The following is a 72,089-nucleotide window of genomic DNA, read 5'->3' as shown; positions in this document are numbered from 1 at the left end:
AGGAGTCATTTTGGATTATAACACATCTCCCATGGGTCACACTTTATACCTCACCTTTCAGGATGGGTTAGAGCTTAAGTCTAGTTATAGGTCTAGGAGCAAATAAGGGTGGTTTGGTCAGTCCTAAGGAGAATCAGGAGTGTCTTACAGGGCAACCACCTAAGGGGAGGCCATTATAGTTTTCTGAGGCAATGCAGGGTTAATCTCCTCAGTAGGAAGTGGAATGGCTCCTTCTACTGGCAAAAAAAGACTCAGCAGAATTTACGGGTTCAATATTTCCAGCTTCATCAGTATCTTCCCATTCCAATTTTCAGGATTCCATTCCTTTCCTGTTAATGTTCTCACTTTAGAAACATTTAAGTTTGGAAATGCACTTGCATCATAATTCAGTCACTCACAGGCTTTGGGCTTGGTTTTTAGCCATCTCATCTCTGCAGCCACGGGAGATAATGGTTTCTTTCAGGGTAGACATGAAAACTTTCCATTTATTTATTCAGCACTTGACCTGGGAACTTGAATCCCTGAGTTTATACTTTTGTCTTTCCTCACTTTGTCCAGAGCAATTAGGATAAATCAGCTGATCTCATTAAACTCATTAGTTTGAAAAAATGTTCTAAAGTATCAAATATATATTTATACAGAACTTCGCCACTTGTAAGTATTAGCTATGAGTATGCAATGGTTATATTTTCAGTATCTTTATTGACAAATCATACCATGGACTATCAATGCTCTCTATACTACTGGAAATACAATCACTAGTACCTTCAAAACTAATGTGATTAACGAGCCAAATCCAGAAACCACATAACCAATTAAGAAAACTTATCCTCAAATCCTACTGATTTAAATGTTTAAGTAACATTTAATTTATTTAATAATTTAAATAACATCTAAACAATACCTTCACAGCATCTAGACTGGTGTTTGACCAAAAATCTGGGCATAACGTAAACATAGCCTAGCCAAGTTGACAAATAAATGTAACTATCACACTTGTCAACCATTTTCTGTGCCAATTCCTGCTTATGTATGTTCTATTGCCAGATGCCCAGTGTTCCCTTTCTCACAATTCTACTAGTATATCAAGACAGCCTTTATGTTTTATACTTTATTTTACTTCCTATGTCTCTATCTCCTGTACTCCAACCTCATAAGATCATTCTATATGATTGGGTTTATAATGCAATTAATCAACAGTTATTTATTATTGTTTTTAATTATTGTTGTATTAATTAGAATGTTTTAATCTTTAAGGTACAGAAAGTCTGGTTTAAAAAAAATAATAAAATAAAATAAATAAAAAAAAGGAAGTCTGGCTTAAACTGGCTTTAATGACAAAGATACTTATTCTCTCATTAAAGAGACAATCTAATGTCCAGAGGTAGATCAAGATCATAGAGTAGATTGATTTAGTGATTCAATGATAGCTTCAAGGAACAAAGTTCTTTCTTTTTCACAAGTCTGTCATTCTAGGTGACGAATACCTCCTGAAGCAGACATTGGGATGTCATCAGCTGTTTTTTTCATTATACACAACAGTGGAAAAAACAAAATTGTTGAGAATATCAGAACATGCTTTTAATCCAGGACATGAAAATATGCAGAGGACTGGCTATATATTTTGTGGGGCCCACGTGCAAAATTTAAATACAGGGCCCCTTGTTCAACATTATTAAAAATTTCAAGGAGGTACAGCAGAGTATTAAAATGAGTGTAGGACCCTCTTGAATGCGGGGCCCCATGGAACTGTACAGGTCACACAACTATGAAGTAAGCACAGAGACCAGCTCTACACTGTCTCTTTTTTGGGAGTCAGAAACTTTCTTCAGAAGTAAGACAGAAGGCTCTCATATTTCTTTAGATAGATTGTAGCTAACACCCCATCCTGAATAAAAACTGGAAATGGAATGGATTGTCTTTAAACCAACCAGACCCAATTTGGGACCTAATGGTGTAGTTAGTGTCCCTTGAGATAAATGGATGAATAGGTAAAAGGAACTAGTTCCTAATTAAGCAGAAAGTAAGGGTAATGGATCCTGATTTTGCAGCTAACAGTATCTAACATAATACTAATAACTATTTTTGGTCATAATTTAAGGAGTTAGAAGATTGCTGGTGTATATTTATGTATAATGTAGTGGAGGATGTTTAAGAACAGATGATAGGTGACTTGAGAAGTTAGTGAAGCAAAATTACACTTCTCTTAGCATGTCTACTATTATAAAGTCTCAAAAATGTGTCTTGCAATCAAATGTCTGTGTATAATAGAGATTTGCTAATGCTCTAGTCTTGTTTTTCTTTTTTTTTTTTAATTTTTTTTTATTTATTATTTATTTATTATTTTTATTTTTGGCTGTGTTGGGTCTTCGTTTCTGCGCAAGGGCTTTCTCCATTTGCGGCAAGTAGGGGCCACTCTTCATCACAGTGCGCGGGCCTCTCACTATCGCGGCCTCTCTTGTTGCGGAGCAGAGGCTCCAGACGCTCAGGCTCAGTAGTTGTGGCTCACAGGCCCAGTTGCTCCGCGGCATGTGGGATCTTCCCAGACCAGGGCTCGAACCCGTGTCCCCTGCACTGGCAGGCGGATTCTCAACCACTGTGCCACCAGGGAAGCCCTTGTTTTTCTTTTATTCAAAAGTTTAGAGACTCACTCAAATTGGGCCAAGTAAAAGGCAAATGTCAATACTAGCTCTGATTCTCCATGATGTTTTAGTCCAAATATATACTACAAGATTACTAGATTCCATGTTTACATTCTTGAAAGAGAGAATCTACTTGATTATTGGTCATTTGACCAGTTGTCCTTGGGTCATGTGTCCATCCCTGGTCCAAACAGCCATTAATAGAGGTGGAGGAATTCCAGTGGCATTTGCTGCTGCCATTTTGAAGAGCATTAGCTTTAGTAGACAATAACATCTAATCAGGAGATACAGAAATGTTGATATCTCAGTAACTCTAGCTTTCCAATGAATATTCTTTCGAATAAATCTTCAATCATCATTGACTTAGGCTTTACTCCACTTCCTTCTCCATCTAAGTTCTCTATAAGGTAACTAATGATCTATAAACATTCATTTAGAAAGATTAGGCTGCTTTTCAAAAAAATTAACCCTTTGGTAGATAGCCATAAATCTTATGTAATAATTGACTTTTCCTCCAATTGAGAGTTTTTTTTAAAGAAAATTCCTGCTCATAAGGGTCAACTTGAATAATTTTCTGAGTAAGTAGCTTTTAAAAATCTGCTCAATCCAAATTAATACATATTTATTAAATATTCAATACATGTGCAATACTTGTTCTGGCTTTGTTGAAAGCCTTAGTCTACTGGCAGGTATATTTGATCCTGAATCATGACTTCAGGGGAAATAATTTAGATGCAAGTAACAGAACCCATGTTAACTAAGTATGATATGTATGCATGTTTAAGTATATGGAGGTATTCCAAGGAAACAATGATGGAAAGTACAGTTAGACTTAATGGGGATGGATCCTAAAATTGGAATTTAGAGAACTGAGGTTTCCCTCTCTATATGTTGCTATGGGCATAGGGGGTCTCAATTCTGCTCCTTTCGGTAGAACTTCTTTCTCTCTCTCTCTGTCTCTCTCTGTCTCTCTCTCTCTCCCCCCACTCTCTGTGTACCAAGTGGTATGGTCTGAATGTCTGTGTACCTCTGAAATTCATATTTTGAAGTCCTAATCCCCATGATGATGATATTATGAAGCAGGGCCTTTGGGAGGCCTTTGAGTGGAGTCACCAAGATTGGAATTAGTACCATTATAAAGGAGACCCACTTAGTGGACTTTCAAGATGGCGGAGGAGTAAAACATGGAGATCACCTTCCTCCACACAAAAACATCAAAAATACATCTACATGTGGAACAACACCTACAGAACACCTACTGAATGCTAGCAGAAGACCTCACACTTCCCAAAAGGTAAGAAAATCCCCACGCACATGGGTAGGACAAAAGAAAAAAGAAAAAACAGAGACAAAAGAACAGGGATGGGACCAGCACCTCTGGGAGGAAGCTGTGAAGGAGGAAAAGTTTCCACACACCAGGAAACCCCTTCACTGGTGGAGACAGGGGGTGGGTGGGGGGAAGCTTCGGAGCCACGGAGGAGAACACAGCAACAGTGGTGCAGAGGGCAAAGCAGAGAGATTCCCACACAGAGGATCAGTGCTGACCAGAACTCACCAGCCTGAGAGGCTTGTCTGGGCACCCGCTGGGGTGGGTGGGGTCTGGGAGCTGAGACTCGGGCTTCAGAGGTCAGATCCCAGGGAGAGGACTGAGGTTGGCTATGTGAACACAGGCTGAGGGGGGACTAGTGCACCACAGCTAACCAGGATTGAGTCAGGGCAAAACTCTGGACATGGGGAAGAGGCAAAAGACCATTGTTTTGGGGTGCGCAAGGAGAGGGGATTCCTTCCCTGTCTGCCCACAGAAGGCAGAGTACCGCCTAAACAAGCTCCAGAGATGGGCTTGAGCCACGACTATCAGTTCAGACACCAGAGATAGGCATGAAACTCTAATGCTGCTGCTGCAGTCACCAAGAATCCTGTGCACAATCACAGGTCACTATCCACACCCCCCCATGGGAGCCTGTGCAGACCGCAACTGCCAGGGTCCCATGATCCAGGAACAACTTCCCCGGGAGAACACACGGCGCACCTCAGGTTGTTTCAACATCATGCTGGCCTCTGCACCACAGGCTCACATGGCATTCCAATTATAACTACCTTACCCCTCCCTTGCCCTGGCATGAGTGAGCCAGAGCCCCCTAATCAGCCTGTCAGGGTGGGAACAGAAGCCTGAGGACAACCTACACACAGAGGTGGGGCCAAAACCAAAGCTGAACCCCAGGAGCTGTGTGAACAAAGAAAAGAAAGGGAAATTCCTCTGTGTAGACTCAGGAGCAGTGGATTAAATCCCCACAATCCACTTGAGGTACCCTGCATCTGTGGAATACCTGAATAGACAATGAATGAACCCAAAATTGAGACAGTGGATTTGGGACCAACTGTAGACTTGGGGTTTGCTGTCTGTGACTGACTTGTTTCTGATTTTTATTTTTATCTTAGTATAGTTTTTAGAACTTGTTATCATTGGTGGATTTCTTTGTCTTGATTACGCTTTTCTTTTTTTATTATTTTTTATGTTTTTATTATAATAATTTAAAAAAAATTTTATATTAATTATTTTATTTTATTTTATTTATTTTTTCTTTCTTTTTTTCTCCCTTTTCTTTGGTGTTGTCTGGCTAACAGGGTCTAGGTGCTCCAGCCTGTTGCTAGGCCTGAGCCTCTGAGGTGGGATAGCCGAGTTCAGGACAGTGGACCACCAGAGACCACGACCCCACATAATATCAATTGGCAAGAGCTCTCCCAGAGATCTCTGTCTCAGTGCTAAGACCCAGCTTGCTGGCCCCATGCCAAACAACTAGCAAGACAGAAACACAACCCCACCCATTAGCAGAGAGGCTGCCTAAAATCATACTAAGTTCACTGACACCCTAAAACACACTACTGGAGGCAATCCTGCCCACCAGAAAGACAAGATCCATCCCCACCCACCAGACACAGGCACCAGTCCCCTACACCAGGAAGCCTACACAAACCACTAAACAAATCTTACCAACTGGGGGCAGACACCAAAAACAATGGGAACTACGAACCTACAGCCTGCAAAAAGTAGATGCCAAACCCAGTAAGTTAAGCAAAATGAGAAGATAGAGAAATATGCAGCAGATGAAGGAGCAAGGTAAAAACCCACCAGACCAAACAAATGAAGAGGAAATAGGCAGTCTACCCAAAAAAGAATTCAAACTAATGATAGTAAAGATGATCCAAAATCTTGGAAATAGAATGGAGAAAATACAAGAAACGTTTAACAAGCACCAAGAACTGAAGCGCAAACAAACAATGATGGACAAGACAATAAATGAAATTAAAAATTCTCTAGAAGGAATTAATACCAGAATAACTGAGGCAGAAGAAGGGATTAGTAGTGGAAGATAAAATAGTGGAAATAACTACCACAGAGCAGAATAAAGAAAAAAGAATGAAAAGATAAAATAGTGGAAATAACTGGAATAACTACCACAGAGCAGAATAAAGAAAAAAGAATGAAAAGAATTGAGGACAGGCTTAGAGACCTCTGGGAAAATATTAAACACACCAACATTCGAATTACAGAGGTCCTAGAAGAAGAAGAGAAAAAGAAAGGGTCTGAGAAAATATTTAAAGAGATTATAATTGAAAACTTCCCTAACATGGGAAAGGAAACAATCAAGTCCAGGAAGCACAGAGAGTCCCATACAGGAAAAATTCATGGAGAAACATGGCAAGACATGTATTAATCAAACTATCAAAAATTAAATACAAAGAAAAAATATTAAAAGCAGCAAGAGAAAAACAAAAAACAATATACAAGGAAATCCACACAAGGTTAACAGCTGATCTTTCAGCAGAAACTCTGCAAACCAGAAGGGAGTGGCAGGATATTTAAAGTGATGAAAGGGAAAAAGCAACAACCAAGATTACTCTGCCCAGCAAGGGTCTCATTCAGATTTTTTTTTAACATCTTTATTGGAGTATAATTGCTTTAAAACTGGTGTGTTAGTTTCTGCTTTATAACAAAGTGAATCAGCTATACATATACATATATCTCCATATCCCCTCCATCTTGCGTCTCCCTCCGACACTCTCTATCCCACCCCACTAGGTGGTCACAAAGCACCGAGCTGATCATCCGGTGCTATGCGGCTGCTTCCCACTAACTATCTATTTTACATTTGGTAGTATATATAAGTCCATGCCAGTCTCTCACTTCGTCCCAGCTTACCCTTCCCTCTTCCCATGTCCTCAAGTCCATTCTCTATGTCTGCGTCTTTATCCCTGTCCTGCCCCTGGGTTCTTCAGAACCTTTTTTTGTTTTGTTTTTTGATTCCATATACATGTGTTAGCATATGGTATTTGTTTTTCTCTTTCTGACTTACTTCACTCTGTATGACAGACTTTAGGTCCATCCACCTAACTACAAATAACACAATTTCGTTTCCTTTTATGGCTGAGTAATATTCCATTGTATATATGTGCGACATCTTCTTTATCCATTCATCTGTCGATGGACATTTAGGTTGCTTCCATGTCCTGGCTATTGTAAATAGAGCTGCAATGAACATTTTGGTACATGACTCTTTTTGAATTATGGTTTTCTCAGGGTATATGCCCAGTAGTTGGATTGCTGGGTCGTATGGTAGTTCTATTTGTAGTTTTTTAAGGAACCTCCATACTGTTCTCCATAGTGGCTGTATCAATTCACATTCCCACCAACAGTGCAAGAGTGTTCCCTTTTCTCCACACCCTCTCCAGCGTTTACTGTTTGTAGATTTTTTGATGATGGCCATTCTGATGGGTGTGAGGTGATACCTCACTGTAGTTTTGATTTGCCTTTCTCTGATGATTAGTGATGTTGAGAATTCGTTCATGTGTATGTTGGCAATCTGTGTATCTTCTTTGGAGAAATGTCTATTTAGGTTTTCTGCCCATTTTTGGATTGGGTTGTTTGCTTTTTGATATTGAGCTGCATGAGCTGCTTGTAAATTTTGGAGATTAATCCTTTGTCAGTTGCTTCATTTGAAAATATTTTCTCTAATTCTGAGGGTTGTCTTCTCAGCTTTTTTATGGTTTCCTTTGCTGTGCAAAAGCTTTTAAGTTTCATTAGGCCCCATTTGTTTTTTGTTTTTTTTAATTTCCACTTCTCTAGGAGGTGGGTCAAAAAGGATCTTGCTGTGATGTATGTCATAGAGTGTGCTGCCTATGTTTTCCTCTAAGAGTTTTTTAGGGTCTGGGCTTACATTTAGGTCTTTAATCCATTTTGAGTTTATTTTTGTATATGGTGTTAGGGAGAGTTCTAACAACATTCTTTTACATGTAGCTGTCCAGTTTTCCATCACCACTTATTGAAGAAGCTGTCTTTTCTCCACTGTATATTCTTGCCTCCTTTATCAAAAATAAGTTGCCCATATGTGCATGGGTTTATCTCTGTGCTTTCAATCCTGTTCCATTGACCTATATTCCTGTTTTTCTGTCAGGAGCATACTGTCTTGATTATTATAGCTTTGTAGTATAGTCTGAAGTCAGTGAGTCTGATTCCTCCAGCTGTGTTTTTCTTTCTCAGGGTTCCTTTGGCTATTCGGGTCTTTTGTGTTTCCATACAAATTGTGAAACTTTTTGTTCTAGATTTGTGAAAAATACCATTGGTATTTTGATAAGGATTATATTGAAACTGTAGATTGCTTTGGGTGGTATAGTCATGTTCACAATGTTGATTCTTCCAATCCAAGGATATGGTATATCTCCCCATCTGTTTGTATCATATTTAATTTCTTTCACCAGTGTCTTATAGTTTTTGGCACACAGGACTTTTGTCTCCTTAAGTAGGTTTTTTCCTAGGTATTTTATTCTTTTTGTTGCAATGGTAAATGGGAGTGTTTCCTTAATTTCTCTTTTAGATATTTCATCATTAGTGTATAGGAATGCAAGAGATTTCTGTGCATTAATTTTGTATCCTGGTACTTTAGCAAATTCATTGATTAGTCCTAGTAGTTTGTTGGTAGCATCTTTAGGATTCTCTATGTATAGTATCATGTCATCTTCAAACAGTGACAGCTTTACTTCTTCTTTTCTGATTTGGATTCCTTTTATTTCTTTTTCTCCTCTGATTGCTGTGGCTAAAAGTACCAAAACTATGTTGAATAATAGTTGTGAGATTGGGCAACTTTGTCTTTTTTCTCATGTTAGTGGAAATGGTTTCATTTTTAACCACTGAGAACGATGTTGGCTGTGGGTTTGTCATATATGGCCTTTATCATGGAGAGTTTAATTCCCTCTATGCCTATTTTCTGGAGGGTTTTTTATCATAAATGAGTGTTGAATTTTGTCAAAATTTTTTCTACAACTATTGAGATGATCATGTGGTTTTTATCCTTCAATTTGTTAATGTGGTCTATCACAATGATGGATTTGAGTATATTGAAGAATCCTTGCATCCTGGGATAAACCCCACTAGATCCTGGTACACAATCCTTTTAATGTGCTGTTGGATTCTGTTTGCTGGTATTTTGTTGAGGATTTTTGCATCTATATTCATCAGTGATATTGGCCTGTACTTTTCTTTCTTTGTGACATCTTTGTTTGGTTTTGCTCTCAGGATAATGGTGGTGTCATAGAATGAGTTTGGGAGTGTTCCTCCCTCAGCTATATTATGGAAGAGTTTGAGAAGGATAGGTGTTAACTCTTCTCTGAATGTTTTATAGAATTCTCCTGTGAAGCCATCTGTCCTGTGCTTTAGTTTGTTGGAAGATTTTTTATCACAGTCTCAATTCCAGTGCTTGTGATTGGTCTGTTTATATTTTCTATTTCTTCCTGGTTCAGTCTCGGAAGGTTTTGCTCTTCTAAGGATATGTCCATTTCTTCTAGGTTGTCCAATTTATTGCCATATAATTTCTTGTAGTAATCTCTCTTGATCCTTTGTATTTCTGCAGTGTCATTTGTTGCTTCTCCTTTTTCATTTCTAATTCTATTCATTTGAGTCCTCTCCCTTTTATTCTTGATTTGTCTGGCTAATGGTTTATCAATTTTGTTTATCTTCTCAAAGAACCAGATTTTAGATATATTGATCTTTGCTATTGTTTCCTTCATTTCTTTTTCATTTATTTCTGATCTGATATTTATGATTTCTTTCCTTCTACTAACTTTGGGTTTTTGTTGGTTCTTCTTTCTCTAACGGCTTTAGCTGTAAGGTTAGATTGTTTATTTGAGATATTTCTTGTTTCTTGAGGTAGGATTGTATTGCTATAACCTTCCCTCTTAGAATTGCTTTTGCTGCATCCCATAGGTTTTGGGTTGTCGTGTTTTCATTGTCATTTGCTTCTAGGTATTTTTTGATTTACTCTTTGATTTCTTCAGTGATCTCTTTGTTATTTGGTAGTGAATTGTTTAGGTTCCATGTGTTTGTAATTTTTATAGATTTTTTTCCTGTAATTGGTATCTAGTCTCTTAACATTGTGGTCAGAGTAGATACTTGACACAATTTCAATGTTCTTAAATTGAACAAGGCTTGATTTGTGACCCAAGATATGATCTATCCTGGAGAATGTTCCATGAACACTTGAGAAGAAAGTGTATTCTGTGGTTTTGGGATGGAATTTCCTATAAATATCAATTAAATCCATCTAGTTTAATGTATAATTTAAAGCTTGTGTTTCCTTATTTATTTTCATTTTGAATGATCTATCCAATGGTGAAAGCAGGGTGTTAAAGTTCCCTACTATTTTTGTGTTACTGTTGATTTCACCTTTTATGGCTGTTAGCATTTGCCTTATGTATTGAGGTGCTCCTATATTGGGTGCATAAATATTTAGAGTTGTTATATCTTCTTGGATTGATTCCTTGAACATTATGTACTGTCTTTCCTTGTCTCTTGTAAATTTTTTTTATTTTAATGTCTATTTTGTCTGGTATGAGTATTGCTACTCCAGCTATCTTTAATTTCCATTTAAATGGAATATCTATTTCCATCCCTTCACTTTCAGTCTGTACGTGTCCCTAGGTCTGAATTGTGTTTCCAGTAGACAGCATTTATATGGGTCTTGTTTTTGTCTCCATTCAACCAATCTATTTTTTTTCAGTTGGAGCATTTAATCCATTTACATTTAAGGTAATTATTGATATGTATGATACTATTACAATATTCTTAATGTTTGGATATGTTATTGTAGGTCTTTTCCAACTCTTGTGTTTCCTGCCTAGAGAAGTTCCTTTAGCATTTATTGTAAAGCTGGTTTGGTGGAGCTGGACTCTCTCAGCATTTACTGGTCTGTAAAGTTTTTAATTTCTCCGTGAAAACTGAATGAGATCCTTGCTGTGTAGAGTAATCTTGGTTGTAGGTTTTTCCCTTTCATCACTTTAAATATGTCCTGCCACTCCCTTCTGGCCTGCAGAGTTGCTGATGAAAGATCAGCTGTTAACATTATGGGGATTCCCTTGTATGTTCTTTGTTGTTTTTCCCTTGTTGCTTTTAATATTTTTTCATGTATTTAATTTTTGATAGCGTGATTAATATGAGTCTTGTCGTGTTTCTCCTTGCAGTTATCCTGTATGGGACTCTCTGCACTTCCTGGACTTGGTAAACTATTTCTTTTCCCATATTAGGGAAGTTTTCAACTATAATCTCTTCAAATATTTTCTCCATCCCTTTCTTTTTCTCTTCTTCTTCTGGGACTGCTATAATTCATATGTTGGTGCATTTAATGTTGTCCCAGGGGTCTCTAAGACTGTCCTCCATTCTTTTTATTCTTTTTTCTTTATTCTTCACTGCAGTAGTTATTTCCATCATTTTATCTTCCAGGTCACTTCTCCATTATTCTGCCTCAGTTATTCTGCTATTGATTTCTTCTAGAGAATTTTTAATTTCATTTATCGTGTTGTTCATCACTGTTTGTTTGCTGTTTAGTTCTTCTAGGTCCTTGTTAATTGTATGTTGTATTTTCTCCATTCTATTTCCAAGATTTTTGATCATCTTTACTATCATTATTTTGAATACTTTTCCAGGTAGATTGCCTATTTCCTCTTCATTTGTTTGGTCTGGTGGGTTTTTACCTTGCTCCTTCATCTGATGTGTTTTTCTATGTCTTCTCATTTGGCTTAACTTATTGTGTTTGTGGTCTCATTTTCACAGGCTGCAGGTTCATAGTTCCTGTTGTTTTAGGTGTCTGCCCCAGTGGCTAAGATTATTTCACTGAGTTGTGTAGGCCTCCTAGTGAAGGGGACTTGTGCCTGTGTTCTGGTGAATGAGGCTGGATCTTGTCTTCTTGGTGCACAAGACCACATTTGGTGGTGTGTTTTGGGGTGTCTGTGACCTTCTTATGATTTAGGCAGCCTCTCTGCTAGTAGGTGGGGTTGTGTTCCTGTCTTGCTAGATGTTTGGCATAGGGTGTCCAGCACTGTAGCTTGCTGTTCGTTGAGTGGAGCTGAGTCTTAGTGTTGAGATGGAGATCTCTGGGAGAGCTTTTCCCATTTGCTATTACGTGGAACTGGGATGTCTCTAGTGGACCACCATCCTGAACTCAGCTCTCCCACCTCAGAGACACAGACCTGACATCCGGCGGCAGAACCAAGAATCTTTTGGGAATTCTGAGGTGTTCTGCCAGCATCCAGTAGGTGTTCTGTAGGAGTTTTTCCACATATAGATGTATTTTTGATGTATTTGTGGGGAGGATGGTGATCTCCATGTCTTACTCTTCAGTCATCTTGAAGATCTCTCGTCATTCAGATTTGACAGAGAAATTAAAACCTTTACAGATAAGCAAAAGTTAAGAGAATTCAGCACCACCAAACCAGCTTTACAACAAATGCTAAAGGAATTTCCTTAGGCAGGAAATACAAGAAAAGGAAAAAACATAAAAAAACAAACATAACAATTAAGAAAATGGTAACAGGAACATATATATTGATAATTATCTTAAATGTAAATGGATTAAATGCTCCAACCAAAAGACATAGACTGGCTGAATGGATACAAAAACAAGACCTGTACATATGCTTTCTATTAGAGACCCACTTCAGAGCTAGGGACACATACAGACTGAAAGTGATGGAATGGAAAGTTATTCCATGAAAATGGAAATCAAAAGAAAGCTAGAGTAGCAATTCTCATATCAGAAAATATAGACTTTCAAATAAAGTTTATTACAAGAGACAAAGAAGGACACTACATAATGATCGAAGCATCAATCCAAGAAGAAGATATAACAATTGTAAATATTTATGCACCCAACAGAGGAGCACTTCAATACTTAAGTCAAATGTTAACAGCCAGAAAAAAGGAAATCGAAAGTAAACAATCATAGTAGTGGACTTTAGCACTCCGCTTTCACCAATGGACAGATCATCCAAAATGAAAATAAATATGGAAACACAAGCTTTAAATGACATTAAACTAGATGGAGTTAATGACATTTATAAGACATTCCATCGAAAAACAACAGAATACACTTTCTTCTCAAGTGCCCATGGAATATTCTCCAAGATAGATTGTATCTTGCGTCACAAATCAAGCTTCAGTCAATTGAAGAAAATTGAAACAGTATCAGGTATCTTTTCTGACCACAACACTATGAGGCTAGATATCAATTACAGGAAAAAAAATCTATAAAAAATACAAATATTTGGAGACTAACAATTCACTACCATATAACCAAGAGATCACTGAAGACATCAAAGAAGAAATCAAAAATACTTAGAAGCAAATGACAATGAAAACACTATGATTCAAAACCTATGGAATGCAACAAAAGTAGTTCTGAGAGGGAAGTTTATAGCAATACAATCCTAACTCAAGATACAGCAAACATATCAAATAAACAACGTAAACCTACACCTAAAGAAATTAGAGAAAAAAGAAAAAAAAAGCCCAGTGTTAGCAGAAGGAAACAAATCTTGAAGATCAGATCAGACATTAATGAAAAGAAATGAAGGAAAAAATAGCAAAGATCAATAATTCTAAAAGCTTGTCCTTTGAGAAGATAAACAAAATTGATAAACCACTAGCCAGACTCACCAAGTAAAAAAGGGAGAAGACACAAATCAATATAATTGTAAATGAAAAACGAGAAGTAACAACTGACACTGTAGAAATACAAAGAATCCTGAGGGATTACTACAACAACTATATGTCAATAAAATAGAAAACCTGGAAGAAATGGAGAGATTCTTAGAAAGGCACAACCTTCCGAGACTGAACCAGAAAGAAATAGGAAGTATGAACACACCAATCACAAGCCCTGAAATTGAGACTGTGATTAAAAATCTGGCGGCACAGTGGTTGGGAATCTGCCTGCCAATGCAGGGGACACAGGTTCGTGCCCAGGTCCAGGAGGATCCCACATGCCGCGGAGCAGCTGGGCCTGTGCGCCACAACTGCTGAGCCTGTGCGTCTGGAGCCTGTGCTCTGCAATGGGAGAGGCGGTGACAGTGAGAGGTCCGTGCACTGCGATGAAGAGTGGCCCCCGTTTGTCGCAACTGGAGAAAGCCCTCACACAGAAACGAAGACCCAACACAGCCAAAAATAAATAAATAAATTTATAAAAAAAAATCTTCCAACAAACTAAAGCCCAGGACAGATGGCTTCACAGGCGAATTCTATAAAACATTTAGAGAAGAGCTAACACCTATCCTTCTCAAACTCTTCCATAATATAGCAGAGGGAGGAACACTCCCAAACTCGTTCTACGAGGCCACCATCACACTGATACCACAACCAGACAAAAATGTCACAAAAAAAGAAAACTGCATGCCAATACCATTGATGAACATAGCTGCAATAATCCTCAACAAAATACTAGCAAACAGAATCCAACAGCACATTAAAAGGATCATACACCATGATCAATTGTGGTTTATCTCAGGAATGCAATATACGCAAAGCAATCAATGTGATACACCATATTAACAAACTGAAGGATAAAAACTATATGGTAATCTCAATAGATGCAGAAAAATCTTTTGACAAAATCAACACCAAGTTATGATAAAAACTCTCCAGAAAATAGGCAGAGAGGGAACTTACCTCAACATAATAAAGGCCATATATGAAAAACCAACAGCCAACATCATTCTCAATGGTGAAAAACTGAAACTATGTCCACTAAGATAAGGAACAAGACAAGGATGCCCACTCTCACCACTATTATTCAACATAGTTTTGGAAGTTTTAGCCACAGCAATCAGAGAAGAAAAAGAAATAAAAGGAATCCAAATCGGAAAAGAAGAAATAAAGCTGTCACTGTTTTCGGATGACATGGTACTATATATAGAGAATCCTAAAGATGCTACCAGAAAACTACTAGAGCTAATCAATGAATTTGGTAAACTAGCAGGATACAAAATTAATGCACAGAAATCTCTTGCATTCCTATACATTAATGATGAAATACCTGAAAGAGAAATTAAGGAAACACTCCCATTTACCATTGCAACAAAAAGAATATAATACCTAGGTATAAACCTACCTAAGGAGGTAAAACCTTATGCAGAAAACTATAAGACAATGATGAAAGAAATTAAAGATGATACAAACAGGTGGAGAGATATACCATGTTCTTGGATTAGAAGAATCAAACTTGTGAAAATGATTTTACTACCCAATGAAATCTGCAGATTCAATGCAATCCCTATCAAACCACCAATTCATTTTTCACAGATATAGAACAAAAAATTTCTCAATTTGTATGGAAACAGAAAGGAACCCGAATAGCCAAAGCAATCCCTGAGAAAGAAAAACGGAGCTAGAGGAATAAGGCTCCATGTCTTCATACTATAATACAAAGCTATGGTAATCAAGACTGTATCATATGGGCACAAAAACAAAAATATAGATCAATGGAACTGGATAGAAAGCCCAGAGATAAACCAACGCACATGTGGTCACCTTATCTTTTATAAAGGAAGCAAGAACATACAATGGAGAAAAAAGACAGCTTCTTCAATAAGTAGTGCTAGGAAAACAAGACAGCTACATGTATAAGAAAGAAATTAGAACACTTCATAACACCATAAACGGAAATCAACTCACAATGGATTAAAGACCTCAGTGTAATGCCAGACACTATAAAACTCTTAGAGAAAAACATAGGAAGAACAGTCTTTGACATAAATCACAGCAAGATCCTTTGTGACCCACCTCCTAGAGAAATAGAAATAAAAACAAAAATAAACAAATGGGACTGAATGAAACTTAAAAGCTTTTGCACAGCAAAGGAAACCATAAACAAGATGAGAGGAGAACCCTCAGAATGGGAGAAAGTATTTGCAAATGAAGCAAATGACAATGGATTTATCTCCAAAATATACAAGCAACTCATGCAGCTCAATATCAAAAATCAAATAACCCAATCCAAAAATGGGCAGAAGATCTAAATAGACATCTCTCCCAAGAAGTTATATGTATTGCTGACAAACATATTAAAAATGGTTAACATCTCACTAATCATTAGAGCAATGCAAATCAAAACTCCAATGGAACAGATTTCATTTATCACCTCACACTCGTCAGAATGGCCATCATCAAAAAAATCTGCAAGCAGTAAATGCTGGAGAGGGTGTGGAGAAAAGTGAACCCTCTTGCACTGTTGGTGGGAATGTAAATTGATACAGCCATTATGGAGAACAGTATGGAGGTTCCTTAAAAAAATAGAAATAGAACTACCATACGACCCAGCGATCCCACTAGTGGGTATATACCCTGAGAAAACCATAATTCAAAAAGAGACATGTACCACGATGTTAACTGCAGCACTATTTACACTAGCCAGGACATGGAAGCAACCTAAGTGTCCATTGACAGATGAATGGGTAAAGAAGATGTGGTACATATATATAATGGAATATTACTCAGCCATAAAAAGAAATGAAATGAAATGAAATTGAGTATTTGTAGTAAGGTGAATGGACCTAGAGTCTATCATACAGAGTGAAGTAAGTCAGAAGGAGGAAAACAAATACAGTATGCTAACACATATATATGGAATCTAAGAAAAAAATGGTTCTGATGAACCTAGGGGCAGGACAGGAATAAAGACACAGACGTAGAGAGTGGGCTTGAGGACATCGGGAAGGGGAAGGGTAAGCTGGGACGAAGTGAGAGAGTAGCATTGCCATATATACACTTCTAAATGTAAAATAGATAGCCAGTGGGAAGCAGCTGCATCACACAGGGTGATAACATGTGCTTTTTTACCACCTAGAGGGGTGGAATAGGGAGGGTGGGAGGGAGACACAAGAGGGAGGTGATATGCGGATATATGCATACATACAGCTGATTCCCTTTGTTATATAGCAGAAACTAACACAACATTGTAAAGCAATTATACTCAAATAAATGTGTTTTAAAAAAAAGAACATTACTCAGTTGTGATATAAAGCGGAGAAATTTTGGATGCAAATTTGAACTGTATAATTATTGACTAATTTAGTTCTAACTAATTTTATTATAATTCTAACTAATTTAAACATACATCAAAAAGAATAATGATCCCCAAATATTTTTACTTCTAGACTGGTAGTATTGTACTTGAGCCTATCTCTCTTGATGTTTTGTATGGTGAAAAAGGGATTTAAATGTCAGGAGAGGATGATGGCTGATTTTAAGATTTGTAAGATACGTTTAAACCTGAGAGCATATGATTATACGATTTCCTGGAAAAAACAAAAACAAAACAATTCTCACCTATGAACTTGTCTGACATAGGTCCATGGCCAGAGCCCCAAGCAGATGTTTGTTCACCAAGAAATAAATAAAATTATAAGATTTAAAATGCCAACTAGCTCAGCTACTAATAAATAAATGAAAAAATAAATAAGACCCTACATAGCTCCCTAGCTTCTTCTGCAATGTGAGGCTACAATGAGAAATCTGTAACCCAGAAGAGGGCCTTCCAGCCTCCCGAACTGTGAGAAATAAATGTCTTTTTTGTATAAGCTACCAAGTCAGTGTTTTATATATATATATATATATATATATAATCCAAATAGGCTAAGATAGAAAATTAATACCAAGAAGAATTATAATAAATACCAATGCTATAATAAATAACTAAAAATATGGAAATAGATTTGGAACTGGGTAATATGTAGAGGGTAGTAGAATTTTGTGATGCACACTAGAAAAAGCCTACAAAGCCCTGAATGGACCATTAAAAGTAATTCTGAAAAAAAAAAAAAAAGTAATTCTGGTGAGAGCTCAGAAAGAGAAGAGAGTTCTAGAGAAAGCATCAATCTTCTTCGAGGATACCTAAGTGGTTGTGAACACAATGTTGATAGAAATATGAATTGGAAAGACCATTCTGATGAGCTCTCAGAGAGAAATGAAGAACATGTTATTGGAAACTGGAGGAAAGGTAAACCTTGTTAAAAAGTGGCAGAGTGCTTGGCTGAATAGTGTTCCTCTCCTAGCATTTTGTGGGGAGTAGCACTTATAAGCAATGTAATTGTTAATTGTCTGGGAAGTATCTAAGCAAGGTTTTGAACGAGTAGCTTGGTCTCTCTTGAATACTAATAGTAAAATGGGAGAAGAGAGACATGATTTAAAGATGGAATCATTGGAGGACATCAAAATGGTGGAGTAGGAGGATGCAGAGTTTACCTCTCCCCACAAACACATCAAAATTACATTTACATGTGGAGTAATTCTCACTGATAACAAACTGGAGACTGGCAGAAAGACTCTTCTACAACCATGGTTGCAAAGAAAGATCCCCATGGAGTCAGGTAGAAGGGGAGGAGAAGCAATCATGTTGGGACCTGCACACTTTGGAGGGACCACAGAAAAAAAAGGGGGGCTATCATGAGCTTGTAGATACTCCCTGGGCAGTGAGGGGTTCAAACCACATATTGGGCACCCCAGCCTTATGGTCTGACACAAGGAAGATGAGTCCCCTTAGCTGGTTTGAAAACCAGTCGGACTTACAGGAAGGCTGTAAGAAACCTAAACTCCACTCATGAAGAGCACAGACATGCTTGCTTACTCCTGGAAACAAGGTGGGGGAAGAAAACTGAAAGTGCCTAGGGCTCAGGCCATTTTCCTGCAACCATCCCAGTGAGTTCTCTGGCCCTTGCCAGTGCCCTCCCTGGCCCTTCGAGGTCTCATGCAGCTTCCCACTAGGGAGAAGGCTGCTGTTGCCAAGGAAGATGCACACCTGGGTGACACAGAGCTGGGTTGGACCTGGCACTGCATCCGAGAGTGGCAAGAGTGAACATTACTGGTGCTCACAGAGGAGGTAGATTGGGAGCTGTCTGGAACTCTTACTGATGTGCTGAGACTGTCCCAGAACATGCCCCAGCCCACACTGAATGCCTGCCTCAGCCCCTCTGGCTTCAACACTGCTCTCCCTCTGGGTCAAAGGTGCCATTACTAGGATGGGGGAGAATGCACACTTGGAGGGAATAAAACCAACTCAGCCCTGACACTCAGGGTTTCTGCTCCAGTACCTTGGGACTTGACCTCACCCCCAACAGGCCAGTGATGGCCACTGAGCATAGGAGAAGCCCTGGCTCACACCAGGCTCTGGCTATAGCACCCCCATCTCCAACGTGATATCATTAAGGTGATAGCTGCCAGCAGATTCTGGGGGAAGAGATGACACATGCCCACTTTTGTTCCAGCTCTCCCACAAAAGCCACTAGAAACACAGGTTATATAGAGACACTCTCACGCAAGTACACCTCTTCAAGACCAGGATAGGTAACTGTTTCACCTAATTTTATAGAGACAGAGAAAGTTAAAAAAAAAATGAGAAGGCAGAGGAATTTGTTTCAATGAAAGAAAAAGAAAAAAAAAACCCTGAAAACATAACTAATAAAAGATATAGAGGGGGGTCTGGGCAAGATGGTGGAAGAGTAAGATGTGGAGATCACCTTCCTTCCCACAGATACATTAGAACTACATCTACACGTGGAACTGCTCCTACAGAACACCCACTGAACGCTGGCAGAAGACGTCAGACCTCCCAAAAGGCAAGAAACTCCCCACGTACTTGGGTAGGGCAACAGAAAAAAGAAATAACAGAGACAAAAGAATAGGGATGGGACCTGCACCAGTGGGAGGGAGCTGTGAAGGAGGAAAGGTTTCCACACACTAGGAAGCCCATTCATGGGCGGAGACTGCAGGTGGCAGAGGGGGGAAGCTTCGGAGCCATGGAGGAGAGCGCAGCCACAGGGGTGCGGAGGGCAAAGCGGAGAGATTCCCACACGGAGGATCGGTGCCAAGCAGCACTCACCAGCCCGAGAGGCTTGTCTGCTCATCCGCCGGGGCGGGCGGGGGATGGGAGCTGAGGCTCAGGTTTCGGTCGGATCCCAGGGAGAGGACTGGGGTTGGCTGCGTGAACACAGCCTGAAGGGGTTAGCGCACCACAGATAGCCAGGAGGGAGTCCGGGAAAAAGTCTGCAGCTGCCGAAGAGGCAAGAGACTTTTTCTTGCCTCTTTGTTTCCTGGTGCGCGAGGAGAGAGGATTCAGAGCGCCGCCTAAACGGACTCCAGAGACAGCCGTGAGCCGCGGCTATCAGCGCGGACCCCAGAGATGGGCATGAGACGCTAAGGCTGCTGGTGCCGCCACCAAGAAGCCTGTGTGCGAGCACAGGTCACTCTCCACACCGCCCCTCCAGGGAGCCGGTGCAGCCCGCCACAGCCAGGCTCCGGTGATCCGGGGACAACTTCCCAGGGAGAACGCATGGCGCACCTCTGGCTAGTGCAACGTCACACCAGCCTCTGCTGCTGCAGGCTTGCCCCGCATCCATACCCTTCCCTCCCCCAAGCCTGAGTGAGCCAGAGCCCCCAAAGCAGCTGCTCCTTTAACCCCGTTCTGTCTGGGCGGGGAACGGACGACCTACACTCAGAGGCGGGTCCAAATCCAAACCTGAACCCCGGGAGCGGTGTGAACAAAGAAAAGAAAGGGAAATCTCTCCCAGCAGCCTCAGAATCAGCGGATTAAAGCTGCACAAAAAACTTGATGTGCCTGCATCTGTTGAATACCAGAATAGACAACGAATCATCCCAAATTCAGGAGGTGGAATTTGAGAGCAGGATATATTAATCTTTCCCCTTTTCCTTTTCTTGTGAGTGTATATGTGTATGCTTCTGGGTGAGATTTTGTCTGTATAGCTTTGCTTTCACCATTTGCCCTAGGGTTCGGTCTGTCCGATTTTTTTTTTTTTAAACTCAATTTAATGTTTATTTAATCCATCATATCCAAAATACTGTTTCAACCTGTAAATATTATTAACAATGAGATATTTCACTTTTTTTTTTGGCATTGACTTCAAAACCCAGTGTCTCAATTTGGACATTAACCTAACATGAGAAAGACCTGATCTGTATTTAGATTTTATAAAATTTACAGCTAAAAAACCAGATTCACATATTCATGTTCTTGACATACTCAACACTGTTTCCTAATAACTGAATGAAGGTGACAGCTCTGCGGCTACGCTGGACGCTGGCTTCACGTGCTCCCTAGTGGCCAGTGACCGCTGCACTGGACCTGGACCACACAAAGTGCTCCGTCCACGTAGTCCCCAGACCCACAGCGTCAGGAACTCTGCTGGGGTGGGGTGGGGTGGGGGGCGGTGGCACTGCTCTAACAGGGCCCCGCGCGATTCTGGCGCAGCTGGAGAACCACGGGTCCAGATCTAACGCCACTGACAGGACAGGGCGTAGAAAGAGCTGGATAACCCACCTGTAGAATGGGAACTGAATACACCCCCCAACCATTATATATATATAATATATATATATATTATATATATATATATTTAACATGGTTATTGGAGTATGATTGCTTTACAATGCTGTTAGTTGCTGCCACACAACAAAGTGAATCAGCTATACGTATACATACATCCCCATACCCCCTCCCTCTTGCACCTCCCTCCCACCCTCCCTATCCCACCCCTCTAGCTGGTCACAACCATTATAGTTTGAGGCTATGAAACCAGAAAAGAAAGAGTAACTGCCTGGATTTTTGTTAATCCGCGAGCAGCGGGCTGTCTGGAGCGCACGGCTGGATGCCCCGGGTTACGACTGGGATGGTATCTCTCTTCCTCCGGTTCCCTGAGGTCCCAGGAGAGGACGGCTCTCCTGACAGGCCCCAAAGCCCTCGGTGTCACCCCAATGCCTGCAGTCAGAGGGTCACAGGCTGTTCTCTCAGTGGAACAGGAGTGGTGGGCTGGGGGCCACCTCCGGACAAGGACCCCTAACAGGGAAGGTGTAGTCCCGCCCCCGTGCCTGGGCTCAGATGGCTGATCACCACACAAGCCACGTGAGGAAGACACACTGAGATCCACTGTCGGTGGTTTAAGGGACAGAGGTTAAGGGACAGAAGCCCCTGACCGGCTCAGCTCAGGACAGAGCTGCTCGCGGTGGGAAGTGTGCAAGTGCTAGAGCATAAAAGTGTCCACAAAGTGCAAATCACGTTCGGAAAGAGGCCAGTTTGAACACAGTCACATCGTCACTTTACTCTCCACCTGGCCCTCGTCGGAGGCCTGGGCAGCCGCAGAGGGGAGCGGAAGGTGGCAGAGACCAAGAGCTGTCTCCCTGTCCGCGGTCAGCCGCGGGGGACAAGGCCAAAGAGACGAAGAAAACAGGATCCGAGCGACGGCTGAGGCCGGTCCGAGTCCGTGGGAGAGCCCAGCATCGTGCCGCCCGGACCTCCCGGCCATTTATTCACAGCCGCCGGGTCAGAGAGCCCCCCCGCTGTCCCTGTCCGATTTTTTTTTGTTTTTTTCTTTACTTAAAAAATTTGTTTTTCTTAATAAATATTTCCTTAATAATTTTTTCCTTACTTTCTATTTTTAAAAATTTTTTTCTTAATAAATTTTTTAAATAATTGTTTTCTTATTTTTTATTATAAAAATTAATAGATATATTTTTAAAAATTAAAAAATATTTTTCTTAATAAATTTTTTCTTATTTTTTATTATAATAGATTTATTTTATTTTATTTTATCCTCTTTCTTTCTTTCTTTCTATTTTTTCATCCTTTAATTCTGAGCCGTGTGGATGAAACGCTCTTGGTGCTCCAGCCAGGCATCAGGGCTGGGCCTCTGAGGTGGGAGAGCCAACTTCAGGACACTGGTCCACAAGAGACCTCCCAGCTCCACATAATACCAAATGGCGAAAGTCTCTCAGAGACCTCCATCTCAACATCAAGACCCAGCATCACTCAACGACCAGCAAGCTACAGTGCTGGACACCCTATGCCAAACAACTAGCAAGACAGGAACACAGCCCCATCCATTAGCAGAGAGGCAGCCTAAACTCATAATAAGGCCACAGAGACCTCAAAACACACCACCAGACGTGGATGTGCCCACCAGAAAGACGAGATCCAGCCTCATCCACCTGAACACAGGCACTAGTCGCCTCCACCAGGAAGCCTACACAACCCACTGAACCAACCTTAGCCACTGGGGACAGACACCAAAAAAATGGAAACTACGAACCTGCAGCCTGCGAAAAGGAGACCCCAAACACAGTAGGATAAGCAAAATGAGAAGACAGAAAAACACACGGCAGGTGAAGGAGCAGGGTCAAAACACACCAGACCTAAAAAATGAAGAGGAAATAGGCAGTCTACCTGAAAAAGAATTCAGAATAACGATAGTAAAGATGATCCAAAATCTTGGAAATAGAATAGACAAAATGCAAGAAACATTTAACAAGGACGTAGAAGAACTAAAGAGGAACCAAGCAATGATGAAAAACACAATAATTGAAATTTAAAACACTCTAGATGGGATCAATAGCAGAATAACTGAGGGAGAAGAATGGATAAGTAACCTGGAAGATAAAATAGTGTAAATAACTACTGCAGAGCAGAATAAAGAAAAAAGAATGAAAAGAACTGAGGACAGTCTCAGAGACATCTGTGAAAACATTAAACACATCAACATTCGAATTATAGGGGTCCCAGAAGAAGAAGAGAAAAAGAAAGGGACTGAGAAAATATTTGAAGGATTATAGTTGAAAAATTCCCTAATATGGGAAAGGAAATAGTTAATCAAGTCCTGGAAGCGCAGAGGATCCCATACAGGATAAATCCAAGGAGAAACAAAACAAGACACATATTAATCAAACTATCAAAAATTAAATATAAAGAAAACATATTAAAAGCAACAAAGGAAAAACAACAAATAACACACAAGGGAATCCCCTTAAGGTTAACAGCTGCTCTTTCAGCAGAAACTCTGCAAGCCAGAAGGGAGTAGCAGAACATATTTAAAGTGATGAAAGAGAAAAACCTACAACCAAGATTACTCTACCCAGCAAGGATCTCATTCAGATTTGATGGAGAAATTAAAACCTTTACAGACAAGCAAAAGCTGAGAGAGTTCAGCACCACCAAGCCAGCTTTACAACAAATGCTAAAGGAACTTCTCTAGGCAAGAAACACAAGAGAAGGAAAACACCTACAATAAGAAACCCAAAACATTTAAGAAAATGGGAATACGACCATACATATCGATAATTACCTTGAATGTAAATGGATTAAATGCTCCCACCAAAAGACACAGGCTGGCTGAATGGATACAAAAACAAGACCGGTGTATATGCTGTCTACAAGAGACCCACTTCAGACCTAGAGACACATACAGACTGAAAGTGAGGGGATGGAAAAAGATATTCCATGCAAATGGAAATCAAAAGAAACCTGGAGTAGCAATTCTCATATGAGAAAAAATAGACTTTAAAATAAAGACTATTACAAGAGAAAAAGAAGGACGCTATATAATGATCAAGGGGTCGATCTAAGAGGAAGTATAACAATTGTAAATATTTATGCACCTAACATAGGAGCACCTCAATACATAAGGCAAATACTAACAGCCATAAAAGGGGAAATCGACAGTAACACAATCATAGTAGGGGACTTTGACACCCCACTTTCACCAATGGACAGATCATCCAAAATGAAAATAAATAAGGAAACACAAGCTTTAAATGATACATTAAACAAGATGGACTTAATTGATATTTATAGGACATTCCACCCAAAAAAACCAGAATACACATTTTTCTCAACTGCTCATGGAACATTCTCCAGGATAGATCATATCTTGGGTCACAAATCAAACCTTGGTAAATTTAAGAAAATTGAAATTGTATCAAGTATCTTTTCCGACCACAACGCTATGAGACAAGATATCAATTACAGGAAAAGATCTGTAAAAAATACAAACACATGGAGGCTACACAATACACTACTTAATAACGAAGTGATCACTGAAGAAATCAAAGGGGAAATCAAAAAATACATAGAAACAAATGACAATGGAGACACGACGAACCAAAACCTATGGGATGCAGCAAAAGCAGTTCTAAGAGGGAATTTTATAGCAATACAAGCCTACCTCAAGAAACAGGAAACATCTCGAATAAACAACCTAACATTGCACCTAAAACAATTAGAGAAAGAAGAACAAAAAAACGCCAAAGCTAGCAGAAGGAAAGAAATCATAAAGATCAGTTCAGAAATAAATGAAAAAGAAATGAAGGAGACAATAGCAAAGATCAATAAAACTAAAAGCTGGTTCTTTGAGAAGATAAACAAAATTGATAAACCATAAGCCAGACTCAACAAAAGAAAAAGGGAGAAGACTCAAATCAATAGAATTAGAGATGAAAAAGGAGAAGTAACCACTGACACTGCAGAAATACAAACGATCATGAGAGATTACTACAAGCAACTCTATGCCAATAAAATGGACAACCTGGAAGAAATGGACAGATTCTTAGAAATGCACAACCTGCCGAGACTGAACCAGGAAGAAATAGAAAATATGAACAGACCAATCACAAGCACTGAAATTGAAACTGTGATTAAAAATCTTCTGACAAACAAAAGCCCAGGACAAGATGGCCTCACAGGAGAATTCTAGCAAACATTTAGAGAAGAGCTAACACCTATCCTTCTCAAACTCTTTCAAAATATTGCAGAGGAGGAACACTCCAAAACTCATTCTGCGAGGCCACCATCACCCTGATACCAAAACCAAACAAAGATTTCACAAAGAAAGAAAACTACAGGCCAATATCACTGATGAACATAGATGCAAAAATCCTCAATAAAGTACTAGCAAAAAGAATCCAACAGCACATTAAAAGGATCATACACCATGTTCAGGTGGGGTGTATTCCAGGAACGCAAGGATTCTTCAATATATGCAATTCATTCAACATGATACATCATATTAAAAAATTGAAGGAGAAAAACCATACGATCGTCTCAATAGATGCAGAGAAAGCTTTTGACAAAATTCAACACCCATTTATGATAAAAGCCCAGCAGAAAGTAGGCATAGAGGGAACTTTCTTCAACATAATAAAGGCCATATATGACAAACCCACAGCCAACATTGTCCTCAATGGTGAAAAACTGAAACCATTTCCACTAAGATCAGGAACAAGACAAGGTTGCCCACTTTCACCACTATTTTTCAACATAGTTTTGGAAGTGTTAGCCACAGCAATCAGAGAAGAAAAAGAAATAAAATCAATCCAAATTGGGAAAGAAGAAATAAAGCTGTCACTGTTTGCAGATGACATGATACTATACATAGAGAATCCTAAAGATGCTACCAGAAAACTCCTAGAGCTAATCAATGAATTTGGTAAAGTAGCAGGATACAAAATTAATGCACAGAAATCTCTTGCATTCCTATACACTAGTGATGAAAAATCTGAAAGTGAAATAAAGAAAACACTCCCGTTTACCATTGCAACAAAAAGAATTTAATATCTAGGAATAAACCTACCTATGGAGACAAAAGACCTGTATGCAGAAAATTATAAGACACTGATGAAAGAAATTAAAGATGATACAAATAGATGGAGAGATATACCATGTTCTTGGATTGGAAGAATCAACATTGTGAAAATGACTCTACTACCCAAAGCAATCTTCAGATTCAATGCAATCCCTATCAAACTACCACTGGCCTTTTTTACAGAACTAGAACAAAAAATTTCACAATTTGCATGGAAACAGAAAAGACCCTTAATAGCATAAGCAATCTTGAGAACGAAAAATGGAGCTGGAGGAATCAGGCTCCCTGACTTCAGACTATACTACAAAGCTACAGTAATGAAGACAGTATGGTACTGGAACAAAAACATAAATATAGATCAATGGAACAGGATAGAAAGCCCAGAGATAAACCCACGCACATATGGTCACCTTATCTTTGATAAAGGAGGCAAGCATATACAGTGGAGAAAAGACAGCCTCTTCAATAAGTGGTGCTGGGAAAATTGGACAGGTACATGTAAAAGTATGAAATTAGAACACTCCCTGACACCATACACAAAAATAAACTCAAAATGGATTAAAGACCTAAGTGTAAGGCCAGACACTATCAAACTCTTAGAGGAAACATAGGCAGAACACTCTATGACATACATCACAGCAAGATCCTTTTTGACCCACCTCGTAGAGAAGTGGAAATAAAAACACAAATAAACAAATGGGACCTAATGAAACTTAAAAGCTTTTGCACAGCAAAGGAAACCATAAACAAGACCAAAAGACAACTCTCAGAATGGGAGAAAATATTTGCAAATGAAGCAACTGACAAAGGATTAATCTCCAAAATTTACAAGCAGCTCATGCAGCTCAATAACAAAAAAGCAAACAACCCAATCCAAAAATGGGCAGAAGACCTAAATAGACATTTCTCCAAAGAAGATATACAGATTGCCAACAGACACATGAAAGAATGCTCAACATCATTAATCATTAGAGAAATGCAAATCAAAAGTACAATGAGGTATCATCTCACACCGGTCAGAATGGCCATCATCAAAAAATCTAGAAACAATAAATGCTGGAGAGGGTGTGGTGAAAAGAGAACACTCTTGCACTTTTGGTGGGAATGTAAATTGATACAGCCACTCTGGAGAACAGTATGGAGGTTCCTTAAAAAACTACAAATAGAACTACCATACGACCCAGCAATCCCACTCCTGGGCATATACCCTGAGAAAACCATCGTTCAAAAAGAGTCATGTACCAAAATGTTCATGGCAGCTCTATTTACAATAGCCAGGACATGGAAGCAACCTAAGTGTCCATCATCGGATCAATGGATAAAGAAGATGTGGCACATATATACAATGGAATATTACTCAGCCATAAAAAGAAATGAAATGGAGGTATTTGTAATGAGGTGGATGGAGTTAGAGTCTGTCATACAGAGTGAAGTAAGTCAGAAAGAGAAAAACAAATACAGTATGCTAACACATATATATGGAATCTAAGGGAAAAAAAAAGGTTCTGAAGAACCTAGTGGCAAGACGGGAATAAAGACACAGACCTACTAGAGAATGACCTTGAGGATATGGGGAGGGGGAGGGGTAAGATGTGACAGGGTGAGAGAGTGGAACGGACATATATACACTACCAAATGTAAAATAGATAGCTAGTGGGAAGCAGCCGCATAGCACAGGGAGATCAGCTCTGTGCTTTGTGACCACCTAGAGGGGTGGGATAGGGAGGGTGGGAGGGAGGGAGATGCAAGAGGGAAGAGATATGGGAACATATGTATATGTATAACTGATTCACTTTGTTATAAAGCAGAAACTAGCACACCATTGTAAAGCAATTATACTCCAATTAAGATGTTTTTAAATAAATAAGTAAATTAATTAATTAATTAATTAAAGATATAGATAATTTACCAGGTAGAGTTCAAAGCATTAGTAATAAGACTGTTAACTGAACTTGGGAAAAGTATAGATGAACACAGTGAGAATTTTTACAAGGAACTAGAAAATATTTTTTTAAAAAACAGAGCTGAAGAATACAATAACTGAAATAAAAACACATTAGAAGGAATTAACAGCAGACTAAATGGTACAGAAGAACACATAAGTGATCAGGAACGTAGAATAATGGAAATCACTCAATCAGAACAGCAAAAAGAAAAACAAATTTAAAAAAATGAGGACAGTCTAAGGGACCTCTGGAACAACATCAAGCATAATAACATTTGCATTATAGAGTACCAGAAGGAGAAGAGAGACAGAAAAGAGTAGAAAATGTACATGATGAAATTATGGCTAAAAATTTCCCAAAAACTGAAGAAGGAAACAGATATTCAGGTACAGGAATCACAGGGAGTCAAGCGAGATGAACCCAAACACATCCACACCAAGACACTCTCTTCAATAAATGGTGCTTAGAAAACTGGACAGCTACATGTAAAAGAATGAAATTAGAATATTTTCTCATACCACATACAAAAATAAACTCAAAATGGATTAAATAACTAAATGTAAGACAAACAACCATAAAATCCTAGAATAAAACATAGGTAGAACACTCTGACATAAATTATAAGCAATATTTATTTGGATCTCTCTCTTAAAGCAGAGGAAACAAAAGCATAACTAAACAGTTGGGACCTAGTTAAACTTAAGAGGTTTTGTACATAAAAAGAAGCCTTCATAAAACAAAAAGACAACCTAATGAATGGGAGAAAATATTTGCAAGTGATATGACTGATAAGGGGTTAATATCCAAAATATATAAATAACTCAATATGGAACAAACAATCTTATTTAAAAAATGGGCAGAAGACCTGAATAGACATTTTTCTAAACAAGACTTACAGATGGTCAATAGGCACATGAAAAGGTGCTCAACTTTGCTAATCTTCAGGGAAATGCAAATCAAAACTACAGTGAGATATTACCTCACACCAGTCAGAATGGCTATCATCAAAAAGACCAAAAATAACAAATTTTGGTGAGGATATGGAGAAAAGGGAACCCTAGTACAATGTTGGTGGAAATGTATATTGCTGCAGCCACTATGGAAAACATTATGGAGGTTCCTCAAAAAAATTAAAATAGAACTACCATATGATCCAGCAATTCCACTCCTAGATATATGTCCAGAAAAAATGAACACTAATTTGGAAAGATATATGCACTCCAATGTTCATAGCAGTATTATTTACAATTGTTAAGATATGGAAGCAACCTAAGTGCCCATCAACAGATGACTGAATAAAGAAGATATGGTATATATATACAATAGAATATTGATCAGCCATTAAAAAAAGAAATTTTGCCATTTGCAACAATATAGATGAATTTGGGGGGTATTATGCTTAATGAAATAAGTCAGACAGAGAAAGACAAATACTGTGTTATCACTTATATGTGGAATCTAAAACAAATAAATGAATATGATAAAATAGAAACAAACTTACAGATATAGAGAACAAACTAGTGGTTACCAATGAAAGGGAAGGCAGGGAAGGGAAAGATAGGGGTAGGGCATTAAGAGATATGAACTACTATGTATAAAATAAATGTTACAAGATATATTGTGCAGCACAGGGAATATATCCAATATTTTATAATAACTTTAAATGAAGTATAATCTATACAAATATTGAATCACTATGTTGTACATCTGAAACCAATATAATATTGTAGTCAACCATACTTCAAAAAAATCCACTGAAACATTAAACAAAAAGATGTAATTGTTAATCAGAGAGGAAGTATAACTTAAAGATTTAGAAAAGTCTCAACCTATACATTGTGAAAAGAATAAAAATGCTTGTTCAGGAGAAAACACAAAGAGGGTGGCCAAATATGATAAGGACATAAGTATGAATTGACCAACTTATCAGAAGCAGCTTTTCATCAAAACAATTGGGAGATTAGTCAACCATATAATAAGAAACCAACATCTATTGTCCAAGAAAATGGAGGAGTGACCACAAAGTATATTGAGGATTATATGGCTGCTCTTCCCATCACAGGACCAGTATTCGAGGGACTGGAATGCTAAATGATTTCAAAGAAGAGACCTCTGCTGTACTGTAGGTGCCTCCTCACAATGTGAGCTCCACTCCCTGAATTCTTGTACCACACCCCTCTGGCCACCTCAGACTGGGTCCAGCAGTGTGTGCTGCAACCAGAAAAGCAAGGGGGTATGTGGCTGCCTCCATCTAGATTTTGTAGGATGGAGTCACCTAGAGACATGAGTGCACAACAAAGGCAGAGGGTCACTGCAGGGGTTAGGCTACTGCAGATAGCCCCCCACTAGGGCAATGCCCAGCAGAGCCACGGGAACAGGGTTGCCCTTATGACCCCAGACTGGTAGAGCCACAGGGCATTCAATTCCAGCCCCAGAGAGCTTCAGGCAAAACTTTAACCCTTGAGAGCTGTAGCATGCATATATCCAGCAGAGCCACAGAGACAGGGTTTCCCTGACCTTGGGGCCCAATCCCCACCACAGTGGGTCTTAAATGTGGGACATCCAATCAAGGAGGATTGTTCTTGAGCCTTGCTTGCCCGCGAAGTTTCAGACTTACTTTGTATCTGTTACTCCTTTTTCTCTTTTCTATTGGGTTGGCCAAAAGTTTTGTTCATGTTTTCCATAAGATGTTACGGAAAACCCTGAACGAACTTTTTGGCCACCCCAGTATTTCTCTATTTAGGAATGATAATGTGAATCCTTTGCTTGTCCCACATATTAATTTGGAAGCATGTAACATATTTGATTTCAAAAGTTCACAGCTGGAGAGCAATTTACCTTAGAATGAATCATACCTTGAGTCTTACTCTTATCTGATTTAGACAGTATTTAGATAAGACTTTGGACTTTAGACTTTTGAGTTGATTCTGGAACTAATTAAGACAATTGAGATGGAATGATTGTATTTTGCATGTGAGAAGGACATGAATTTTGGGGAGCCTGAGACATAATGCTATAGTCTGAATGTTTGTTTTCCCCTGGAATTCATATATTAAAATCTTCATCCCTGAGATATTAGGAACTAGAGGGCCTTTGGAGCTGATTACATCATGAGGGCAAAGTCCACATGATTGGGATTAGTGACCTTATAAACGAGGTCCTACAGAGCTTCCCGTTTCTCTCTGCCATGTGAGGATACAATGACAAGTCTATGACCTGGAAGAGGCGCCTTACTAGACCATATTGGCACCCTGATCTCAGACTTGGCCTCCAAAACTGTGGGAAATAAATTTCTGTTGTTTATTAGCTATCCAGTCTGTGGTGTTTTGTTACAGCAGCTCTAACAGGTAAAGACACTAAGTTTCACTGATTTTCAGTGTATATTGATAGAACATGTTTGCTACAGAGCACCTGACAGAGATTGCCTAGAAGTTCTATGTTCCACTTCTCAATTACCAGTATCTGACTGGTCTATCTTACATCAGGAGATTGGGACCTTGATTCCCACTGCCTTCTCATCAAGAGCTGCAAACACACTTTCTGAAGTGTGCACAGGGGTAGGCTCTCCAAGAATGGTGTGTGGGATCAGGATGAAATAATTCCTGAAGCAAACGATTAATATCTTAGATACAGACCAATATTAAAAATAATGCTGGGTAAAAACATTTAGTAATAGGATAAAGGAAATTTCGCTCTGCAGCTTGGCTCTGGAAAGTTTGCTGCTGCACCCTCCTTAAATAAAGGAGATGCACTGACTCCCAGATTTCAATGAAAAACACTTTTGGCCACTAGCTGAGGGAAACCTTCAGCCAATATCATGAGATCTACACTGTCTTGGTATTAAATATGTATTTATTCTATATAGAAAGCAATTTACTACAACTCCAAGCCGCACTTACCCCATACCTATAGCTAGCAGTGTTTCAAAGTAGAGAAAATGTGTTTACTTTCTTCATTTTCTCATTTTTGCTATTCCCTATTAAAAGAGATTCCTATGGAGAGAGTTATTAATGTCCTGCTATCCTCCTTAGCTCCACAACAAATAAATTATGCTGTGAACAATTATCATGTTACTATCTGGCATAATTTAATTTTTTTTGAAATTAGGCACTTACGTAACTGTTAATTTTATGGACTCTTCATTTGAAGCAATTGTGGTCAAAGATTGCAATCTGCAATTTATCCATCTGAAATTTTTAACTTACTTTTATTTTCTTTTTCCTAGGAAATATTTTTCTTATATGGCAATTGGAGTCATATTTTTATTATTGATAATGATGGCTACAAATGTGTGTATGCAAATTCTGTCAGGGAAAACTTGATACAATAGCAAAAAATTAATAAATTAAGAAAAACTTTATGTGAGGTAAGAGTATGAAGCTGGGTAGGGAAGAGAGGGATCACTTTGATTTTATCTCATGAAATTAAGGTGTTGCAGCTGAAACGGCAACAGAAATTGAGCTTCTTGTTCACTAGACCAATCTTTCAAAAGGAATTACTTAATAAAGAGCTTTCCAGGGGAAAAGTTTCCCCTGTATTTATCTCATTTTCTTATTTTTTCCTCTTCCTCGTTCCCCACATCTCTGCAAAACAGAATGTGATTATAGTATTTAACCACATGGAGAAAACAAATTGTAGTTGACATTAGATTTATTTTCCTTGCTTTGTAACCAGCTTAGTTTTTTTTTGTGTGTGTGTGTGTGTGTTAGTTTCTGCTTTATAACAAAGTGAATCAGTCATACATATACATATGTTCCCATATCTCTTCCCTCTTGCATCTCCCTCCCTCCCACCCTCCCCATCCCACCCCTCTAGGTGGTCACAAAGCACCGAGCTGATCTCCCTGTGCTATGCGGCTGCTTCCCACTAGCTATCTATTTTACATTTGGTAGTGTATATATGTCCATGCCACTCTCTCACCCTGTCACATCTTACCCCTCCCCATATCCTCAAGGTCATTCTCTAGTAGGTCTGTGTCTTTATTCCCATCTTGCCACTAGGTTCTTCATGGCCTTTTTTTTTTTTTTTCTCCTTAGATTCCATATATATGTGTTAGCATACTGTATTTGTTTTTCTCTTTCTGACTTACTTCACTCTGTATGACAGACTCTAACTCCATCCACCTCATTACAAATACCTCCATTTCATTTCTTTTTATGGCTGAGTAATATTCCATTGTATATATGTGCCACATCTTCTTTATCCATTGATCCGATGATGGACACTTAGGTTGCTTCCATGTCCTGGCTATTGTAAATAGAGCTGCCATGAACATTTTGGTACATGACTGTTTTTGAACGATGGTTTTCTCAGGGTATATGCCCAGTAGTGGGATTGCTGGGTCGTATGGTAGTTCTATTTGTAGTTTTTTAAGGAACCTCCATACTGTTCTCCAGAGTGGCTGTATCAATTTACATTCCCACCAACAGTGCAAGAGTGTTCCCGTTCCTCCACACCCTCTCCAGCATTTATTGTTTCTAGATTTTTTGATGATGGCCATTCTGACCGGTGTGAGATGATATCTCATTGTACTTTTGATTTGCATTTCTCTAATGATTGATGATGTTGAGCATTCTTTCATGTGTCTGTTGGCAATCTGTATATCTTCTTTGGAGAAACGTCTATTTAGGTCATCTGCCCATTTTTGGATTGGGTTGTTTGCTTTTTTGTTATTGAGCTGCATGAGCTGCTTATAAATCTTGGAGATTAATCCTTTGTCAGTTGCTTCATTTGCAAATATTTTCTCCCATTCTGAGAGTTGTCTTTTGGTCTTGTTTATGGTTTCCTTTGCTGTGCAAAAGCTTTTAAGTTTCATTAGGTCCCATTTGTTTATTTGTGTTTTTATTTCCACTTCTCTACGAGGTGGGTAAAAAAGGATCTTGCTGTGATGTATGTCATAGAGTGTTCTGCCTATGTTTCCTCTAAGAGTTTGATAGTGTCTGGCCTTACACTTAGGTCTTTAATCCATTTTGAGTTTATTTTTGTGTATGGTGTCAGGGAGTGTTCTAATTTCATACTTTTACATGTACCTGTCCAATTTTCCCAGCACCACTTATTGAAGAGGCTGTCTTTTCTCCACTGTATATGCTTGCCTCCTTTATCAAAGATAAGGTGACCATATGTGTGTGGGTTTATCTCTGGGCTTTCTATCCTGTTCCGTTGATCTATATTTCTGTTTTTGTTCCAGTACCATACTGTCTTCATTACTGTAGCTTTGTAGTATAGTCTGAAGTCAGGGAGCCTGATTCCTCCAGCTCCATTTTTCGTTCTCAAGATTGCTTTGGCTATTCGGGGTCTTTTGTGTCTCCATACAAATTGTGAAATTTTTTGTTCTAGTTCTGTGAAAAATGCCAGTGGTAGTTTGATAAGGATTGCATTGAATCTGTAGATTGCTTTGGGTAGTAGAGTCATTTTCACAATGTTGATTCTTCCAATCCAAGAACATGGTATATCTCTCCATCTATTTGTATCATCTTTAATTTCTTTCATCAGTGTCTTATAATTTTCTGCATACAGGTCTTTTATCTCCATAGGTAGGTTTATTCCTAAATATTTTATTCTTTTTGTTGCAATGGTAAACGGGAGTATTTTCTTAAATTCACTTTCAGATTTTTCATCATTAGTGTATAGGAGTGCAAGAGATTTCTGTGCATTAATTTTGTACCCTGCTACTTTACCAAATTCATTGATTAGCTCTAGTAGTTTTCTGGTAGCATCTTTAGGATTCTCTATGTATAGTATCATGTCATCTGCAAACAGTGACAGCTTTACTTCTTCTTTTACGATTTGTATTCCTTTTATTTCTTTTTCTTCTCTGATTGCTGTGGCTAACACTTCCAAAATTATATTGAATAATAGTGGTGAGAGTGGGCAACCTTGTCTTGTTCCTGATCTTATTGGAAATGCTTTCAGTTTTTCACCATTGAGGACGATGTTGGCTGTGGGTTTGTTATATATGGACTTTATTATGTTGAGGAAAGTTCCCTCTATGCCTACTTTCTGCAGGGCTTTTATCATAAATGGGTGTTGAATTTTGTTGAAAACTTTCTCTGCATCTATTGAGATGATCATATGGTTTTTCTCCTTCAATTTGTTAATATGGTGTATCACGTTGATCGATTTGCGCATATTGAAGTATCCTTGCATTCCTGCAATAAATCCCACTTCATCGTGGTGTATGATCCTTTTAATGTGTTGTTGGATTCTGTTTGCTAGTATTTTGTTGAGGATTTTTGCATCTATGTTCATCAGTGATATTGGCCTGTAGCTTTCTTTCTTCGTGACATCTTTGACTGCTTTTGGTATCAGGGTGACGTTGGCCTCATAGAATGAGTTGGGGAGTGTTCCTCCCTCTGCCATATTTTGGAAGAGTTTGAGAAGGATAGGTGTTAGCTCTTCTCTAAATGTTTGATAGAATTCGCCTGTGAAGCCATCTGGTCCTGGGCTTTTGTTTGTTGGAAGATTTTTAATCACAGTTTCAATTTCAGTGCTTGTGATTGGTCTGTTCATATTTTCTATTTCTTCCTGGTTCAGTCTCGGCAGGTTGTGCATTTCTAAGAATTTGTCCATTTTTTCCAGGTTGTCCATTTTATTGGCATAGAGTTGCTTGTAGTAATCTCTCATGATCGTTTGTATTTCTGCCGTGTCCATTGTTACTTCTCCTTTTTCATTTATAATTCTATTGGTTTGAGTGTTCTCCCTTTTTTTCTTGATGAGTCTGACTAATGGTTTATCAATTTTGTTTATCTTAAAGAACCAGCTTTTAGTTTTATTGATCTTTGCTATTGTTTCCTTCCTTTCTTTTTCATTTATTTCTGACCTGATCTTTATGATTTCTTTCCTTCTGCTAGCTTTGGGGGTTTTTTGTTCTTCTTTCTCTAATTGCTTTAGGTGTAAACTTAGGTTGTTTATTCGAGATGCCTCCTGTTTCTCTAGGTAAACTTGTATTGCTATAAACTTCCCTCTTAGAACTGCTTTTGCAGCATCCCATAGGTTTTGGGTCATCATGTCTCCAGTGTCATTTGTTTCTAGGTATTTTTTTGATTTCCCCTTTGATTTCTTCAGCGATCACTTGGTTATTAAGTAGTGTATTGTTTAGCCTCCATGTGTTTTTATTTTTTACAGATTATTTCCTGTAATTGATATCTAGTCTCAGCGTTGTGGTCGGAAAAGATACTTGATACGATTTCAATTTTCTTAAATTTACCAAGGCTTGATCTGTGACTCAAGATATGATCTATCCTGGAGAATGTTCCCTGAGCACTTGAGAAAAATGTGTATTCTGTTGTTTTTGGGTGGAATGTCCCGTAAATATCAATTAAGTCCATCTTGTTTAATGTATCATTTAAAGTTTGTCTTTCCTTATTTATTTTCATTTTGGATGATCTGTCCATTGGTGAAAGTGGGGTGTTAAAGTCCCCTACTATGATTGTGTTACTGTCGATTTCCCCTTTTACGGCTGTTAGTATTTGCCTTATGTATTGAGGTGCTCCTATGTTGGGTGCATAATTATTTACAATTGTTGTATCTTCTTGTATCGATCCCTTGATCATTATATAGTGTCTTTCTTTGTCTCTTGTAATATTCTTTATTTTAAAATCTATTTTGTCTGATATGAGAATTGTTACTCCAGCTTTCTTTTGATTTCCATTTGCATGGAATATCTTTTTCCATCCCCTCACTTTCAGTCTGTATGTGTCACTAGGTCTGAAGTGGGTCTCTTGTAAGAGCATATATATGGGTCTTGTTGTTGTATCCATTCAGCCAGTCTGTGTCTTTTGGTGGGAGCATTTAATCCATTTACTTTTAAGGTAATTATCGATATGTATGTTCCTATTCCAATTTTCTTAAATGTTTTGGGTTTGTTATTGTAGGTATTTTCCTTCTCTTGTGTTTCTTGCCTAGAGAAGTTCCTTTAGCATTTGTTGTAAAGCTGGTTTGGTCGTGCTGAACTCTCAGCTTTTGCTTGTCTGTAACAGTTTTAATTTCTCCATCAAATCTGAATGAGATCCTTGTTGGGTAGAGTAATCTTGGTTGTAGGTTTTTCTCCTTCATCACTTTAGATACGTTCTGCCACTCCCTTCTGGCTTGCAGAGTTTCTGCTGAAAGATCAGCTGTTAACCTTAAGGGGATTCCCTTGTGTGTTATTTGTTGTTTTCCCGTTGCTGCTTTTAATATGTTTTCTTTATATTTAATTTTTGATAGTTTGATTAATATGTGTCTTGGCGTGTTTCTCCTTGGATTTATCCTGTATGGGACTCTCTGTGCTTCCAGGACTTGATTAACTATTTCTTTTCCCATATTAGGAAAGTTTTCCACTATAATCTCTTTAAATATTTTCTCAGTCCCTTTCTTTTTCTCTTTTTCTTCTGGCAACTCTATAATTCGAATGTTGGTCCGTTTAATGTTGTCCCAGAGATCTCTGAGACTGTCCTCAGTTTTTTTCATTCTTTTTTCTTTATTCTACTGTGCAGTTGTTATTTCCACTATTTTATCTTCCAGGTCACTTATCCGTTCTTCTGCCTCAGTTATTCTGCTATTGATCCCATCTAGGGTATTCTTAATTTCATTTATTGTGTTTTTCATCATTGCTTGGTTCCTCTTTAGTTATTCTATGACCTTGTTAAATGTTTCTTGCATTTTGTCTATTCTATTTCCAAGATTTTGGATCATCTTTCCTATCATTATTCTGAATTATTTTTCAGGTATACTGCCTATTTCCTCTTCATTTGTTAGGTCTGGTGTGTTTTTACCTTGCTCTTTCATCTGCTGTGTGTTTCTTTGTCTTCTCATTTTGCTTATCTTACTGTGTTTGGGGTCTCCTTTTCGCAGGCTTCAGGTTCGTAGTTCCTGTTGTTTTTGGTATCTGTCCCCAGTGGCTAAGGTTAGTTCAGTGGGTTGTGTAGGCTTCCTGATGGAGGGGACTAGTGCCTGTGTTCTGGTGGATGAGGCTGGATCTTGTCTTTCTAGTGGACAGGTCCACGTCTGGTGGTGTGTAATGGGGTGTCTGTGGCCTTATTATGATTTTAGGCTGCCTCTCTGCTAATGGATGGGGCTGTTTTCCTGTCTTGCTTGTTGTTTGGCATAGGGTGTCCAGCAGTGTAGCTTGCTGGTCATTGTGTGAAGCTGGGACTTGGTGTTGAGATGGAGAACTCTGGGAGATTTTTGCTGTTTGGTATTATGTGGAGCTGGGAGGTCTCTTGTGGACCAGTTTCCTGAAGTTGGCTCTCCCACCTCAGAGGCACAGCCCTGATGCCTGGCTGGAGCACCAAGAGCCTTTCATCCACACAGCTCAGAATAAAAGGGAGAAAAAATATAAAGTAAGAAAGAGAGAGGATAAAATAAAATAAAATAAAATAAAGTAAGATAAAATAAAGTTATTAAAATAAAAAATAATTAAAAAAAACAATTTTTTAAGTAAGTACAAAAAAAAAAAAAAACCCAAAACGGATTGACAGAACCCCAGGACAAATGGTGAAAGCAAAGCTATACAGACAAAATCTCACACAGAAGCATACACATACACACTCACAAAAAGAGGAAAAGGGGAAAAAATAATATATCTTGCTTCCAAAGTCCACCTCCTAAATTTGGGATGATTCGTTGTCTGTTCAGGTATTCCACCAGATGCAGGTACATCAAGTTGTTTGTGGAGCTTTAATCCACTGCTTCTGAGGTTGCTGGGTGAAATTTCCCTTTCTCTTCTTTGTTTGCACAGCTCCCAGGCTTCAACTTTGGATTTGGACCCGCCTCTGCGTGTAGGTCGCCTGAGGGCGTCTGTTCTTTGCTCACACAGGATGGGGTTAAAGGAGCAGCTGCTTTGGGGGCTCTGGCTCACTCAGGCCGGGGGGAGGGAGGGGTATGGATGCAGGGCAAGCCTGCAGCGGCAGAGGGCGGTGTGTCATTGCGGCAGCCTGTAGCGTGCCCTGCGTTCTCCCGGGTAAGTTGTCCCTGGATCACGGGACCCTGGCAGTGGCGGGCTGCACAGGGTCCCGGGAGGAGTGGTGTGGATAGAGACCTGTGCTTGCACACAGGCTTCTTGGTGGCGGCAGCAGGAGCCTTAGCATCTCATGCCCATCTCTGGAGTCCACGCTGATAGCTGTGGCTCCCGCCCTTCTCTGGAGTTCGTTTAGGTGGTGCTCTGAATCCCCTCTATTCGCGCACCAGTAAACAAAGAGGCAAGAAAAAGTCTCTTGTTTGTTCGGCAGCTCCAGACCTTTTCCCGGACTCCCTCCCGGCTAGCTGTGGTGCACTAACCCCTTCAGGCTGTTTTCATGCCGCCCACTCCAGTCCTCTCCCTGGGATGACCTCTGATGTCTGACCCTCAGCTCCCAGCCCCGGCCTGCCCTGGCGGGTGAGTAGACAAGCCTCTCTGGGTGGTGAGTGCTGGTCGGCCCCGATCCTCTGTGTGGGAATCTCTCCGCTTTGCCCTCCGCACCCCTGTGGCTGCGCTCTCCTCCGTGGCTCCGAATCTTCTCCCCTTCCCCCCCCCCCAGTCTCTGCCCACGAAGGGCCTTCCTAGTGTGTGGAAACCTTTCCTCCTTCACAGCTCCCTCCCACTGGTGCAGGTCCCATCCCTATTATTTTGTCTCTTTTATTTTTTTTTTCTTTTGCCCTACCCAGGTACGTGGGGAGTTTATTGCCTTTTGGGAGGTCTGATATCTTCTGCCAGCGTTCAGTCAGTGTTCTATAGGAGCAGTTCCACGTGTAGATGTATTTCTGATGTATCTGTGGGGAGGAAGGTGATCTACACGTCTTACTCTTCTGCCATCTTCTCCTCTCTCCCCATTATTTATTTTAGAGTCTATTTTTTTTTCTGATATGAGTATTGCTACTCCAGCTTTCTTTTGATTTCCATTTGCATGGAATATCTTTTTCCATCCCCTCACTCAGTCTGTATGTGTCCCTAGGTCTGAAGTGGGTCTCTTGTAGACTGCATCTATATGGGTCTTGTTTTTGTATCCATTCAGCAATCCTGTGTCTTTTAGTTGGAGCATTTAATCCATTCACGTTTAAGGTAATTATCAATATTTATGTTCCTATTACCATTTTATTAATTGTTTTGGGTTTGTTTTTGTAGGTCCTTTTCTTCTCTTGTTTTTCCCACTTAGAGAAGTTCCTTTAGCATTTGTTTTAGAGGTGGTTTGGTGGAGCTGAATTCTCTTAGCTTTCTCTTGTCTGTAAAGCTTTTGATTTCTCCATCGAATCTGAATGAGATCCTTGCTGGGTAGAGTAATCTTGGTTGTAGGATCTTCCCTTTCATCACTTCAAGTATATCATGCCACTCCCTTCTGGCTTGTATAGTTTCTGCTGAGAAATCAGCTGTTAACCTTATGGGAGTTCCCTTGTATGTTATTTGTTGCTTTTCCCTTGCTGCTTTCAATAATTTTTCTATGTCTTTAATTTTTGCCAATTTGATTACTATGTGTCTCGTTGTGTTTCTCCTTGAGTTTATACTGTATGGGACTCTCTGTGCTTCCTGGACTTTGGTGACTGTTTCCTTTCTCATGTTAGGGAATTTTTCGACTATAATCTCTTCAAATATTTTCTCGGGTCCTTTCTCTCTCTCCTCTCTTTCTGGGACCCCTATAATGCAAATGTTGTTGCGTTTAATATCGACCCAGCAGTCTCTTATGCTGTTTTCATTTCTCTTCATTCTTTTTTCTTTATTCTCTTCCACAGCAGTGAATTTCACCATTCTGTCTTCCAGGTCACTTATCTGTTTTCTGCCTCAGTTTTTCTGCTACTGATTCCTTCTAGTGTATTTTTCATTTCAGTTATTTTATTGTTCATCTAGGTTTGTTTCTTCTTTAATTCTTCTAGGTCTTTGTTAAACGTTTCTTGCATCTTCTCCATCTTTGCCCACATTCTTTTTCCGAGGTCCTGGATTATCTTCACCATCCATTATTCTGAATTTTTTTTCAGGAAGTTTGCCTCTCTAAACTTCATTTAGTTGTCTTTCTGGGGTTTTATCTTTTTTCCTTCATCTGGTATCATAGCCCTCTGCGTTTTTACCTTGTCTATCTTTCAGTGAATGTGATTTTTGTTCCACAGGCTGCAGGATTGTAATTCTTCTTGCTTCTGCTCTCTGCCCTCTGGTGGATGAGACTTTCTAAGAGCCTTGTGCAAGTTTCTTGATGGGAGGGACTGTTGGTTCGTAGAGCTGGCTGTTTCTCTGGTGCACAGAGCTCAGTCAAACTTTAATCCACTTGTCTGCTGATGGGTGTGGCTGGGTTACCTCCCTGTTGGTTGTTTGGCCTGAGGTGACCCAACACTGGAGCCTACCCATGCTGTTTGTTTGGGCTAATGGCGGACTCTGGGAAGGCTCCAGCCAAGGAGTACTTCCCAGAACTTCTGCTGCCAGTGTCCCTGTCCTCATGGTGAAAACAGGCACCCCCTGCCTCTGCAGGATGCCCTCCAACACTAGCAGATAGGTCTGGTTCTGTCTCCTATGGGGTCACTGCTCCATCCTCTGGGCCCCGATGTGCACACTACTTTGTGTGTGCCCTCCAAGAGTGGAGCCTCTATCTCCCCCAATCCTGTCAAAGTCCTGCAATCAAATCCCGCTATCCTTCAAAGTCTGATTCTCTAGGAATTCCTCCTCCCATTGCTGGACCTCCAGGTTGGGAAGCCTGACGTGGGCCTCAGAACCTTCACTCCAGTTGGTGGACTTATGTGGTATAAGCGTTCTCCAGTTTGTGAGTCACCCACCCAGCAGTTATGGGATTTGATCTTATCGTGATTGCACCCCTCCTACCATCTCATTGTGTCTTCTCCTTTGTCTTTGGATGTGGGGTATCTCTTTTGGTGAGTTCCAGTGTCTTCCTGTTGATGACTGTTCAGCAGTTAGTTGTGATTCCACTGTGCTCACATGGGAGAGTGAGAGCATTCTCACTCTGCCATCTTGAACCAATCTCCTATTTAAATGTTAATCTCATCCAAAATCACTCTCACAGAAACACTGAGAATATATATTTGATAAAATATCTGGACACATTTGTGGCCCAGTCAAGTTTACCTAATATTAGCCATCCTGAGGCAAGTTACTTATCTTTGCCTATGTTTTCTCATCCATAAAATGGAGCTAATAATAGTACCTACCTCACCAGGTCATTGTGTGGATTGAATGATAAAATTATCTAAAATGGTACCTCAAATAGTCCCTGGAACGTAGTAATTCTCATTTAATATTAGATGTATTTTTTTAATGCTCAAGATATAAAGCTCTGAAATAATTATAATAATTTGATATAATATGTTAAAAGACTGAGTCAAAGAGCAGCTGCACTTTGACTTATTTCCAAAGTCTAAGAGCAGAAAATCAAAGCTTTTCCTGATCCTTTGTAGTATCTAGTATATAACAACCTATGCATTTTTATAATGATATATGATTGGTTAATTATATTTTAACAATATTTTCCGTATTTTATTAAAATCTGTTTGATAAAGTTTTGGAAATAATTGAGTTTTCATTTTATTACATAGCAAATAAAATTAGGTTATTGCAGTAAAAATTACAGAAAATTCTCTCTAAAGAAGAACAAATTTATTTGAAATAAATGTGGATTTGGATTTTAGAATAATTTAAAATAAATGTATTTTTATCACATTGAAGCATAGAAAGTAATGCTAAATAACTGAAGTATAATCAAATATAGATCCTGTCAGTTTTTCTTGAAGTAAGAATGAAAGCCATTTGTAATTACCAGTAGAGCTTTTGCTATAAATATTCAAGATTCTAGAACAGCTAATTCTCTTCACTAAGTTTAATGTTTTTCCTTGATATTGTTTCAAACTTGCTTAGCAAAACATTTCTTCATTACAAGTACAAAGATACAGATCATCCTGGCCAAGGATAGGTGTAGTATTTTTACTCACTAAAATACATCAATGACAGTTTAATGTATGAATGAATAAAGCAGAGTTAAATATGGTATTTTAAAAAACAAATTAATTTTATAATTAAAGGGTGACACTTCCAAGTGTATCATCCAGAGTGAGAATTTGTAACAGGTTTAACGTTTTTTCAGTTATTTTCTTCTTTCATTTAAAATTCTACTTTCATGTTAATATTTTATTGCACTGATTGTGACATTTTAATGCAACACTGTATGAATGTCATCTCAAGAAGTATAAACACTGAATGAATTAGATGCAAAGGAAGACCTCATTGTGTCTAAATTGATGCATATCATAAATTGTCAAACCTAATTTACTACTAGATTTATGTCAGAATTCCACCTGTTACCTGATAGCAAACACTTTCTTTAAATAGTCAAGGAAACACACCCACATTCCACTTTGAGAATGTTTCCTGACTTTCTACCAAAAAATATGTAAATCTAAGGTTTTTCCTTCTTTGTAAAGCCAATAGAGAAAGCTATGCACTCCTACTTGCTTTTAATTGCCTCCTCTCAAGAGAAAGTAGGCTGAAAACTGCAAGATTTTGTCTGGTTTCCTTACTGCTGTAATACTGTGTATTATACATATGTAAGAATGCAGTGGGCCAAGTTTTCCCTGAAAGTTTCAGGCCTCTGAAATGTAAGAGTCACAGTAGCTCCCGTGATGCTATAAAGTCATGCTAATATGAAGAGTATTTTGACAGACTTGTAAAACACTTTATTTGCATCTAATCACCTTCATGGAAACCTCAATCAGTCTTTTCAAACTACAAAGACTACCACAGAGTAGTAAGGTTCTTTGGTGCTATCTTAATAGCTTCTCTGGAGGAAAGTGGGACATTCCCTCCCTTCTTTCTACTCTCAGCCTAACTTTAATCACATTTATTCTGCCTTCTTTTTTCCATGTTTATATATCATGCTTCTAGATGACCTTATTTGAAGGAATAATAACAAGCAAAGAGAGAGGTGGGAAATCAAACCAATTAGGAACACAGAGCTGTCCATTGCTGCTGGAGCACAGGGTTTGGGGGAGATAAGAGGTACTTTTGTGAAGCAAATCCATTAGGCTTTCAAAATTAACACCAGCACCCCTCAATACCATCCACCTCTCTTTTTGATTGTGCAATGAGAGACTCAGGTGTGAAGAATAGCAATATTTGAGGTCTGAGATAAAACAGCCAATGTTGCCTCCCTTATTGAGCAGTAATATACTGTACAGATATACAATTTTTATAATGGTCACATGTTTTAAAATAATACTGATATATTATTTAAAATCCAATAAGAATCTTTTTTTCTATTTGTTGTATTTTGTTGTATTTTTTAAATTAATTTTTATTGGAGTATTGTTGACATCCAATAAAAATCTTAAGGGCTTTTTAAAAAGGATGTTATTGACTACAGAGAAAAAGCAAAAACAAAACAAAACAGAAAACTCCAAAATTGTAGTTAATAGATCTACAAAGACACTTTTGAGACTGTGATAATATAGTTAAATTTCCTTATTTTAAGATGAGAAACCAAGGCATAGGAAGACTTGTCCAGGCTTACAAGGTTTTCTGGCTCCCAGTTTAGTGGTCTTTCCATTATGTCAGTCAGCTGCCAGATTCTAAACTCTTAGGTGTTTTTAAACATATACATTCTGAGTTCCTGAATTCAGGAAAAAAAAAAAACTGACATATTTTTTTGCAAAAGAACTCCAACATTTGAAATCTATATGTCCTTTTGTGTGTAAGGTGCAAATCAGGTGTGTGTGTATGTGTGTATGTGTATGTATGCACACATATGTATATGTGTGTTTCATTTTTGTTTGGATAAACTTTGCTTGAAATGTATTTCAGCCTGTCACTTTTATCTATTCTTCCAGGATATTAGACAGATGAAATAATGATGAGAAACCATCATTTTGAGTTTAATTTATGAGATAAATTACATCACTTCAAATCCTTTACATGGTCAAAGTAGATGGAATCTACCTTTAGAAATGACTTTGGAAAAGTTCTGATTAAGACAGGAAGCAAGACATTGGATTATTTTGACATTCTTGCTCCTAAAGGGCAGTAATTTTAATTTATGCTATTTTGCTTAGAGTATCAACCAGCATTGAAATTATTGTATTGTATAGCAGTAACTCTAGTTTGAAAATAGTCATTGATTATCAGATATTCTTTATCTAACCAGAGGTAGTTTTTATTTCCAAGGTTAAGTAGGAGTCAATGATTGGAAAATTGCCTACACATGTTGTCATGAGCAGAGTCATAAATACAGTACCAACTGAAAATTGTCATTTGTCAACTGGTTCTACAAGAATGAAATCACTAGCAACTGAAGTTTCTGATCTTCAACACATCCTGAAATGAGTTCAGAGTGGAGATCAGGAATGAAGCACTCTGCTCTGGGAAAAACTGGCAGAACAGGCCTTCAGATAGTATGATATTTTCAGGAGAAGATTGTGTGAACCCAATTTCTTGCATCTTCTCATATCTAGTTTTCTACACTACACTAAAATCGTTAATGGAGACATCTGCTCCTTATGACTAGCAGTAACCTTCTCGTGACTAGCAGTAAGCATAAGCCCATGCCAAAATGTGTGATTGACTGCAGTATCCCCCTTCACTAAAATCATGTATAATACTGACCCTCCCCTGTACCTCTTCAGAGCAGTTCCTCAGAGCTATCTGAGAGGCTGTCTTCCAGGCTATAGTCCTCATTTTGCCCCAAATAAAACTCACAACTCTCACATTGTGCTTTTTTTTTTCAGTCGACAACAGTAAGAAAGAAAATGACAATTTTCTTTCCCAAGGAGAAATGACTATTTCTGTGAATAACAGATCCCATATTTTCTAACTGGCCTCAACAAACCATTGTAACTCTATCTTTGCTCACAGGCTATTCTTGTTCTAGTACAACTAGAACACTTAACAATTTAATTGTTTGTAACATTACTGAAGCATGAGAGGAGATAAAATTTTTGCATTGTGTAGTTGCTTAAATGACAACCATTATCAAAAAAAATATGACTGTGTTCCAAAAAGGCCCTTTTAGGAAACATGAAAAGCTTGCTTCATTTTAGGAATGTGTTACTGATCAATCCTGAAACTCTATTTAGGAATTCAGATCTTTAATATCAACATAGTTTTCAGCATAATTGTTCAATCACTAAATACATGTCAATTATAGTGTTGTCTGTGTTGGTTTGAAAGTTAAAGTGATGCTAGCTTTGATCTATTATTTTTGTCATTGTAAACTTTGGTGTTGCAGCATCTCCATTTTGTGTTTGAAATGTTATGCACAAACTGGATTATAGCATATTAAAGAAGATGGCTTTGGAAATATAACAGCAGGTTGCTAGATAAAGCTTAGCCATTAGAAAATCTATTTTTAGAAAAGAAAGAAAAGAATATTATATTATACTATGACATAAAAATCTATAATTGTACTTTACTTGTACATCTGGGACAAGTTATATAATTATATTACTTTTTTCTTTGGAGTTTCACTGTTTAAAGTTTATAGGGACCAACATTTAATTTGATGATATTCTTTTAATGCTGAGAAAAAATCTTAACACTTTTAAAACATCAAAAATAAAATGAGTGGTGAAGTGTTTAAAAGCTCCCTTGGATTCAAATATGGGAGTTTGTAATCATTCCCTAAAATATAATTGAATGTTACTATTTCTAAAATTGAAATGTTTTGATATATGAACAATATATTAAATTAGAGCTGTTTTATTTTGGTCTATAATTATGGTTTTGAGACATTTTAGAGCATTTTAACATTTCTTCAGAACCAGAATTCAAATATGTATACATTTATCACATGGAACAATTCTTCAGGTAGAGCTATACTCTAAACCCAGCCCTACTTTCAGCTAAGATGAGCTTAGTATCATCTCTCTTATGTACTCTCTATCTCAATTATAATTATAGAATGCTATTTTTAAATTACAACAATATAGATTAGGTATTGAAAAGAAAACATTACTTGCAAAACAGATCCTAGAATTGTTGGAAGGCTAACATTATAATGTTACTGAAGGTCCCTAAAAGCCCCAGGACTATTTCCTACAACAACCTGCCATAACACCCAACATTACCACTCTTGAAAAGTTTTTCATTTTAGGGGATCAAATTTAAATTGACATGTTAATATTTTTATATTATATTAAGGCAAATTCATTTAGTTGATTGGCTGACCAAAAATAGGCCATAGTTGAAAGCCCTTGCTAAGTACCTATAGTTGGGGCTTAGAGGCTGCCAATAATATGTAAGAGGCTAGTAGGCACCTATCTGTGGGTGTCAATTACTATGGAAGACCAAGAACAAATTAAGAACCCACTCCTATTCACTTATACTGACAGAGGTTGGACATTTTGCCTATAGGGGTGAAGCAGTACAGTGCTGATTTTCTGCCACTGCTGAGGCATTAGGCTTTTGGTACCTTGGAGTCCCCTGTTTGGTGCTTCATCCTCTCTTGCCTCAATCCTGCAAACTTCACCGTTCTTATCTGCAGGTGTACCCAGGTGGACGAGAAAGGTTTAGAACAAAGATTTTGTGCTTTCAAAACTGTTATTAAAGGAAATGACAAAACCTTTTTTTAACAGTTACAATAAATTTAATAGAACTTTAAAATGATATTGTCAGTTATAGCATTTCTATGATTTGGGTCAAAATAATGTGTGTGTTTGTGTGTGTGGGTGTGGTATTTATTTAATTGATAGGAAATGTCTCTCTCATTTGCAAATCTGTGACTCCCTTGTGGGGAGTGTATAGGCTGTGCCCCTCTGTGGATTCACTGCTTTAGGATATATTTGAGACAACAGGGAAGTTAGGTTTACACATTCAGGGTGTGTCTGAATGGCACAGGAATGATAACAACAACAAAAATAATACATTTTTAATGCAACAAAACCATATATTGATGATTGATAACAGGTATCTTAGTCCACTAACTTATTTTTTTGACTCATCATCAGGGTGATATGGCAAACTTTTTCTAATATCAGTTCTTGAAGAAGGTGGAATACACATCCAAATCCACATACATATATAAGTCCAATGTTAATTTTTATACAAACATGGAAGTACAGACAAGTCCTCATTCCTACAGAAGATAGATAGATAATCTTAAATTATTTATATGTCTGAAAATAGATAAATAACATATGTACACACACAAAAACATACATACTCAGTAATCATTTCTTGAGGTTAATCTCAGTATGAATGGGGACCAAATTTGTTTTCCTGTATGGTTAAGGCCTTTAATCATCTACTATTTTCTCAACAGACAAGAAACACATTTATAGTTATTGGAAGATAATGTAATCTTATTAATGCATTTCAGTGAGAGTTCTCATTTGTCTAAAAACAAGACTCAAAGGAAATTCACTGGAAATTCATGACTTCTCCATTTATGTCACTAGATGATGTGAAGGCTTCTGCAAGTATTTGCTCTCAAGATACACAAATATTCTTTGAAATTGACATGATGTTAATTTATCATCATATGGATAATCTAAATTTATGAGAAATATGAAATGATTTAGGTTCACTGACTGCTGAAATACATTAATTCACCTCTGTTCTAAATGATTTTTCAATTTGTATTAAAAACCTTAAAGATAGGTTGTATATTTTTAGATTTTCTAGAAGACAATTGAATTTAACAAACTATACAAAGCTTTTCTCATTAAAATATTGTTTATTTATATCAGAATAGATATTACTCTTGTATATTGAAATAGAATTCCTGTAGTGTATTAAATGATATGACAGAGAGGAAAGATTTCTTTCTGAGGATTACAGTACATTTAAAACTTCCCTTGTAATAGCACAGGAAACTATACTCAATATTTTGTAATAACCTATAAGGGAAGAGAATCTGAAGAAGAATATATGTGTGTATATATATATATATATATATATATATATATGTATATATATATATATATATGTATATATACATATATATGCATGTATAACTGAATCACTGTGCTATACATCTGAAACTAACATGATATTGTAAATCAACTATATTTCAATAAAAAAAAAAACTTTCCTTGTATATTCAATCAGAAAGATACTCAGATAGTATAATATAGTGTTAAGGATCTTTGAAATGTGTTATAAATGTCTTATAGCCTAACAACCTATACCTTGATATAGGTATATATGATAAAGACAGTTATTAACATGACACTTATATATTTAAATTTATAGCTAGTACCATGCCTAAAATGAAAATTTATAGAAATGTTTACCAAAGCATGTTCAGCATTTTTCACAGGGCAAAACTCCTGTGAGAGGGGACACATCTTTCCTTTGCTAAAGAGCTTCATGTTAGCATGTGATGTCTGGATCTCCTGCAGCTAAATGAAACTGCAAGGGGAGATACCATTAGCACACTAAAGATGGTAGAGCAATAAACATGGAAAATGTCTGTTTCTTGATAGTATTCTTGAGCTACTAATTCAACCAAATTTAGTGCCATTTGCTTTTTGACTTATGTGAGCTAGTAAATCCCTTAATGTTTATATTACTTTTCATAGGACTTCTTTTATTTCTGTCTGATAGTATTCTATCAGACATTATATATATATATATATATATATATATATATATATTATTACATGAACCTTCACAGAAACCCTGAGAAGTAATTATTAATGCCATGGTACCAGTAATAAATTTAGTATTTGAGGGAATGCTACCTTGCCTCAGTCAAACAGCTCATAATTTGTATAACCAGTATTCAAACCCAGGATTTCCATGCTCTAAATTTTATGCTCTCAGCCATTATTCTAGTCTTTCTTTTTTTTTAGTGATGAATACAATACTGTATGTATTATCACAGTTTATTTAACTGATGGACTCTTGTTTGATATTTAAATTGTTTTTTAAATAATAAATATCATTAATAAATATTTTATTATATCTAATGTTTCCCTTAGAAATAATTACTAGAAATAGAATCAGTAGGTCATTGTTTATGAATACTCTAAAAGTGATAATATTCTGAAATAACTCCAATTTTTTCATTCTCCAACTGCTTAAGAAAGGTTGCTCCCTTCATTCTATCTGCCACTTAGGCTAAGATTGGAATCAGAAAGGAGGAAGGATGACATAAGGAATGCCTCAGTCACACAGGCAAGAGAAAAGCCCTTACTTTCTATTATAGTACAGTGCATCATGGGAATTGTTAAAAGATTAAGATGATTGCTGAAATAGTCAGAGAAGCTTTTTCCTTGTTCTCTTTTTGGGATGCTGTGAAGACACAACTTTACAAGTTGCCCTTTCATAGTGGTAACTACATTAATATAAAAAGTGATGGAAAGAGTCTGGATTCATGTTCTCAAACTGCCCTTAGTTCTGTGCAGTAGGAGAGACACACAGAAACTCCTGCATGCCCAAAGGCTGAGCATCCAGTTTGTGAGCCAGACAGAAGATATCATTGTGGATGCAAGAGTGAAGTAATCTGAAAATCTTCTGAGCTGCAAAGTAAATGGGAGGTACAGCCAAACTGCTTGAGATTCACAGAACTGCCAGAGTCAAGGTATGGTCAAGTCAAGAGGGAGAACTACAGGGTTCTGCCTAAGTTAAGAGAGAACAGATTATGAGTTATACTAGCAGTAGAATCCAGTTTTGGATCACATCAGAATGCCCAACAACAGGACTAGACAAACCACACTGCAACAAATAACCACCGGTACACACCAAATACCTAGCATAAGTCTAAAGGTTCCCTGCACCAAAATGCCACAAGATCACACAAAATTTCCTATATTGGTCACCATCTTGAAGAGAAGCAGGAATGAGAAGAAATCTGAATGTTTCGGTTATCAAAGAGTCTAATTACCTAAAGAGACATTTGAAATTTTGGATCAAATTGAGTATACCATATCAGAACAATTTGAGTTTTTATTCACTTCCTAGTTAGTGGAGATGAAGTTGGGATGAGTGTGTTATAAGAAACACTAGGAGCAGATGAGCAAATAAATACTATAAACAGTGTATGGTGACTAAATGTATAATCCCACCATAATATTTTAAAATTTCTCCATACATATTGTTAAGCCATAATCCAGAAAGGAAGATCCAATTTATATTAATACTTATACAAGGTCCAAGCATATGCCTTCTTGAACTCTACAACTCTTGGTTATCATCCCTTTGAAAAACTGTAATTTGAAAAAATTTACATTATGATGAATTAAAAATGTTTCAATTTGCATTTCTTTTATTATTACTGATATTGAAAATGTGTTCATATATATTTTGGTCACTTGTGATTCTTCTTTGCTTAATTGCTTCTTCATAGCATTTAACTTATTTCTTATTTTGAAGTTTTCTTCTGAAAGGTCTTCTATATTTTTGGTTAAATTCACTTATTAGAGTTTTGTTGTTATTTGGAATTGCATGAAAAATTTCCATTTTTTTTTCTCTTACGGTTGTTTGTATATAAATAATTTGTTCACTGTTTTTAAGTTTTTAATAAAGTTTAAAGTACAAGTAGTAAAGTGTGTAAAGTGCAAAATTTTAAGTGGATAAACCACTTAATACAGTTTCACATATGTATATTTGGTTGCATGCCATTCATATCCAGATGTAGAACATTTCTGGCACCCCAAAGTTTCTTTTGGATCTCTTCTTAGTCCATTTCTCCCAATGGTAACCACTATTCTGTTTCTCTATTAATTAATTTTGTTAATTAATTAATTAATTTTTAACCCAATCCAAAATGGACATTAGACCTAAATAGACATTTCTCCAAAGAAGATATATAGATTGCCAACAAACACATGAAAGAATGCTCAACATCACTAATCATTAGAGAAATGCAAATCAAAACTTCACTGAGGTATCACCTCACACCGGTCAGAATGGCCATCATCAGAAAATCTGCAAACAATAAATGCTGGAGAGGGTGTGGAGAAAAGGGAAGACTCTTGCACTGTTGGTGGGAATGTAAATTGATACAGCCACTATGGAGAACAGTATGGAGGTTCCTGAAAAAACTACAAATAGAACTACCCTATGGCCCAGCAATCCCACTACTGGGCATATACCCGGAGAAAACCATAATTCAAAAGGAGTCATGTACCACAGTGTTCATTGCAGCACTATTTACAATAGCCAGGTCATGGAAGCAACTTAAGTGTCCATTAACAGATGAATGTATAAAGAAGATGTGGCTCATATATACAATGGAATATTACTCATTCGTAAAAAGAAATGAAATTGAGTTATTTGTAGTGAGGTGGATGGACCTAGAGTCTGTCATACAGAGTGAAGTAATTCAGAAAGAGGGAAACAAATACTGTATGTTAACACATATATATGGAATCTAAAAAAAAAAAAATGGTTCTTACAAACCTAGGGGCAGGACAGGAATAAAGACACAGATGTAGAGAATGGACTTAAGGACACAGGGAGGGGAAGTGGTTAGCTGGGACGATGTGAGAGAGTAGCATTGAGATATGTACACTACCAAATGTAAAGTAGATAGCTTGTGTGAAGCAGCTGCATCACACAGGGAAATCAGCTCAGTGCTTTGTGACCACCTAGAGGGGTGGGATAGTGAGGGTGGGAGGGAGGATCAAGAGGGAGGAGATATGGGGACATATGTATATGTATAGCTGATTCACTTTGTTATACAGCAGAAACTAACAGAACATTGTAATGCAATTTTACTCCAATAAAGATGTAAAAAAAATTAAAAAGAAATGAAGATAAAACAAGACAAGTCCAGGCTGAAGGAAAGGAAAGGAGAGCTCAGTTGGGGGAGGGGAGACCAAGTCTGAGATTCCAGAGGCAACTGGAGTAAATGGGAGAATGTGGACGCCCTCTTGTACTAACTTATCTACCCAGAGGGGAGGTGCTTCTTCAGGGAAAACTGAGGCTGGAGTTCCCCCAAAGTGAGATGCCCAAGGCTCATGTCAGAAGCACAAACCCAGAGGCTCCTAGCAGAGAGCTGACTTGCAGGTCCCAGATTTGCTGGTTTCTGCTTCAGGCAGAGCAGCCAAATCCCCTGGGGGCTGCAGTGGGGCGTCCCCTCAATTCTATCCTCTAGGTCAGGCAAGGCCACACTGAATTTGCAGCCACTGGCTGGATGTGAGCTCAGAAGTGGGATCTCCCTATTCACCATTTAGATCCCCGTTCTACCTATTTCCACATCTGCCTTTTAAGTAAATATAAAAGAACTGTACAGTGTTTGACCACATTGAATGGATGTGACCCCCAAGCATGGCAGAAGAAAGTGGTGTGGTTTGGTAGATTCCCACAGATTGGAATCGTCATTCTGTGACACCATATTCTCTCCAAGCCTCGGGTTCTTCCTATTTAAAAAGTGGAATGTTGACACCTAGAATTCAGGTTTGTGGCAGGAATTTTATATATGTATATATACATATAATAGTTCCAGACACATGCAGATTTGCAAATGTATCTAAACACATAAAAAGACATCTAATGTGCTACTTTTTAATTAAATAAATGCAAAATATTAAAAGAAATAATCTCTAACCTAATTTTAATCCTTCTATTTTGGGCACCATATAAATAATATATGTGGATAAGATGGACAGAGTGCTAATCTATATAGTGTCAAATAACTATTACATGTCATCTTGCTTTAAGGATTGGTCCATATCTTTTTAAAACTCCCTTCCTATGTAATAATGTACATTTTCAAACTTGTCTTTACATCAGAAAATTACTTAGGGTGTTTGTAACACAAATCAAATACAAAATACTTTCAAATAAAAATATTTGAAGTCAAAAAAAGGAAAAAAAAACAAAGCAAATTTTTGGCAGAGTTTTATTTAATAGCTTAACTTCAGCTTATGAGGCTTTTATTGATATTTTCCATGAGCAATTAAATGTCTGGGCCTTAAGTGCACCTGAATACCTCAAGATTGGAAAATCATATGGCTGAATCATTTTTGCATTCAGTTGGTCAGTATACATTGCATGGAGTTCTCCTCCCAGAGTATTAGCATTTTCCTAGATTATAAAAGTTTATGATCTTTTACCTAGTATGTATTGTATTCTTATTTTTATTTTATTTTTTTGCCTTTTTACTGTGGTGTTGAATTTTAATTAGATAATGAATTATATAAGGATTAAATATTTTATTATGTATGTTTTACTTGTAATTTTAGTCTTAAGTATATAATTTATAGTAGCTACAAGAGAGCAGGTAAATTTACATATTAAAGAGTAATTAATAAAAAAATAAATTCCTATTTTGGCTGAGTTTTTATAACTGATGTTAACTATATAAGTAATCATGTGTATTTAATGGGAAGTAGAGTTTTTTTTAACATAAATGGATTTTAGTATGGTTTCTCAGAAATGCATACAAATATATATATATATATATATATATATCTTTTTTCCAAAATGAATTTTGAGTTTAAAGAATTTGTCCTGTGTGGAGTCTTGGCAAGAAGTAATTACCCTCATGAAGATAACTTGTCTTTATGTGCTTCAATTGTCTAATACAAAAACACTCTTAGCTATTTAATTAAAATAAATAAATTCAATAAACTTATACATATGGTGAATATAAAGTTCTCTCAAATATCCTTGTATGCAAATTTAATAATATCCTCATATTTTTGAACTCAAAAATACAAATCTAGAGTAATTTCACAGCTTTAATTTGCATTTATTTAGCAAATTGACTAAGTGTACACAATTTCTAAACTTAGGACCAAAATAAAGACATAAATATTAATTCTATATACATATTTTTTATTTGAAATTTACCCCAGGGTTAGAAACTTGGAAACAAACAGAAAAGCAATTTTATCGTTCCATGTGGTTTGGGGTTCTCATTCCATTTCACTGAGGTAGCAATATTGATTAGAGGGGTCTAACTGGAATGCAGGACTTTATTCTTAGTCATGACCCAGATGGGACTCAGTGAGGTTTTTTTTATATAATTTTTTTTTATCAGGAAGCTTATACTATATAAAGATGTTAGGCTCATGGTTGGAGTTCTAAAGATTAAACTTAATTGTTCCTTCAGATTTGGATTTGCAAAACCACCTCCCCATGTTGTTACTATTTTTCCTTAATTACATTGTTTAATTTTGCAACAGTTTGTTAAATTATTGTACTTTTTTTCCTTTATGTGTCTAAAAATATTGTTAAAGAAAAAGTTATTTATAACACTTGCTAAAGAATGATAAAGCAGAATTTATTCAGGGACACTACTGTGATACTATAATGGAGTTTTGCAATAGAGGAGAAAGAGTGGGCTCAACTCTGAATTAAACAAGGAAAAGTAGAAATTTTATAGTCAAGGAGCAGGGTGGGAGGGTCAGTGGATGGAAAGTTATTAAGAGGGAAAATCAGGGGTAGAGGGAGGATTCTGGCTAAACTGACCTGACAAAATTCTTGCTTAAGGTAGGCTAGGGTGGTCAGACATCACCTGAAGGATAGTGTAAGATGAGGAACCCAATCAGATATTGAGGATGATCAGATATTGGGAGTGGGGAATTCTGACTAAACTGACTTAGCAGAATTGTTGCTAAAATTGAACAATGGAGATACAAGTACAGAAACCCAAAAATCAAGGTCTAGATGAGAAGATAGTTCAGAGGAGCCTGACTAGTGTTTGTTCAAGGAGATAATCTGTCAAAATTTTAAATAGAACAAACTTTTCTTTAATATATAACCTAAAGCCAAGTTAAAGTATCTGTTCAAATATTATTTGAATATTTTTTTAAAAGTTTATCTTTAAAGAATCCTTTAAAGAATTTATTGGCTGGCTTTCACACTATTGATACTCATTTCTATGGTTAGAAGTGGTTAACTAATTCAAAGAAGGGAGGAAGAGTGAATTTTACATTGAATAATAATGCTCCTCTCAAACAAAGTGCATGAAAATTAATTAGATAATAGAGTATGATTGTCTTAACCTTCATGCCCTGCCATACCCTTATATCATATTCCTTGTACCTATCTCTTTTTTGGACTTTCAAACATTTTGCCTAAGGCTAGCATCAATATAATGTGGGTGAATTATTATTATTTCTGTTGTTTGTGGTGTGTGTGATCTCTTTCTGTTTTAATATTAAGAATTGATAGATGATGATTATAGATAGACAGATAGCTTTAATAGATTTTAATATGATTATGAGTTGTATGGAAAGGTTAAAATTGATACGATGGATGTATCTTATCATCTGTGGGGGAAATAGAGATGGTGGAGATTAAATGCAGAGCTTAAGTTAATGAACATATTTAATATTTCTATTATTTGCTCATCTTTAAAATTTAGGGTATACATCATCCTCACCAGTGTTGCAGGTATAATACTGCTTACATGTACATATATGAGTTTTTTTCCACCAAATAGAGTATAAGCAGGTGTCAAAGTTTATGTTAAATTTGCTACAAGGAAAGAAATTTCAAAACAGGTACATTCGAAGATTTTCTATAGTAGGAAAATTATATAGGGGAAAAAAAACAGTTAAACTAAAATTTAAAAATAAAAAGAAAGCCAGTTCCAGAGCATTAGATTCTTTGTGAAACTGGTTAAAGGTCATTGGGCTCCACCAGAGACTGATACTCAACTCTGTAGAAGTCCCAGAAGGGGGTCTTAAGCTTATTAAAATCTACAAGCATTTTATCTGGAATATTAATTTCTTCCTAGAAGAAGCTAATCACATTAGACTCAAAACTCTGTCCCAGCTCAAGGTTGGGGCAATTGTCTTTCTGCATCTCTCCTTTTGACCAAGTTAATAATTTCAGTTGTGCCTTAGCAAATAAATGATCTATTTCCTTGTGTTTCATGCTAATATCATTAATTAATAACTTAATCATGTTTTAAATTTCATGCATATTATGGAAACTTGAACATTGACTTAATTTATACAATGTATTTATATTCACAGTTGCCAGCAATATTGTGTACTTAATGATTTTATTTCTTTAAATCAGTTTCCTATGTTAGGGAAGAATTTTCAAGCAAATCTCTCTAGTGATACCTACTGCATGTTGTTTATGGTCTGTGCCTTTTCATTGTGGTGTTTTGTTATATTTGGATCATTTTATTTACATAAGGGTAATAAAACCACATAAATCTCCTTGTTTACAGTCAACAAACCTAGGGACTTACATAACTTTTGAAAGACTACTATGGTCTACGTCAAAGATTAAATATGTTCTAGATCTTTTATTTAAAAAATCCAGGGTGACATGCTAAGTTTATTTCTATATTGCAAGATATGCTCATTTATTTATTTATATATTCTGTCACTATCATTTCCTCTGCTTGAAGCCATGAACAAAAAAGTGGCTCTTTTCTGAGTTTCAAATGAAATATACATAAATATCTTTCTCCAAATTCTTTAGTGTCTGATAATGTTCTCAGCCTTCCAGGAAGTGACATACTTTTCTACCTGTAAGACTGAGATTATAGTTTACAGGGAAACTATTAATTTCATGAAAATATTTATAGTGCAGTTTCCACATATTAAGTACAGTTATAATTTAATAAAATATATCACTAAGTGTATCCTCTGCCAAAGCCAAAGTAACAAATTTGGTTTATCCTATTATATCCAGGTAGAAAAAAAATTGTTTCTTATTGAGCCTATGAAATTAACTGCAATGATATAAAAAAATTAAAGGGATCAATAAAAGCAATTTGTATAATATCTAGCTAGTAACCTGAGTAGTTTTATGCTAAAGTGCATTCTCTCTCTCTCTCTCTCAATATATATATATATATATATATATATATATATATATATACACACACACACACACACACACACACACACACATACGTGTGTGTGTGTGTATACCCAACTTGTGTGTGGTAACAATTTTACTAAGCCTAAACCATGTAAAAACCAAATCAAAACAAAAAACTACTCTTAGTTTCAATTAATAGAGACATTATGTTTAAATTCCCATGAGGAGTCATTAGCTTGTAGTTTTTTCTCCCTGTTAATATTTCCTAGAGAATGTTTCCCTTTAATGATAGAAATATTGTGTTGCTGAATTCTGATAGTCTGCCCAAGTGGAAAAGTGTTTTGAAGAATTTGAGAGACCGTCAAGAACAATATAATAATCAATGAAGTTTTCACTGAAGAAAAACCACACAACCTAAAAGTTGCAAGTTATATTTTATTTGGGGATCTTACTGAGGGCTATAGCCTGGTGTTACCAAAGGAAATTTCATCTGCCTGATGTACAGTGAGGCCAAGCAAACTGAAACGTCAGAGTTTGGAGCAGAGAAATGTTTATTTCAGGGCCAAGCAAGGAGAACAGGTGGTTCGTACTCAAACCCCCCCAAACTACCTGATGGTTTGGGGGAGAAGTTTTTATAGGCAAAATTTGGGGTGAGGGCTGCAGGGTGTGTGACTTTTTTCTGATTGGTTGGTGGTGAGATAACCAATCTTCCAAGGATCTTGGGCTTAGACTAAAGTTACTGTCCTTCTTCTGGGTGTGGACCTTAGTTCCCACAGAAGAACTCAGAGGTATTGTTACGTATATTCCTTAAGGAGGAACCAGGATCCTGCTTTAATCCCTGCACTATAGTTTCTTGATTGTTCCTCCTTGGTTTCTGCATTCCCTTACTTCCCTGATTAGCAACTGTTTGAATCTGCTCTTTGGAACTCTGGGAAGTCTAGGAGGCTGAAGCCTTTATCCTGCAAGTAGGAAATGGGGGACATGGAAAGGCTTTTGTGCCCAGGAGGGCCCCACAGGGTCCTGCTTGATTATGCCAGGAGACAGACTCTCAGATATTTCTGAGGAACTGTTCTGAAGAGGTAAGGGAGGAGACAGAATATATAGGAATTTTTGCTGAAAAAAAAAGTAGTGGAACATCAAAAGATTACTGCGAATCACAAAAACAGACATCTTAAGTTAACAATTTTAGTGCTTTTCTATGTATAGGAAGATGCAAGAGTCTGCTGTCATTGAAATTATTCCTTAGATATACATCTTAACTCTCTAGGGCCAACATCCTGTTTTTCTCTAACCTGAATTCCCCTCAGAGTGCATGGTGGTGGAGTGGGGGTGGGCAGCTGTAGTGGCTGATGGCTTGATAGTAGGCAACATTTGTTGTTTTCTGGAATGGCCGGCAGCAGTTTTGTCCTCAGAATTTTTTAAAAGTCAGTTTTAGGTAAATAAGGTCTTTAAACATGACTTTAAAATATATATTTTTTCCAACTGGCATTGTTAGGTAGTTAGTCAGACATTAGCAGCAAGGAGGTGACAGTGGCGAGAAAGACAAGAAGAAGCAATCGAGTCACACCCAACCATCTGGGGACTCTCCTGACCCCACCCAGAATGGGCGAAACTATGGTCGTGTGGTGGGCAGCTTATCCTGATGAAGAGGGGCACAGTAACATGAGGGAACTTCCCCGGGCTGCGAATGCCCAGACCAGACAGGCATATAACCTATAGTAAACCCAAGCTCATTATACCATAATTATAATAAAATCTACATATGAAAAAAAATCTTCATGTGGTTTTGCCCTCGCCCCCACCGAGTGGGCGTTTCTTAGTGATTCAAGGGTGAGAGCATGCACAGCAGTAAACTTGTTACATAGCTCGGGACTGTCAATCAAATAATGATTCCCTGTCACTCACCCCTGCCTTCCTGCAAAATCCTCCTTAAAAGTGCCCTTAAGCCTGTACACGAATACTGCTTTCAATTTGCAGAAATAGCCTGCTCTCTCTCTCTCTCTCTGAGAGTGCACCTTTGCTTCCATAAACTTTGCTTTGGGCTTGCTTCACTTCGCTGAAACAGCCCGCTCTCAGAAACAGCCCGCTCTCGCTCTTTTTCTCTCTCTCCCTCTCTGAGAGTGTACCTATGCTTAAATAAACTTTGCTTTGTGCTTAAGCTTAACGTGGTAGTTTGCAATTCTTTGCTTACTATCGCGGACAGAGATTGCTGGTCCGGGTCTTCTGTTGACCTCCTCGGCTGAAGCTATTTTCTTACAACGCACGTCAACCTGGTGACAGCAGTTATAGTGTCGGGAAGGAAGAAATTTTCCTCTACCCTTCTAGATTCTTCTGGCTGGTCTAAGAATTAAATTAACATGAGACAGATTAACAGGAGAAAATCCACAAAAGTTTAATAATATATATATACATGGGCAAGACCCAGGAAAACTGAGTAACTCACCAACATGCCTGTAGCCATCACTTTAAACACCATCTTCAACTAAAGACAAAAGAGAATGTTGAAGGTAGTGGTTTGGGACTTCAAAGGGGAGAAAGGCAATTTACATGAAGATGGAAAAGCAAATGTTTGATAAACAAATGTTTGCTCCGCTAGGCAGAGACAATGGGACGCAAGTGGACTCTGAGCTCTAGGCCCTGCCAAGTTTCCCCCACCACACCTAGTCCATATTCTTTGCAGATGTCTTTTCTGATACCTCTTTTCTGGGAACTGGCCCTGTATCTAAATTCTTTAGACAGCTAAGGAGATAAAAAAAAAATTTCCTGAGTCTTCTGTTTCTTAAAATAATCAGCTTAAAGTAATCCTCCTGCCAAAGAGACAATTTGAGATGGCAAATTTGGCTTCCCTACAATAGCTTATTAAATTCACAGTGAAAGAATAAGAAGGGAAAAAGGGAGCTTCATCATAAGCCTATTAAACAATGGAGTATTTTCTTAAAATGCCAAAAAAATATTTCAAATAAATACCATTATTGGATCAGCAATATACCTTTATAAAACTATCTATTTCCAAGCTAAAATAGACCTGGAAATCCTAAATCTTAATTCCTCAAGAACAGATGCCTGCTCATGCTGGCAATATCTCTCTAAGGAAGTGTATAACCATGAGCGTTCCCTCAAGTACTATAGCTAAGAAGCTAAGAATTCCTAATATAGTTCTTTACATTGAATCGCTGAAACTGTTCTTTGATCCTTCCAGAAGATCCAATCTCTAGTCTAAAGTTTAAAATATAAACCTACAGAGAAAACATGTGGAAAACCTACTGCTGAAGGCAAGACTGACTTTTTTGGCTAGTTAATACACTTACTAAAAGTACCAAATTGGAGAAGAGTAGAAGCCTCAAGATTGGTGTGATATATAAGTAGAATGGGACTACCTCTAAACATTTAATAAGAATTTAGTGATTACTCAAAAGGGATTATAGGATTTATATATTAAATATGTGTCTATCAGTTGTATTTATTAACATTTTTGTTGCTCAGATAGTTATATCTTACATATTTCTTGCTCCAAACCTGAATCAGTTATTCTTTCAAACAGCTCTGGTTCCTTCTGGCAGAGTTCAGGACACGGTACCCAAAAATATGGCATATTTTATCATACTCTTTCAGCTTAAAATTTTTAATATGCCAAAGTGCCATATTTTTGGGTAGTGAGTCCTGAACTCCATCAACTTGAAGTAATTATTTCACTGTGAGGTTTGCCATTAAATTTATATACACAGTATGTACATTTGCTGTGGTATGTTTTCTATTTTTAGAAAATACATTTTTTAGTTAATTTTACTTTGAATATGCATAACATTTATTTGTTTCCAAAGTTAACACTATGCAAAAGATATATATTCATAGAAATCTCCCATCTATATTTTTCCCCTCCAATCTTTTCCTTCCAATATTCTATAGGAAAGCATTTTTATTTTTCATTTACCTTTCCAGTGGCTATGTATTTTTTATGTTAAATTTATATTCTGCTACTTTATTAAATTATCTTCTTATAGTAGTATTTTAGTTTTTCTATTGTTTCTTTTGGATTTTCCAGGTATATAGTCTTAATATATGCTAAGAGAGATATGTTTACATTTTCTTATATTTCCAGTTACTTTTTCTTGTCTAAAATTGTATTGACTAATAGATACAATTTAATATTAATAGTAGAGATTGTGAGTATCCAAGTTTTATTATTAGGATTATCTCTAGTATTTCACAATTAAATAAGGTTCTGAATTTTGATGTGTGTCTGTGTGTTTAAAGGAAATGGTTTGCAGCAGGCCAGGAATCTACTCTCTCCCTTTACTATGGGGAATTCCTCAGAAAAGACAGAAGCAATTCATAAGAGGACCAGGACAAATGCTAATGACAGATTTCCTAGCAAACAAGCTATTGATATTTGCTAGTGGGAAAGTCCTTATTTAAGAAATGCATTTAGCAGAAGGTGCCTTCTCTGCCCAGGATTCCTTATAGTAAAAAAGAAAGCTAGAATCCATTCTATGTAGTATCATAATATAAAACGGAGATATTTCATGAGAGAAAGAGCTCCCTTCTGTGTAATTCATATAATTCCCCACATTGATGCCGAAAATTCTGCTTCTGTGCACTGGTGCCAAATCAAATCTTGGAGAGAGAGTTTTGGGTGAAGTAGAAAAGAATAGCTTTATTGCTTTGCCAGGCAAAGGGGGACACAGTGGGTTCGTGCCCCTTACAAAATATGTGTCCCAACTCAGGAGGTTTCTGTGAGGAGTTTTATAGCAATAGTTCAAGGGTGGGGTTGCTGATAAGATTAGGGTGTGTGCAAGGTCTGCACTCCCTTAATCTGGCCTCAGGTGGTCTCCTAATCTTGATGAGCTTCTCTGGTTCCTTTAATCTAGACTCAAGTGGTTTCTTGATGAACTTCTCTGGTTCCTTTAATCTCAGATGAAGAATTCTAACACCCTTCATTTGTTGGGGCTTTCTAATTCTGTGAAGAGCTCAAAAATATTGTTATGTACATCCCTAGAGGCTGGATCAGGACCTTGCCCCAAGGCTGCACTATTTTATCTTGACTGCTCCTCCCCTGTCTCCACATCCCCTCCTTTTCCTGATTAGCAACTGTTTGAACTTGCCCTCTGGAACTCAGGGAAGGTCATGGAGGCTGGATTCTGTTCCCTACAAACAAGGAATGGGGGACACAGAAAGGCTTCCATACCCTGGAACCCCACAGAGTCCTGCTTGTTTTCAACATCACTTGGGGACCTCACATTTTAATCTGAGCTAGAGCATGTCCATGTAAAATGAGGAAGGACTAAGAGAACTGCATGATTGATCCTGGATTTTTTTCTACTTCACTTTTGCATAACTAATACTTGTGATAATTTAATTATTAGTAAAACTAGATAGTGGGTATAATCTTTAATCCTGATAAACTTAATTTGATAATCCAATCTTTTGTGTTATCTTGGATTGGTGTCATCAAGCAGAAATGCCATTCAGACTCATATATCGTAAGGACTAGAAAGGAGATGATGGAAAAACATAATGAGAACTTGATGTCAAAATGTCTACCTACACATCTTTGTTATGAAGTAACACTTTATGCAGCATAAATCTTATCAATAAAATTTGGAGATAATAGACTTAGACCTGGGGGAAATGACTAAGTGAATAGGCAGAGAGTGCCAGATGGAAGGAAAATTAAGCAAAATTCTATGCCCTGCCTCTTGTGGGCAGATCTAATATAAGCTAAATCTATATAGTCTTTTAAAAAAGAGATAATAATGGTTGGATTAAAAATAGTAAGCTTTTTTTTTCCTGTCACTGGAAAGCCTTTTCATGTTTCTGTGTCTATCTGAAGAAACAGATGTTGTATTAACTCCATTAAAGTAACTCAGTTAAAACCAATGGTTACTTGAAAAAAAAAAAAAACAAACATGTGGCTGGAGACTATGATAAGTTGACTATGGAATCCTGGAGATGTTCTGTTGAGCTAGGGAGTTTACAGAGAAATACCAGTAAAAGCCTACTGAATCAATTTTGGCTTGCATTTTTGAATTAATAACCAGTCAGGCATATTGCTAATTCTATATGCTGCTGAGTGGAAGGAATTGTTTAGGTTGAAGACATTCTCATGTAGTTGCAATTTGTGAACAGATGCTGAAAATTACCTGCTGCAGTGGAGAGGTGAAGGTTAGTCAGACTTCCCCTAAGAAAAGTAATTATCTCTCCTGTTCTCAAATCCACATATTGAATACTCCTTAAAAACCCAGGAAGAATAATACAATGCAAATGACCCTAGACTAACTTGACTAAGACTAGAGAGACATACTTAAAAACATCATTTATGAAGATTTTAATGGATGCTGTGTTAACGGAGTTTCCTGTTCTTGGACATGGTATATAAACTTACTTTTGGTCATCTTATGTAAACTTATTTTTACAAGACCAAGAGAATATTCAGTAAGCAGTAACTTGCCTTCAGGTACAGTTAGCATTTGGGGCTTCATAATGGAAAAAATAGAGAGCAAGAAGGAAAGCAATTTTTAAAAATAGGGTTAGGAATTGATAAAGGGTGAAGTTGCTTGAAGAACTGGAAAGCAAATAAAAAAATGATGGAATTTCCTCTAAGAAGTTGATAGCATATAATCAAAATTCAAAAAGCGTGGGTAAATAAGTTCTACATCCCAATTTCATCATGGGGGAATGGGGTTGCCACACCACCAATAAGCAATTCTCTGGACACCAGTTGGGTGTCCTACAATTCAACTCAATTCTGACACTATCTACTCAGAGACAGCATCAGATTCCACAGGTTAAGGGTTCAGTCCTATAAGATTGCTCCCTCCCCCAACTGAATTCAGTTGTCAATCCAAACCCCAAGTTATCAACTGTGCTTCTGACTAACTGGCTATAGATTTGAGCTTCCAACATTCTCCTTGGATTCAATTAATTTGCTAGAGCAGCTCACAGAAGTCAGATAAACATTTTACTTACTAGATTATTGTTTATCAAAAAAAAAAAGGATATGATTGAGGAAAAGTCAGATGGAAAAATGCCTAGGGCAAGGTATGGGGAAAGGGCTCAGAGAGTATATGCTCTCTACATGTGGGCCACTATCCCTGAATCTCCACATGTTCACCAACTGAGAAGTTCTTTGAACACAGTCTTTCGGGAGGTTTATGGAGGCCTTACTACATAGGTATGATTGATTTAATCATTGGCCATTAGTTGTCAATTCAATCTCCAGTTCCTCTCCCCTCTCTGCAGATAAGAGGGTGAAAGTTACAACCTTCTAATCACAAGACCTGTTCCCCTGGCAATCAGAAACCCCATTCCTAGGTGGCCCAAATGTCACCTCATTAACATAACAAAAGACAATTTAATGGCTTTCATCACTTAGGGAATTCCAAGAGTTAAAACCCTTGTTTTTTGGTGCCAGAAACAGGAAGACTACCAAATATATATTTCTTATTATAAATCACAATATCTCAGTAAGAGAAAAACTGCTGATTCCAGTCTCACCTCTTCAAGTGTCAGGACAAATTTGCTCTATTTATTATAGTTTAGAGGTATCCATATTTAATTAAGAGGATCATGACTTAGAAAAGAAAATACTTGTACAAGAGGCAGAACTTAGCCCCTCAATAAAAACCACAGAATCTGAAAATTTTTGCCTCAAAAGCCCAAATCTTCTTTCCCAGCCCTCACTACGAAATCTTGGACCATAAGCAACAATTTACTTCAACTGACCGGAAGTGGTATGTAAATCTATCTAGGATTTCTAGCTTTACAAACAGTCCAAATCAATCCCAATGAGGCATAGGGATGATGCTCTAAAAGGCATCAAGGGACCCTGAGACTATATGAATATGCCACAATGGAGGAGATCAAGATATGTTAGAGATTAATAAATGAAATATGAGACCAGACGGGGACTATTTGATAGTAGTAATGCTTTTACCTGAAGACATAATTAGAACAAGCTTATTGCCTTTATTTTGTTTCAAAGTGAACACTTCTCCATTTTTTTGTCATCTTTTAATATTTTAATAACTTTATTGAGATATAATTCACATACCATAAAATTCATCAAAGTGTATTATTCAGTGGTTTTAGTATAGTCACAAAGTTGTGCAACTATGACCACAATCAATCTGAGAACATTTCCTCACCCACAGAAGAAACCCCATACCTTTTAGCAGTTGCCCCCATCCCCCATTACACCCCCCACATACACACCAATCCTAAGCAACCGTGAATCTACATTCTGCCTGTATAGATTTGCCTAATATGAATATTTCATATAAATTGGATCATATAATAGATGACCTTTTGTGACTGACTTTTTCAATTAGCATATGTTTTAAAGATTTATCCATGATGAGACATATATCAGTATTTCATTTCTTTTTATTACAAAATACTATTCATTTTACACTTATACCATGTTTTGATTATCCATTCATTATTTAATGGACATATGGTTTGTTTTCACCATTTGACTATCATGAATAATGCTTCTATGAACATTCATGTATAAGCTTTTGTCTAGACATATATTTGCAATTCTCTTGGGTATATAGGAGTGAAATTGCTGGGTCATAGTGTGTATTAGGTTCCATAACCTGGGTGGCTTAAACCAACAGAAATTTATTCTCTTATGGTTGTTCTGGAAGCTAGAGTCCAAAATGAAGTTATCAGCAAGACCATGCTTTCTCTGAGACTGAGTAAAATCCTTCCTTGCCTTGTCCTAGCTTTTGGTGGTGGCTGTTGATCCTTGGCATTTCTTGGTTTCCTGCTATATTACTTCAGTCTTTACCTCTGTTGTCACATGGTGGTCTCCCTGTGCATCTCTGTCTTCACATGACATTTCATCTTCTTATAAGGACACAGTTATATTGCATTACATCATGCATTAATAATCTCATCTTAACTTGATTATATATACAAAAAACCTTTATCCAAATAACATCATTTTAACAAAAACTGGAGGTGATGATTTCTACGTATCTTTAGATGGGATACCATTCTACCCACAACATATGGTAACTGAATTTAACATTCTGAAAAACTGTAAAACTGTTTTTCTAAGTGGCTGTGATGTCAAAACTTGGCCTCTGTACATCAGTGTCTAACTGAATCTCAGAGACAGAGTTTTGGTTGAAGTAGAAAAGAATAGTTTTATTGCTTTTCCAGGCAAAAGGGGACATAGCAGGCTCATGCCATCAAAACTGTGTCCCAACCCAGGAGGATTTGGTGAGGAGTTTTACAGCAATGGTTCAAGGGTTGAGTTGCTGATAAGGATAAAGGTGTGTGTGCAGGACCTACATTCTTTTAATCTGGCCTCAAGTAGTCTCCAGAGGAGCTTCTGTGGTTCTTGAGGTTGTGACTTTCTCTCTGGAATGAAGAACACTTCATCAAGTAGTTAGCATCTTCCATTTGTTTGTGGTTTTAGTTCTGGAAAGATATTGTTATGTGTATCCATTGAGGTGGAACCATGATCCTGTCCCAAGGCTGCACTATTGTTTCTTGACTGTTCCTCCCTTGTCTTTGATTCTTCTCCTTTCCTTGGTTAGCAACTTTTCAAATCTGCCCTTTGGAACTCAGGGGAGGTCATGGAGGCTGAAATCTATTCCCTACAAACAAGAAATGGGAGACACAGAAAGGCTTCCATGCCCAGGAGCCCCAAAGGGTTCACCTCGGTTTCAGCTGCACAATTTCACAATCCTACCAACAATGTGTGAAGGTATGTACTACTTTTCTAAATATTTTTCAACACTTGTTTTTGTCTGTCTTTTTCATTTCACCATCTTATTGAAGGTGAAGAGATATGTCATTGTGGATTTGACTTTCGTTCCCCAAGAACTAATAATTTGCAACATATTTTTATGTGTTTGTGGTCAGTTGTATGCCTTCTTAGCAGAAATGTCTATTGAAATTATTTGCCCAGTTTTTAATTGCTTTGTCTTTCTATTGTTGAGCTGTATATATATTCTACATACATGTCCCTTATAAGTTACATAATTTACAAACATTTTCTCCCATTCTGTGGGTTGTTTTATCATTTTATTGATATTGTTTTTTGAAGTAGGAAAATTTTTAATTTGATGAAGTCCAGTTTATCTATTTTTTTTTCTTTTGTTACTTATGTTTTTGATGTCATATCTAAGAAGTCATTGCCTAATGCAAGATCATAAAGATTTACTCCTATATTCGCTTCTAAGAGTTTTATATTTTACTTTTCATATATAAGTATATGACTGATTTGGGTTTACTTTTTAGTATAAAGTGAAATGAGTCCAATTGTGCATGTGGATATCTAGTTATCCCAACATCCTTTGTTAAAAATACTATTCTTTCTCTATTGAATTATCTTGGCACCCTTGTCAAATACCAACTGATAATAAATGTGAAGATTTATTTCTGGACTCTCAATCTATTCCTTTTATCTATATGTCTATCCTCATATCAGTACTGCACTATCTTGATTACAGTAACTTACAGCAAGTTTAGAAATCTAGAAAAGTGAGTCCTGCAACATGATTCTTATTTGTCAAGATTATTAGGATATTTTGGACACTTGATTATCCATATAAGTTTCAGAATCAACTTTTAAATTTCTGCAAAAAAAACAAAAAAAAACAAAACCTGCTCTTATTTTGGCAACAATTGTACTGAATCTGTAGATATTAGGGAGTGTTCCTAACTTAACAATATTAAGTTTTCTAGCCCATGAACAAAGGAGACTATTTCATTAATTATGTCAACTTTAATTTCTTTTGACAATAGTAACTTATTTTCAGTCTATTAGTCTTGCCCTTTTAAAAAATTTTATTCCAAAGTATTTTATTATTTTTTATATTATTATAAATGAATTGTGTTCTTAATTCCATTTTTATTGTATTTGTTTACTATTGTATAGAAATATAACTGACTTTTGTATATTTATCTTATGCAAACCTTCTAAATTCATCTGCTAGTTCTAATAAACTTTATTTGTGGATTCCTTAGGATTTTTTTATATTCAATCTAATATTATCTATAAAAAGAGATAACTTTACTTGTTTCCTTCCAATCTGGAAATATTTATTTCTTTTTTTCCCCTAATTGCCCTGGCCAGAACTTCCAGGATGCTGTTGAATACAAATGCTGACAGTAGACAGTCCTTTCTTGTTCCTAATCTTAGGTGAAAGGTTTCAGTCTTTCACCATTAAATATTGTTAAGTGTGCATTTTCCATAGATGCCCTTTATCAGGATATGGAAGTTCCCTTCTATTCCTAGTTTTATAAAAGTTTTTACCATGAATATATGTTGGATTTTGTCAAATGCTTTTTAGGTATCTAAAAAATGATCGTATGGATTTGGGCCTTTATTCTATTAAAACGATATATTACAGTGTTTAAATTTCAAATGCCAAGAATAGAGACAAGATAGCAGAGAAGAAGGACATGAGCTCACCTCTTCTTATGGAAACACCAAAATCACAACTAACTGCTGAAAAACCACCACCAACATAATGCTGGAACTTACAAAAAAAAAATACCCTACATCCAAAGACAAAGAAGAAGCCACAACTAGATGGTAGGAGGGATGCAACAATGATAAAATCAAATCCCATATAGGATGGGTGGGTGACCCACAAACTGGAAAATGATTATAGCACAGAACTTCTCCCACAGGAGTGAAAGTTCTGAACCATCACGTCAGGTTCCCCAGCCTGGGGGTCTGGCAACAGGAAAAGAAGCCCCAAGAGAACCTGACATTGAAGGCCAGTGGGGTTTGATTGCAAGCATTCCACAGGACTGGGGGAAATAGAAATTCCACTCCTGGAGGGCACACACTGGGTCTTGTGTGCACCAGGACTCAGGGGCAAAAATGGTGACCTCATAAGAGACTGGACCAGACTAACCTGCTAATGTTGGAGATTCTCCTGCAGAGGTGTGGGGGGGTGCAGCTGTGGCTCACTCCAGGGACAAGGACACTGGTGGCAGTAGTCTGGGTTGTACTCATTGGCATGAGCCCTCTTGGAGGCCTCTATTTTCGTACCAAGACCTGGATCCACCCAACAACCTGTAGGCTCCAGTGCTGGAATGCCTAAGGCCAAACAACCAACAAGGTGGTACCTCAGCCCCAGACATCAGAAGACAGGCTGCTTAAAGTCTTCCCGAATAAACAGCTGTCTGACAAACACACCACACTGACAAGGCCCTGGCCACAAGAGGGACAAGATGCAGCTCCACTCACCAGTGGGCAGGTACCAGTCCATCCCACCAGGAAACCTGCACAAGACTCTAAGACAGCCTCATCCACCAGGGGGCAGACAACAGAAGCAAGAAGAACTACAGCCATGCAGCTTGCAGAATGGAAACTGCAATCACAAAAAGCAAGACAAAATGAGACAACAGAGGAATAAGTCCCAGACGAAGGAACAAGATAAAACCCCAGAAGAACAACTAAGTGAAGTGGGGATAGCAATCTACCCAAAAAATAATTCAGAGTAATGATACTAAAGATGATCCAAGATCTTGGAAAAAGAATGGAGGCACAAATCAAGAAGTTAAAAGAAATGTTTAACAAACACCTAGTAGAACTAAAGAACAAACAGAGATGAACAATACAATAACTAAAATGAAAAATAGACTAAAAGGAATAAGTAGCAGAATAACTGAGGCAGAATAATGAATAAGTGAGCTGGAAGACAGAATGGTGGAAATCACAGCTACAGAACAGAATAAAAAAAAAAAAAGAAAAGAAATGAGGACAGTATAAGAGACCTCTGGGACAACATTAAATGCACCAACATTTGCATTATAGGGGTCCCAGAAAGAGAAGGGAGAAAGAAAGACCTGAGAAAATATTTGAAGAGATAATAGCTGAAAACCTCCCTAATATGGGAAAGGAAATGGTTACCCAAGTCCAGGAAAGGCAGAGAGTCCCAGGCAAGATAAACCCAAGGAGGAACACACCAAGACACATAGTAATCCAACTGACAAAAATTAAAGACAAAAAATATTAAAAGTAACAAGGGAAAAGCAACAAATAATGTACAAAAGAACTTCCATAAGGTTATCAACTGATTTATCAGCAACAATTCTGTGGGGCAGAAGGGAGTGGCATGGATTTAAAGTGATAAAAGGGAAAAATCTACAACCAAGCATACTGTAACCAGCAAGGCTCTCATTCAGATTCAACAGAGAAATCAAAATCTTTACAGACAAACAAAAGCTAAGAGAATTCAGCACCACCAGGCCAGCTTTGCAACAAATGCTAAATGAACTTCTGTAGGCAGAAAAGAAAAGGCCACAACTAGAAACAAGAAAATTACGAATGGAAAAGCTCTCTGGTAAAGGCAGACATACAGTAGAGGTAGGAAACCATCTGCACACAAATATGTTATCAAAACCATCAAATGTGAGAAGAGTAGAGCACAAATGTAGGATACTGGAAATGCATTTGAAATTAAAAGACCAGCAACTTAAAACAATCTTTTTTATATACAGATTGCTATTTCAAAACCTCATGGTAACAACAAACTGAAAATCTACAATAAATACACACAGAAAAAAGAAAAAGGAATCCAAACACAAGACTAAAGTTAGTTGTCAAATTACAAGAGAAGAGAAAAAACGAGGAACAGAAGAAGAAACAACTACAAAAACACATCCAAAACAATTAACAAAATAGCAATAAGAACATACATATCAATAATTACCTTAAAAATAAACAGGTTAAATGTTCCAACAAAAAGACATAGACTGGCTAAATGGATACAAAACCAAGACCAGTATACATGCTATCTACAAGAGACCCACTTCAGATCTAGGGATACATACAGACTGAAAGTGAAAGGATGGAAAGATTATTTCATGCAAATGGAAATCAAAAGAAAGCTGGAGCAGCAATACTCACATCAGACAAAATAGACTTTAAAATAAAGACTGTTACAAGAGACAAAGAAGGACACTACATAATGGTCAATCCAAGGAGAATGGCACTACACAATAATCAAGGGATCAGTACATGAAGAAGATATAATAATTATAAATATATAGGTATACAACATAGGAGCAACTCAATATATAAGGCAAATAATAACAGCCATAAAAGGAGAAATTGACAGTAACTTAATAATAGTGGGGGACTGTAACATCCCACTTTTATCAATAGACTGATCA

This window comes from Balaenoptera ricei, chromosome X (assembly GCF_028023285.1).
Source record: "Balaenoptera ricei isolate mBalRic1 chromosome X, mBalRic1.hap2, whole genome shotgun sequence".
Classification (NCBI taxonomy): Eukaryota; Metazoa; Chordata; class Mammalia; order Artiodactyla; family Balaenopteridae; genus Balaenoptera; species Balaenoptera ricei.
This window is presented reverse-complemented; position numbering follows the sequence as displayed.